At 40.0% G+C, this 67,447-nt stretch overlaps 3 protein-coding genes across 3 annotated transcripts in view; 1 reads left to right on the top strand and 2 right to left on the bottom strand.

Annotated features, from left to right (window-relative positions):
- The first annotated feature begins 6,700 nt into the window (after nt 1–6,700).
- Nucleotides 6,701–37,045, top strand: TERT (telomerase reverse transcriptase). Its single transcript, XM_050971845.1, has 16 exons — nt 6,701–7,137; nt 8,149–10,114; nt 13,035–13,230; nt 17,465–17,654; nt 18,936–19,118; nt 20,438–20,599; nt 20,986–21,081; nt 23,031–23,116; nt 24,965–25,078; nt 26,826–26,897; nt 28,691–28,876; nt 30,089–30,215; nt 30,507–30,568; nt 32,356–32,480; nt 32,837–32,974; nt 36,654–37,045. The coding sequence occupies exons 1-16, from the start codon at nt 6,832–6,834 to the stop codon at nt 36,755–36,757; spliced, it is 4,113 nt and encodes a 1,370-aa protein (XP_050827802.1). The 5' UTR covers nt 6,701–6,831; the 3' UTR covers nt 36,758–37,045.
- Nucleotides 37,046–40,931: 3,886 nt separating this feature from the next.
- Nucleotides 40,932–64,629, bottom strand: LOC103825952 (sodium-dependent neutral amino acid transporter B(0)AT3). Its single transcript, XM_009101197.3, has 12 exons — nt 64,473–64,629; nt 55,602–55,742; nt 53,874–54,011; nt 52,690–52,871; nt 52,179–52,289; nt 47,258–47,370; nt 46,847–46,975; nt 46,082–46,238; nt 44,618–44,822; nt 42,866–43,025; nt 42,236–42,398; nt 40,932–41,144 (listed from the first exon to the last, which is right to left on the bottom strand). The coding sequence occupies exons 1-12, from the start codon at nt 64,627–64,629 to the stop codon at nt 40,932–40,934; spliced, it is 1,869 nt and encodes a 622-aa protein (XP_009099445.3).
- A 2,403-nt stretch (nt 64,630–67,032) lies between these two features.
- Nucleotides 67,033–67,447, bottom strand: part of LOC103825943 (sodium-dependent neutral amino acid transporter B(0)AT1) — a 21,211-nt gene continuing 20,796 nt past the window's right edge. The window contains exon 12 of the mRNA XM_009101185.4: nt 67,033–67,447. This exon is cut by the window's right edge and continues 217 nt beyond it. The gene's annotated coding sequence lies outside the window, so the exon portion shown is untranslated.

Here is a 67,447-nt window from a genome sequence, read left to right as displayed (position 1 = left end):
GATGCACTTTTCCAGTGGTTACAGAAGTATAGGAAAACGACATTAACCTGTTAGAGAGCGTCAAAGGAGAGGAATGAGGATGGTGAAGGGACTGTAGGGGGAAGTTTCATGAGGAGCAGCTTGAGGTCACTTGGTCTGTTCAGTCTGGAGAAAAGGAGACTGAGGGGAGACTTTATCGCAGTCCAAAACTTCCTTGTGAAGGGGAAGCAAAGGGGAAGATTCTGATCCCTTCACTCTCATGACCACTGACAAGACTTGTGTAAACAGCATGAAGCTGAGTCGGGAGGCTTAGACTAGGATTTTATTAGGAAAAAGTGTTTCCCCCAAAGGGTGGCTGGGCAAGGGAACAGGCTCCCCAGGAAAGTGGTCACAGCACAAACCTAACTGAGTTAAAGAAGTGTTTGGACAATGCTCTAGGGCACATGGTGTCAGTCTTAGGAATCGGGCTGGGTAGGGCCAGGAGGTGGATTTGATAATCCAGATGGGTCCCTTCCAACTCAACATATTCTATTTAAGAATTTTCTCTTAGTATAAAGGAAGAACAGTGATGTCTCCTTTTAAAGGATATCTGGAGCTAATCAGTTTGCTTCAGCTCTTTCTTTAAGCTATTTCTTACTGCTCCTTTTAATGAGTCCCTAAAAATCCTGGTTTGAATTGTTTTTTTTAATTATTCCTTTTAGAAACATCCCCCCCAGCCCTCACTCCTTCATCAGAAGAAACAAAATAGATTCAAAAGGCATTTTTAACACTGGGGCATTTTGGCTTATGCCTGCCTATGTTTGATCAAAAGGGTAGGATAGCTTCTCCTCTGGTGCCTCCAGCTTTCTGTTTAGTGGTACTCTGTCCTTTTAGTCCTTGCCATATGGTACCCATAAAATGTCTTGCAAGCTGTTTTGAGTATATGTATGTATTTGGGTATAGTTGCCTCTCAGTTTCTGTCCCCTAAAGTTCTTTTTTTTCATCTCCGGCTCCACAATCCATATTAAGAGAGAGCGCTGATAGTTTCTTTTATGATGATTTGTCCTCCTTCTATTTCTTGCACACCTGCAAAGACTTGTGGACTATCTTTGTCTTATTTTGGACTTTGAAAAGTTGATTCTGAACATTTTTACCAGGCATTATTTGCCTATAGCAGTCTCTAGCCTGAGGTTAGTCTGTGTGAAACAGCCTAAAGCCAGGTAGGTGTTTCATTGGTGTGGTTCATCTGCGTGGTTCGGTCCTGTTAATCACAAATCAAATGTGCCCAGGGAGCAAGTGGGAATGAAAAATGCCAGTTTCCCACTCATGAGATATTAAAGAAGAGGGGGTTAGAACAGGTTGCAGGTCAGTGAATAAAATAAAATTTTAAAAATTAAAAAAAAAAAAGATGAAAATAAAACCCAAAAAAGAAAAATTATGCAAATTTAAGCAATTACACCAACCGATGCCCAGCTGCTCCCTGAGCACCTTCTCCTCTCACCCCCCAGTCTCCCCTCAGCCTTTTATGCTGACACCATATGGTATGGAATACCCCTTGGGTCAGTTGGGGTCAGCTTTCCCAGCTGTGTCATCTCCCAGATTCCTGTGCACCTCCAGCTTCCTCACTGGTGGAGTGTTGAAAGGAGCAGAAAAGGCTCTGACACTCTGTAAACATTGCTCAGCAGTGAAAAAAAAACATCTCTGTGTTATCAAGACTTTTTCTAGCACAAGTTCAAAACAGTAACTATAATAGCCCTGTAAAAACTAGTTTGAAGATATTTAACTCTACCCCAGCCAGAACCAGCACATGGAAAATTAATTTCCCCTCAAACTCACTAATACTGAAAGGCAGCATGAAATCTGAGGAAGAGCAAAGTGTGATGAACTTGGGCGTGGCTGGCTGGCAGCCAAGAGTCTGAGATAAGGGTCAAAGAGCTTGGGGAGGAAATACTGGAACTGATGTGTGAAAAGCAGCACTGAGCATTTGTTAAACAGAATAGAAAAGTTCAGTGTCTGATTCAATTAAGACCTGACTTCAAGGAGGCAAATGTGGGAGGAGAGGAGGGGCTGAACATCTGTTTTAAGGGGTAATAGGTAAGTAGGGAGAAGCTGAATCAAACAGTAAGTCTGGGGTTAGTGTTAGTAGAGTGATGCCATTCATGGACCATCACACAGTGTGAGAGACACACAGTGGCTTGGAAAAAACTATTTAAGAGGTAAAGGGACCACTGCGGCTCTGAGGGAGAGTCCCAATCCAGAGGATTGTGGTAGACAGACATGGGAAGAACCAGACCCGTGTAAGCCTGCTAACTGTGATAATAGTGCTAAAAGGGGCTTCTTTCCTCACACTATATGCCCTCTGCAAAGGGTGAGTCAGAGAAACAAATCACATCTCCATTTACCAAGACCACCGTAACGAAAACAAAGACTGCAGATGCAAGGCAACAGAGAAGAGAGCGTGTCACTATCACAACAGGCTTCATTCCACAGCAGATAAAAGCCATGACATGTGACTGATGCTCTCAAAAGGGATTACACTGAGCAGCTGGTTAGGCTGAAGGGATGGCCTCGATTAAAGGCACATCTCTCTCAAGCAGTAGACTCAGGTGAGACTGGCACCAAGGTCAGCCACACTGGCTGAAGATCCTCTAGTTAGTGATGACTCAGACTGATGGGCCAAAAAGTGGTCTTACTCTGACAAATTCTACTGGGTCTGGCAAGGACAGAGTTACCTTTCTTCTAAGCAGTCTGTTTGTGTTCTTTGGGTCTGTGACTAACAGACAACACACCCACATCTTGATATTGCTAGGCAGCACTTGGAACAGGATTTCTTTTTTCCCACTCTGCCTCAAACATGAGCAGACTGGGGTGAGCAAGAAACTGAGTGGATACAGCTGGGACAACAGACCTGAATGGACCAAAGGAATGTCCCCTTGTATCCTATAATGTCATCCTCAGCAAATGTAATGTTGACTCCTCCAGTGTGCCATGGTTATCCACGTGTCCACTAAATCCATTCTCTACTACAAAGTTAGTCAACTTTCACAGCTGAGTCTTCAGATTTACTGCTTAGGTAGTAAATCTCCATGATATCCTTCAAGATTCTTGATGTCAGGTTATGTATTTTCATAGCCTGTGATACTTTCTGTCTTGACATGGGCAATCCCCAAGTTCCTTTGAACTCACTGGTACTTACCATCTAATTATAGAGACTTACCGATTTTTGTATTTTTTTCCTTTTTGAACAACAGAATTCACAGTACTTTGACCTTGAGACTGTTTATGCTGAGTGCCAAGATTTGACACAGGAGCCTCCCCTGAAATTCCTCAGTATTACCACAGTTCTCCTAAGTGTTCCTTCTCTATTTTTGCATTATAGACTTCCTGGAAAGCTGTTCCACTTCTGATGTTTCATATTTCTTTCAACTTTGAGAAGTTATTAATCAAACTAATCTGATATTGTTTTTCACTTTTCTATTTGAACACAGCTTCATGTTTTTGAAAGACGCCTTACTTCATCTTGTGACATTTCTTCTAAGAGTTTCCTTTAGCCTTCTCAAATGGAACTTTGGAAACAGAGGTACATTTGCAGAAAGCTTGACTCTTTAAATGGCCATTACTGAAGCTGGACCCAAACATAACATCTCATTTCCTTTAACTTTGTTGCTTGACCATAAAAACAAGATTTTATTTTTATCATTCCACTATCATCATCCATTCCCAGGGTAAACCCTTTTCACAGAAACTGGTTGTAAAGCAGGATGTGGATAAGGTTAAGTATGCCTTGAAGCAAATTTTGTTGAGAACTGTGACCCCATTATTTGTCCAGATCAAGGTTCCCAGTAAAAGAGTGATATTGTAGTGAGCACAGAGAACTTTCCACTAAGGGTCACTAAAGTAATTAGGGAGCAGGACAATCTCACATACAAGGAGATTCTGAGGCAGCTGGACAATTCCTTTGATATGATCCCCACTGAGCCTTTGTATTTTTTCCTTTAGGAGGAAAGGCTCAGTGGGGATCATATCAAAGGAATTGTTTAGCCTAAGGAGGAAGGGCTCAGTGGGGATCATATGAAAGTGAATAAATACAAGATGGGTCCAAATTCTTCTCAGTAGTATCCAATATCAGGATAAGAGTGGGCACAAATTAAAATAGAAGAAATCCCATTTAAACATGCTTTTTTTTTTAAATGTGATGAAGCACTGGAGCAGGTTGCCCAGTGAGGTTGTAGAGTCTCTATCCTTGAGGGTATTAAAACCTGATTTGACATGGCACTTGGCAATCTGCTCTATGTGACCCTGCTTTGAGCAGCAGAGTGAACTAGATACCTCTATAGAGCTCTTTCAGCCTCAACTATTCTATGTCTCTGTGATTCTATTTTCCTTATTCATCCTGCCCCCCCTCCAAAAAAACCCCAAAAGCCAAAAAATCCACCTTACTCTTTTTCCATGTTACTTCATTCCTCCTCTCCCTTCTGAATTCTCTCCCCAGCCCAAAGGCAGACACACAGCAAATCACGCAGTACCGGTGAAAAGAAAGAGGAAAGAGCCCCCCTTAACTTGGCTGCAGCAGCCCTCTCCCCCTCCACCACTGCTGTGGTTATTGCCACCAAGCAGGCATCAGGAAGAGGCACAGGCTGGGACCTGACAGCAGCTGGTGGAGATTAATGAATCCCTTTTCCTTCTTTTTCCTCTTACTTTTTTCCTGAACAGGCTTCTCACAGGAAATGGTGACCCTTTTGTTTGCCACAGGCAACATTCTACCTTAAGGGTTCTGTCACCTTTGGAGCAACAGAGATATGGAGGGAAATGCATGTCAAATAGTTTCTTCAGAGGTCAGACCAAGGGCATCAGCTTTATCACTACCCTAGGTGCAGAGGCTGATGGATTCAAACTGTCTACAAATCCACTGCCCCTCAGTATGCAGTGGCAGTGCAGTATTTCAGTTACAGCCTTGCTGAGGTCCCATGAAGCCTGGTGCTACTGCTCTGCCTCCCTTGGGAATGCCAGCTGGGGCCTGTCTCTGTTAAGGGCTAAAAGAGTCTGGCAAACCTCAATTTGTAGGTCACAAGATGCCGGGGAGCTGACTCCTCAGCCATGCTAGTGTTAGGAGATGAGTTGCTTTGCTCCCAGGAAGAGATTAATTGTTTAGTAGGAAAGGAGGCCAGTCCTCCATGAGTGGTGGGATGCTGACCTCACTCCCTAGTCTGTAACTTTGCTTCCCTAGCTTCTAGCTTCACTAGAGGAAGGGAAGGTACACATTGTGTCACCAACATGTTTTATGAAAAATCCTTTCCTTAGGATTTTTCCCTCCTGAGAAGCTGAGGGGCCTCAGGAACAAACTGTAAACAATTCTTATCTGCTGCTGAGGAATGCAACAGGGGAATCTGTGATTGGCCTCATCTGGTTGTTTCCAATTAAGAGCTTATCACAGATCACCTGTCCGGCCAGTCTCGGTCAGAGACAAGCCTTTGTTATTCATTCCTTTTCTATTCTTAGCTTAGCCTTCTGATGAAATCCTTTCCTCTATTCTTTTAGTATAGTTTTAATATATTATCTATCATAAAATAATAAATCAAGCTTTCTGATACATGGAGTCAACTTTCTCGTCTCTTCCCTCTCCTGGGACCCTTGTGGACAATACTACACACATTGCTCTGTCTCAGCAGACCCACAACTTCTACACGTCTGTCCCTGCCACTGGTGAGAATTACTCACTCCATGGCACCACCTCTACCAGCGACAAGACTGTCCATGACCATGGGGACAGTAACATCTCCCTTCACCTAATGACACACCTGAAAAAATAACCTTCTTTACAATGGGATCTGTTGGATGCCTCCTCTCAAAGATGAGGTACTCTCTAATCTTTGGGAAGGAGAGAACTCTGTTGTATTTCTGCAGGATACTCACAGCAACCTAACTATGAAGCCAGGGTAGAAGATAGTCAGTCACCTCACCCTCTGTGAGGTGCTAACTCCATCTTGCCCAAACATTTACGCAAAAGTCCTGGGTTTGTCGAATTTATGTGAAGTGTCATGGCACCGTTTCTTGCAAAGGTTTTTGGAAATAAAAGTAGCATATGTCAATCAGTTGATCAGATAATTTTCATGTCTTTCCAACACTTGACAGAAGTCAAAGGCAGGACTCCTTATGTAAGTAATGTTAGCTGAGCCATTTGTATTTCTCCCAGCATCCCCTAATTATGTTATTGCACAGATGTTTCACATATATTGTCCTTGCCCATGGCAAGGTGTTTGGAACTAGATGACCTTTGAAGTCCCTTCCAATGCAAACCACGCTATAATTCTAGGATTTCTACTCATTCACCTGGAAGACACACGGGGTCTAGAGACCTGCACTTCCCCAGGACTCTACTGAAATCTCTTTCACAGTCTGGCATCAAGTATTCTGTCATGAAGTCTTCAGATAGCAAGGCAAATTTGGAGTAGGAGGTTACACACTACCGCAAGCCATTTGGCTTCTTCATTCATGAGTTTGATGACAAAGTGCAGGGTGAACCTCTTCGGTATTTGTAGGGTTTAGTGTGTTCATCTCCACCATAATCTCTCCTACAGTTGCTCTTATTTTAGACAGATTCTCAATGGAGTGCTGATCCTGAGGGAAAAAAAGCATTCCTCGGAGAGGGATCTTGCCGCTGGATCCGGCCGGCGGAGCTGGACAGCGGCCTCCGGCCCCGCCCCGGCCGTCCCGGCCCCGCCCGCCGCTGCTCCGCGGCCACGCGGGGGGCACCGGTCCGCCGCACCAGCGTCGCGGCTTTAAAAGGATGCTGTGGCCTCTTCCTTTTCCTCCCGCCTCACCAGTTAATGCTTTTTTTTATTTATTAATTCATCGCTGAGCCGCTGCTCCGCGATGCCCGGCGGGCGAGCGGCGGGGTCGGAGGGACGCCGCGGCTGCGCCAGGTGGACCCGTGCCCTCTTTGGCCGCAACATGGCGGGCAGGGAGCCCTTCACGGCCGTGCTGTCCGCGCTGCGCCGCTGCTACGCTGAGGCCTTCCCGTTGGAGACCTTCGTCCGGCGGCTGGGGGACGGCGGCGCCGGGGACGCCGAGGTGCTGCGGGCCGACGACGGCCCCGGCTACCGCAATTTCGTGGGGCAGTGCCTCGTGTGCGTGCCCCGCGGCGCCCGCGCCATCCCGCGGCCCTTCACCTTCCAGCAGGTAGGAAGGGGCCCGGGGGCGAGAGCCCTGTCGGGGCTTCCCTGGGACGGCGCTTCCCGCGCTCCCTGCGTGCGCGGCGGTGGCGCGGCGGCCCTTGGCCCCTGGCGGCTGTTGCCGGGCGGGCCTGGCCGGCTCCCGGAGCCGGCCACCGCTCCATCCCGTCCCAGAGCCAGCGGGGAGCGGTGGGAATCACTCCCTGCCTCTCCTTGGGGGTGGGAGAGCAAGGTCCAGGTGCCGGCGTAGGGCGGGCGGATAGCGCTGCAGGTCTGCGTGCCTGGGGCTCCCTGACTCCCTTCCTGCCCATGTGGGTAGGGATGAACAAGCCAAAGGTGGCCGGGGAGCGACTGGGGATGGAGAGTGCCCCAGTCTTGAGAGATTAAAGAAGAAGCGGGTAGAACGGGCTACAGGTCGGTGTGTGAGCGGAGGAAAAGCTTTTCAGAGAGGGAAGACTGCTTTTTTTCTAGCGCCATATGAGCCCAACTGTGCTGTGGTAGGAAGCAGATGTTGCAAACCCAGGACAACTTGTTAAATGGGTTTTGGAATTGTGTGCCGAGTCGTTCCGTTGGATTTTCCTTTACATAAAAGGAAATGGAGGCCTCAAGAAAATTAGCGTTAGTTCCCTGGAGGTTGGAGCCTGCGCGAGCACGTATGCGTGCCTGCAAATGTGGATCTGCGAAAACGGATTCACTGGAGCCAGAGGAGTCTGAGCTGCTGAGGGACTCAACGGGAATAATGCAGGGCGTTTCCTGGGCATAAAAGCCAGGATGAAAAGGGCAGATGTTAAAAAGACTTCCTTCAAGTCGTCGGCTTACGTTGCTACCTATGAACATCTTGCGTTACGCTTGGAAAACCTTAATGTTTGAGTATAATTGTTGTAAATAATTAATACTGCTTTGAAAACTGGTGTCTAGGGCTGTGTATCTTTGCATGTGTTTTTATTTAAAGCGTTTATTGTGGATTATGGAGGAGTAAGTGAGAAAAGCTAATTTTCTTTTTTCTTTGTTTCTTCAGTTATCTAGTCAGAGTGAGGTCACCGCAAGAGTCGTTCAGAGACTGTGTGAAAAAAAGAAGAAGAATGTCCTCGCATATGGATACTCCTTACCGGATGAGAACAGTTCTCAATTCCCAGTCATGCCACTTTCAAAGATACACAGCTACCTACCCAATACTGCCACAGAAACTCTTTGTATCAGCGGCTTCTGGGAGACACTGTTGAGCCGGATAGGGGATGATGTGATGATGTATTTATTGGAACACTGTGCAGTCTTTATGCTGGTGCCCCCTAGTAATTGTTACCAAGTTTGTGGTCAACCAATTTATGAACTTATTTCACGTAGTGTAGACTCATCCCTGGTATTTGTTAGACAAAGGTTCTCAAAGTATAAACGTACTAGCTTGCTTAAATATATGCGAAAAAGGCTTATGTTTCATAGAAATTATCTTTTAAAGTCATACAGACAAAGATGTGAAGTTAATGTCTCCAGAATGAGAAATGAAAGAAAGAACAAGAGACAAAGCTTAGTGCCCACTGACCAGTGTTCTGCAAAAGCTGTTTCTAAAGCAAGCAAACAGATCAAAATGGTTACTGAAGATCAGGAAAAACAGAGTAGCTCCAGTTCATGTGTTTCAGCCCCAGCTCCATCTTTAAAAAGGAAGATTCATAGACAAAAATCTGAAATTCCAGCCAAGAGGGCAAAAATAGGGGAGAAAGTGAGAGAGGAAAAGGCTTGTAGTCTTCTTCCTGATGTAAACCAAAGGGTTTACAAGAGGGCAAAAATAGGGGAGAAAGTGAGAGAGGAAAAGGCTTGTAGTCTTCTTCCTGATGTAAACCAAAGTAGTTCTGAGAAATCTGAAACTGGGTATGTAGCACCACATTCTGAAAGTGTCATTAAAACCCCCTGTATTTCTGAAAGAAGTAACAGTGCTGTGTTTGGTCCTTCTTTTCTTCACACATCTCGTGGCAGGGGAAGGTTTGTGGTAGGCTCTCTTCTGCAGAGATTTCAGAGTAACAAACCTTTAGAGTCCAACATTGAACTGCAAGCAGAATCCCGTAGGAAAAGAGAAGCGATTCTTATCCATGAATCTCATTTGGCTTCAGGACAAACCAAACCTGTGGAGGGTACTTCAAAATGCAGAGAGCAGGAAAGTCCTCAAGCTCGTTTATCAAAGAAGTTACCAAATAGACTCCTGAGTTCTGCAGCATACATTGGGAGGAAGTCTCTTCTCTATTCTTGCAGGAGTTTCCAAGAATGTTTTCCTAAATCATTTGTATTGAATCGCTTGCAGGGCTCTGAGGCAGGTGGAAGACGACTTATAGAAGCTATATTCTTAAACCAAAATCAGGTGCAGCAAAGGCATAACCAAAGTCTGCCAGAATGCAAGCGGAGAAAGAAGACATTGCCCAAGCGCTACCGGCAAATGAGGCACACATTTCAGGAACTGCTAAAGAACCATGGAAAGTGCGCTTACTTAGCTCTCTTGAGAAAGAATTGCCCTGTTTGGATATCTGAAATCAGTTTGAAAAAAATCAAGCTGTCTTGTCAGGCAGCCTTGCCTGGGGAAGCAGAGGTTCAGAAGCAAGCAGAACAGTTTGGGAAAGAGCCTGCTAAGTGTGTGACAAGCAGCAGATGTGAATCTGGTCACACTGATGTGCCAGATAACATAGATGCTCCCCTCCCAGAATCTGTGCGTGGGGAGTTGCCACCGAGTGAGGAGCAAAACCCACAAGAGGCACGTGATTCAGCCCTCATGGAGCTCCTCAAGCAGCACAGCAGCCACTGGCAGGTGTACATGTTTGTGAGGGATTGCCTGGAGAAGGTCATTCCTGATGAGCTTTGGGGTTCAAATCACAACAAGTGCCGGTTTCTAAAAAATGTCAAAGTGTTCATTTCCAGGGGGAGGTTTGCTAAGGTTTCATTGCAGGAGTTGATGTGGAGGATGAGAGTGAATGACTGCATGTGGCTTCGTCTAGGCAAAGGTACTTCTTATATTAAAGAACTAAGTGGTGGGGCTGTCAGATGATTAGTGTTTCTGGTTAAGGTGGGAAGGGAAGGATATTGAATCTGGACTCAGAATTGCTGAGTTCATTGGTAATAACCATAGCTGAGAGAGCAAACCTGGTAGTGTTTGTAACTGATGGTGGAAGGGCACTTCAGCTTGTCTTCCTTCCAAAACTTGTTTGCATTCATGCTGTTTGTGTTTAATGGAGTGTTGTTTTCATAAGTATGAATTCAGAACCTGGGCTAAATAAAAACCAAAACTCTTTCCCATCCACTCCTACTATCCAAATTGCAGAACTCAGAAAATCCGTTGAAGTGTGACCTAGGCACGTAAGGAATAAGCACTGCCTGTTTGTTACTGTAGGAGTTCAGAAAGAACTAAAAGCAAATCAATACACTTGCAGTGGCATGGGTTCCTCTGCTATGGGAGTGAAAAAAACCAGGATTTTTTACTCCCTCACATCAACCTTGTGAGAAAGACATGAGACCCATTCAGTACAGGTATTGCCTACTATAGAATCTCAGAATGGTTTGAATTTGAAGTGACTTTAAAGATCTAGTTCCAACCTCTCTGCCATGCTCAGGAACACCGTCCGCTAGACCAGGTTGTTCAGAACCCCATTCAGCCTGTCCTTGAATCTTCCAGGGCAAGGACATGCACAACCTCTCTGGGCAATCTGTTCCAGTGCCTTACCACCCTCACCCTAACATGTAATCTAAACCTACTTTTTTTCAGTTTAAAACCTTTCCCCCTTGTCCTGTCATTACATGTCTGTGTGAAAAGGGCTCTCATCATCTGTCACCTTTTCTAGAGCCTTTCTCTAGGATCAAGAGAGCCTTACTGAGCACTGCTTCAGCCTGGCTGACTAGTGGTACAGAAGTCCCCGGGCTAAGTGGTCCCTGACTAAAAACTCTTATCAGTGGATTGCTCCAGATTGTGTATGAATCCATTTCTCTTTAATCCTCTCTTCAAATGACAGGTCAATCTTTCTTTCCTCGAGTTTGTTCTTCAGACTCTATCCCAGGATTTAAATCTAGGCTGAAGCCATTGTTCTGGGGTTGATTGCTGTAGGATCTAGTGCATATTTTAATTTTTCTGTGCTTCTGTTCTTCATCTATTGCAATATGGATTGCACTCCCTTGACTGGTATGCTTACTGTGTTTGTTCTTACCTGGTATTGTACTTGGATCCTACAGTAATGTGAGCTGAAAATGATATTCTTTTGTTAAAAGGCGCTGTAAGTTTTGAAGCTGTTACAGGTCCTTTCAAGTGTAGGAGGAAAATAAAAAGTCTGATGTTTGAGAACTGATGTCAAAAGTAAGGGAGGTTACACTTCATAAGAAACTCTTAATTCTAGGAAACAGTATTTCTTTATTCAAATACTGTGATTCAAAAGCACACTTTCCAAAATGCTGAGGAGTTAGGAGTTAAATATTAAAAAATATTGTAAAATATGTGTGTGATTCATAGTAATTTGAATCATCTGATCTTTGAAAAATGTAATGCCCTCTTCTCTGGTCATGTTCCAGGCAAAGCAAGATATAGGCTTATTTTAATTTTCATGGAAGTACTCTCATGTGCTTGATGTTTAAACATGCTTTACAAATGCGTGCTTTGCTGCACTGTAGGTGGGGGTGTTTTTTTCCTCCTAAAGTAGTAGTGGTTTCTTGACAATTTCCTGAATTGTAGTCATTGTTTACATCTGTTGTCAATAACTTAGAAAAGAAATAATCTATTTCCAGGAGAGCTACCTATCAACATCCTGATTCAACTTGCATTTTACAACTGCATGTTGCAACTCTTCAGTTAGAGCTTTTTCCAGCAGTGAAATTTTTCCCTGATGTTAACTGGCTTCTGTTGAAGTAGTACTAGTCTTTTTTTAAGTGCTATAAATACATCAAAATGTTTCTGCCCTGGAGCGTGCAAAAACAGAGTAGAAAACTGAAAATTTATTTCCATTTTATAAATTTTACTGTCAGGTCTGTTGCATCAAAATTAAGCTTTTTTTAACACATTCTTGCCATAACCATGATTTGTGTTAAGCAGCTAAACCAATATTTCTGTGTAGTTTCTTCAAGAATCCTGTTGCATTTGGGCTAAATTCAACTCTTTAAATGTAATTAGAAAAATCATTATTGGAAGTTGGCCAAAACATCAGTATTGTAGCCCAGGGCCTTATTCCCTGTTTATCTGTATTTAGATATAATTACAGATCTAAGTGACCTTAAATTCATCAGTAGTTAGGAATGCTGTAGATTCATAAATGTTGTCCCATCTAAATGTTGGAAGTACTGATAGACTTTGGGTGATTTGTATTTTTTCTTTGTTTTTCTTTGACTGCGACAATAGGTTTTATATAGGATGTCTGAAATAAAGCCTAACCCTATAATTAGTTAATTTTCATGTAATTGGGAAATCTGAATATCATTCTTATCCCCAAATCATCCCAGTTTACTTTTGTTAGTTTTTACAGTATACCTTGGTTTTTTTCAGTCATTTGCTTCCTTTTTTTCTTTAAGTTTTATGTTGTAGTGGACTTGTTTCTTTTTATTTTACCTCTCCTTTCCCAATAATCTTGCCTTTGTGCATGAAAGAGCTTGCACAATTGATGTTGGGGTAAGAAAGTCTTTGGGCTACTGTGGCATGTATTTATATCCTCTATGTCAGTTTGTCGCTGCAGATTAGTTCCTGTGTTTATGCTTTTAGCTTGGGTCAGTTGCATTATTTAATGCCCTGAAAATTTGGAGTGTCACTTCTGTAATTGTTTGTACTTACCTTTTTTTCTTTCTCATAACCTCAAGCTAGGACAAGAATGTTATCCAAGTTGTGTGCTCTGTTTCTTTACTCATGCTAAGAGTTGATAGTTACTATAACTACCTTTGAATTATTTATTGAAGGTGATCACTTTGTTCCTGCCGATGAACATTGTTTCCGTGAAGAACTTTTGGCCAAATTCCTGTACTGGCTGATGGGTACCTATGTTGTTGAGTTGCTCAGATCATTTTTCTATATCACCGAGACCATGTTCCAGAAAAACATGCTCTTCTACTACCGAAAGTTTATCTGGGGCAAGTTACAGAACATTGGAATTAGGTAACACTAGAAAAGTAATTAACCTTTAATGGATATGTAGAAATCATGTGTTTTGTTGTGTAAAGGTATATTTCTGCTTTAATTTATTGCCCATCTTAATTTTATTTGCTTCATTTCCCAGAGGAAAATTGAACCTGTGATTGTAGCATGCACAGTTAGTAATTTCAGAAACATTTTGTGTGAGAAAACTAATTCAAATTGAGACTTCTTTATTAGAAATCTTTGCAATAATAAAATCCAGTATGAAGAGGATTTTGTTATAAGTCCAGTTTTTATACCTTATGAGTAAAGCATAGTGATAGAATCCCAAAGTAACCTTTTAAAATGAAAGTTCATTTAAAAAATACTCAATTTCCTTCAACTACTTTAATTTTGAAAAAGAAAAAACAAGGCTCTGCTGAAATGCTGTAACACTCTATTCATAAAAATCAGACAGTAGCCTAATGGGTTTAAGATTTTTTTTCCAAAGGTTAAGAGTTTTAGAAGTCACAGGTCCTTTTTTAGTATGGCTGGGATTCCATGCTGATTTTTGTTCCTGCATTTAAGTTAGCGCATTATTAAAATGCATGCATTTAAGTTAGAGCATTATTTAAGACAAAATTTTAAACAATTAAGTGAGAAAATAGGAAAGGCAATTTTAATGAACAGTGTTGTGCACCCATCTCCTTAGTTCACCTCTTTCAGGTTTTCTATATAAATTGCTGGTATCTGAGAGAGCTTTGAAACTGTGAAAAATTAGGATACTTAATGTCTTGTGTTTTAGTGGCTGTTTTGTAATGGTGAACCTTTTGCTTTTGCTCTGATCTTTTGATCCACAGTGTTATATGTGTGATTTTTTCCCCTCCTGCCCTGTCACTCCCTGATTTCAGCATTGAGATCACCAGTGCCACTCTTTGCATTTGTGTTTGCACTTAACGGGGTCTCAATCTTGTTTGCAGTTGTAGCAAAGAAAATGCACTTTGAATAGTAGTAGAATGTAATTTTCAGTCCCACACATTCTGTTTGTTTGTCTTGTCTTCAAAATAACAGCTGTAGTGTTGCAATTAGTGTTTTATGCACTTTCACTGTACTTAAAGACTATTTTTTGGCACAAAATATGATGAAGTACTGACTTTCACATCCTAGAGATACAATAAAAAATAATAAAGGTAGTAAATAATAGATTTTTTATGGGGTTTGTGGTTAAAAGCAGTCAACTTGGGATTTAGCTCTTTTGTGTTCCCAGTTTCCCAGAAAAACTCAATGTGTAAGGTGCTTTGAACTCAAAAGAACTTAAGCTAGGATCTTGGTTCTTCTGATTTTCTCCCCACATATTTCCTTACCATGCAGGAAGCCCCTTCTCACCCTTTGCTTGGAAGGTCTCTCAAGTGCAGGTTATTGGAAGCTGGAGAAACGTCCCACAGAACTGCTGCGGCGTGCTTGCCAAAGGCGTGTTCTAAGAACAGGATGTTTGCTTCTGGCTACAGGAATCATAGTTTATAAGGACTTTGAGTCTCATTCCAGCAGCTGCAGTTAAGCTTCACTGACAGGGCTTTCAGCACTGCTCTCTCAGGTGTGATGTATTACATGAGTCTGCCACGAGTCCAGCTTCCTGCATTCATAGAGGTGGCCAGCTGCCAGCTTCACATAGGAGGAAAGAAATTGGAATATAGGTCTTTAGAGATACTGGGATACAGTATCTACTGTATTTAGGACAGCCTTGGCCATTTTGAGGCTGTTCAGACACTGGTCTGCTCTTAACCAGCCAGGCACTGCTGGTGAAGTAGTGCCAAAGGCTGTTGAGCTGCTTCCATCTTCTCTGCAGGAGGAGTGTCTGGTGACCTCAATTGTTGTCCTAATGGATGTTCTGTGGTTGTTCTGGTTCTCCTCAGCTGGAGCTGCTCAAGGCAGTAGATCTGAGCTGCTTCACAGGAAGGTATTGGTAGCCACTGATTCCTGTTGAGTTCTTCTGCATCCTCCTTTGGAGGAAGAGAATGGATGGAACAGGCTGGACTGAGACCTGGACCTTACTTATGAGCTTACCTTTTCCTTGCCTGCATTGTCATTGGAGAGTAAATCCTCATCTTGAAGGACTGTCCTTTTGAGTAGATCATCCTAGACAGAATCCTGCTCAAGGATATGGAGCAGGGTTCTGAGAGGGGCCCTGGATCTGTATATTAGCCTTGCTGTATTGGTGGAGATCAGTGTGTGCTGTCATTGTGAACAGACAACTTTGTATTAACTTTTGAAGCTATATCAAACTTCAGTCCCCAAATTAAAAGCAGAATTTGCTAAGAAAAAATCAGTATTTTGTGATACAGTTGCTTCAAGTTAAATAGCCTGCAGAATGTAAAGTTGTGTGTTAAAAATAATGAACACAGTGTTGTGGTGAGAGCACCTCCTTTTCCTAAAGCCCATGTCGTCCCTGCCCTTGCCACACACAGTGGCTGCTAAGGATTAAAAACTGCAGAAATTCTGAATCTTCCCCATCAGTCTGAGGTGAGATATCAAAAGACAGCAGGACCATCTAGTCAAGTTCCTTCAAGTTTCAGTGCTTTAACAGCATTGTGAGTGCCAGTGAGAGCAGCATGCTTCAGTGGCTGCTAGATGAGCACACATTCAAAATCATCAGCACTGCTATAAATGCCATGAAATAAGCAATGAATGTTGCTGCAGGCAAAATGGCATCTCCAGCTGGCCAGAGGGAGTAGCGAAGATGTGCCAATATCTGGCCTTTGTCTTCACTTCCAAAGGAAGCCATGTTTTTTAGTATAGTGATAGAGGTTCGTTGGGGTTTTTTTCCTTCTGGTCTTGAATGTGAGCTGTAAAGGGAGGGACAGAAATTTGATCATTAAGTTTTTTCTGTTGAACTGGAGGGATTTGTTTTATCCTGGTTATCTGTCTAATAGTGTAGTAGGTGTTCTGTTCAGCAAAGAATTTTATAAAGAGTAGTGATCCCTCACTGTGGAAGGCAATCATTTCTGGTTTCCTTTGGGAAGCATCTGTACCAGGAACTTAATTTGAAAATTTGAATATTAATCCTCAAAGCTCTCTTTTCAGTAGCTCAACTCACTGGCCCTGCATGCCACTATACTTTCTAGGTGTCATGCACTGTATCCCTCAGATGCCAAGAGTCCCAAGCAGACAGATCATGAGCTTGTATTTGAGTTGTATAGGCAGACAGAAGAAGTATTTTTGTGCCTCTCTTTCCTGCATTCTTGGCTTCTCAGGTGTCTCCTAGAGAATCTTTACCAGGTTTCCACCATTCACCCACTGCCTTTTGTAAGTGTGGCCTCCTTTTGCTAAACCAGCCTGTTGGATTGTGTGGGATGTAAGAAGTCTTCATGCAAATTTAGATTGATGTCCAGTGTTTTGTGAGGACTTGAATTGCCTCCCTTACTTCCAGGATAATACCACAGCCATTAGTCTGTAGGGCACATTTTGTCCATCTGAACAATACAAGAGTACAGGAGATTTATCCAGGTCCTTTATGTTGCAGGTAGGGTACTTTAACTCTGCATCTTAAGTAAAAACAAGGGCTTTTACTCTACCACCATTTTCCTGATTCATTGTATGGAAAAGTATTGATTTTGATTTTTTCATGGAACTGTAAATCCTGAGGGGAGGATCTGAGTGGAAAACACATTTCCCATTAAGGTGAACTTGGGAAGCCCAGAACCTGTGACTTAGGCGCCTTTGGTTCTTCATTCTTTTCTGCTGTTTGCTTCAACTGGCTCATCAGAGTCCTGGATATATAAAGCCCTTATGTTGTCAGTGTATCCCAGCACCTAATAAGTGGTAGATCCCCTAACTCTTAGGAGTAGAACAGCCATTACAGTTTGTATGTTCTTCCCAGGAGCTGTCTTAGAGTAGTTTTCGGAAGGTCCTTTTCAACTTTGTTAATGCCTTTCAAACTTCTGAAACCATGAGCAACCATATCCAATTTCCTGTTTCTTGCATAAAACATATTTCAGAATGTTCATATGTATTCCACAAATCTGTGCTTAAATTTTAATTTGTGTTAAGAAGGGTTTTCATTTGCATTAAGCAGAAATATGTGGTTTCTTTTTGTATTACATTGTCATTAAGATGCTGTGATATTGTTTTGAAATTCAGAATTTCATGTCACTTTCTGTCGAGGTTGGTGTTTGTATTATCTTAGGAAAGTATTTGGCTCTAGTTATCCTAAAGACATTAAATGTTTTAGTTTTCTGCCTTTCCTATTGCTTACACTAAGTGTATATTTGTATTCTAGAAACCATTTTGTCAAAGTACAGCTACGGCCTCTGTCTTCAGAGGAGATTGAAACTATCCGTCAAAAAAAATTCGTTCCTATGGCATCAAAACTCCGCTTTATTCCAAAACCAAATGGGTTGAGACCCATAGTAAAAGTGAGCGGTGTTGTCGAACCACGAGCACTCAGCAAGGAAAGCAGAGAAAAGAAGGTTTTTATTTACTTCGTTGTTTTATATGCATTTGATGTAGGTGACTAATAATTGGAGTAAACATTTTTGTTACATAAAACTAGTTTTAACATGGTGGACTGTAGCATTCTGATCAAAATGGCTGAATGAGTCTGGTGCAGCTTAGCTTCTCCCTTTCCAATGCCTAACTACCACAAGCCTCCCGTTCCAGGATCACAGACTTCTGTTGGCAAACCTACCTTAAGCAAATGAGTCTAGCAGAATAACATGGTTTGTAAAGTAATCCCGGTTTTTTGATATGGGTGAGTCTGGCCTGTTAGGATTTGCCTTAATACTGATGGTGCATGTTGATCTGTGAAGTTGCCTGTGGTGCCAGGCGTTACAGGAGAGGCTCTAAGGAAGGGGAAGGAAGGTGGAACAAGCACAGGAGAGAGCTGGGAAGGAAGCTGAGAGTAATTGCAGTGTGGGAACAGACAGAGCACTGTGCACAGAATAATCTATTTAACAGGGTGGTTAGCCTGAAGGAATAGTGACAGCCCAGTTTCACTATCTTGCCTGGCTGAATTAATTGCTTTTCCTTAAGGCTGAGTCTCATTCCCAAGATTGATTGTTCCCCAAATGGGTGAGGTGTCAACAGCTTCTTAGCACTAACTGTTCAGACCATGTGATCCCAAACCAGGTGAAAAGAGCATCAGCTAAAAGCTGTTCTGAGCTGTGGAGTGTTATTTCACATAATATTGCACATTATAGTGTTTGCAGAGCTAATCAACCTGCATGATTTCAGTGCTGTTCTGATGTATTTGACTACTCCCACAGCTGAGTAAAGTCTTCAATTACTTGAATAAAGTACCTCGAGAGGCCCAGCTGATGGTGCAGCTGGAGTTAGCCTAAAATCTTAGAGCACATCTTCTCTTTGCTGTTTTTGTTGCTGTCATCATCTCCAGCAGAGAGAATGAATGATATTTAAGAAGTTATTTTCAGATCAGTAGTGGATTTATTTGCTGGCATTAATCTCTTTGTCACTGTAACTATTACACTTTGATTTCCAAGAGTCAGGTATAGCAGCAAAAACATTTTCCATAGGATTTAAATGTACCAAAAGAAAAATCTCTGAGACTGTTTTGTCACTTTGAAGTAGTTACTGCAGTGGTAGTCAGGCTTTCTGAAAGCTTCAGTTGAACAAAATGATATAGTAAATGCATCAATTTTATCTCAAACTTTATTTAAATTTGTAATCTTTGTACTGCAAAGAATTTAATGTGTTTCAGCATAATTTAAGGTGATTCTCTTTGGTCTCTTTAGATGAATCATTACAACACTCAACTAAAAAATCTGTTTAGTGTGTTAAATTACGAACGGACTATAAACACCAGTTTTATAGGCTCTTCAGTGTTTGGGAAAGATGATATCTACAAGATATGGAAGCAGTTTGTTACAAAAATTCTTGAATCTGGTGCTGAAATTCCTCATTTCTACTGTGTAAAGGTACGTATTTTTAGTTACATATTCAAACTAGCTTTTCAAAACTAGCTTATGCAGATACTTTTATAGGCTGTATTTGCTGTAATCTGACTGCATAACTTTTTTTTTTTTCCTAAATAAAATTTTGTGCATACCTTCCAGACTCTGGTTAGTTTTTCCATGGGGGTGGTTGATTGCTTTTTCTGAATGGGTGACCCTGCAGTAGAGCTTCTTTTGCTTGGGTGTTTTTCTGTCCATCTTTCTGTCATGCAGGAGCTCCTGCTTCTATGCATGCACTGAATTTTTTGCAGCTACATTTAGCTGGGTATAAAAGTGGGAGAAAGATAGAAGCTCAGATAGCCTTTTGAGCCGTATGAAAACCAGAAAAAATGTTTTATGTGCTTTTGAATAAATTCATTGTCTCATAAAAAATTTGTTTCTTCTATCTCACTATCATTAGTTTCTGTTGAAAATGAACACGACTTCTGATTGGTGTCTTTCCAAGAAGTTTCTTCTCCCACTTTGAAAGAATCAGTGCTTGTGATAGCCCATTATTTAAAGGAGTTTCTTCTTCATCCTCACACTTCTGTCAGTTCTGTCTAGCAGGCAACATTTTGTGTTTGATTTAAATTCATAGCTTTGAATTGGGGCAATGTATACAGAAATAGGTAAAATACACAGGTTTGTATGTGTTGTAGGGGAGCTGTGTTCTAATCTCTCATATGTTTCTTCTCATCCTGTCCTGAAATAACTTTCATAATTTTGTCTTATCTTTCTAGCCAAAGGGTTGAGTCCTTGACATAATTTGTCTTATAATAATCCTAAGATTGTTGCTTCTAGAGAAATTTTTCTGATTTTACTAGGACAAGTAAAAGCAGAGGTAGGTTTCCAATATGAAAAGGAAAAGAAGGGAAAGGCAAAATATGTAGGTTTGTAGCTTTCCAGAAGTCTAAAGTGTCATCTCCATGGCCGTATGGTGAGGCAAATTTCTTAATATAATTTAACATAAAAGTACTAGTTATTAACTTAAATGATTGGATGTTTAGTGTTAGACTTCAGGTCACATGTGATATAATTTTCTGTTAATAATAAGAATTGTGTTAAAACTGATGATGTGGATATTCCTTTCTAAGGGACTACTCAATGAGTGGGGAAAGGTCTTTCAGATAAGCAGTGAGTTTTTGTTCTGTCAGGAATTTGGCCTGAATGATGCAATAATTTTACTCCCGTGCAATCTGTCCTTTAGCCTTGCTTACATACTACAGCAATACTTCCTCTATACTACCAGAATGTTTACAGCAATATTGCTGAATATGTAGAGGAAGATATTTCTTCTGTTTCAGGCTGATGTGTCCAGGGCTTATGATACCATTCCTCACAATAAACTGGTGGAAGTGATTTCGCGGGTCCTGAAGCCTGAGAAGAGAACTGTGTACTGCATACGGCGCTACGCTGTGATTATGATTACCCCAAGTGGAAGAGCCAAGAGGCTCTATAAGAGACATGTATGACTCCTGATTTCTTCTCTTTGCTGTTGGAAGCATATTTTGGTCCAAGGAAAGTTTTGCCTTTATAGCTTTCTTTGGCCACCCTTTGAAGTGGTTAAGTACTTAATAAACATTTTTTTAATGCTGTTAGATAGTTTCCACGGGTAGAAAAGCTTGTTTTTATTCTATACCTTTTAAAGTTTTTACTCACTCTTAGTAAAAATAAAGATAAATATGTTGTGCAAATAGAGATTTGTGGGTGAGATATTTCATTTTAACGGTAGAAGAACTGTTGGATTAAAATAATGCAATAAGGCTGGTTCTTTGACCTCCAGAAAAGTCAGTTGCTGAATATTTTTATTGCTTTTATCATTTGTTTCTTTACAATTTAAACAATTACACAGGTTTCTACCTTCAAGGACTTTATGCCGGACATGAAGAAGTTTGTGTCCCAGCTTCAGGAGAATGACTCATTGCAAAATGCAATAGTAGTTGAACAGGTCAGTATTGTGAGGCTTCTTTTCAACTGAAAAACAAACATACAGAAGAATTAGAGGAAGATTGGGATTTTTACTTGGATTTACATATTATGTCGTGCCATTACTTCTCATCTACTTAACCAGCGCCTTCTTTCTTCTGTAGAAAGACTTTTGTAATCTCTTCTTTGATGTTTCTAACAGGCTCTGAGTGTTCAGCGGGGGGAGTGCACCAGGCAAGAAATGTGACTAAAAGTCCTTCTCGACTTCTCCCAGATTTTCTCATTATTTTATCAAACTTTTATTTTAAACAGTGTTTTCTCTTTCCTTTCCTAATTTGATTGTTTCCTGCAACAGTCCTCAAGTGAGAACTTAACTATCTATAAAGCAGATGTCAACACTTCCTATCTCCAAAACATAGGGAAGTAAGAATGAGCAAAATGTATTATAAGCCAAGTAGCTGAGGATGTGACATCTTGACTTGCAAACTGTGCAGCTTTTTGTTTGTTGTTTGTTTTAAGATCTTAGATGCCTAATTAAAAATTTAAAAAGCTGATATTAAGGATTACCTGTCAAGGTGGATGAGAATGAACTCTTCTTTAGGGGGAGTTAAGTACAAAGCAAACAAGATCAACTCTTTAAGTTTTTTTAAAAGAGATTTCTTGCTTTCAGTTGAATTAATGTATGGTTAAAAATTACATGTATTTTAACTTTATTCCAACTGATGCTTTATTGCAAGAAGCAAGCATCCTTCTGTTTTCATTCTTGTGATACAAGTGTTTCTTCTCAAGACTTCCTCTGGGCAAGCATCATGACAAAGGCATAGAAGTAGGTCATAGGCTCAGACAGTTTCTACATGCATTTCTTGCATGGAATCACGGTGTTCCATAATAACAACCTACAAGATTGTAGACAAGAGCAGACAGGTATGTTATTTCAGGCTAGTAATTCCTCTTCAAATTTTTCTTCTCTGAACCTGGCAGTGGAAAATGATGAGACTGGCAAAAGGTGACTTCTAACATATAAGTGAAATGATCTTGTGTATCTGTGGACATAGGAGTAGAATATATGGTGTGGCTGGTGTACAATTCCAGGATCCTAAAAAAATAAGAAAGTCTAATGAGTACCTGGATGAAAATGGAAGTTAGCTGGATCACTGATGTATAAGTACATTTTATCTTTTTCAAACTGATTTAGAGAACTATACTAGGTATTGCATGAGCAGCAGTGTTCTATTTAAAAATATTTTACTTTTGAAAACAATTTGTGTGTCATTATCTTAAAAGAACAAAGTATTTTGAGAAAAATGTCATGTCAGGCTGGGTGTCTGTGCCATTGTTACATCACCTTATGTTTTCAATGCAAGTAATCATTATCTTGCATGGCTCTGTCAAAGGCTGGGTGCATTTGTCTGGTGTCTAATCAATGCAAGTAGCAAACAATTTTATTTTAATTTGAATTAAGTCATTGTTAAGGGTATTTAAATTGTTGTAAATGATTTTCTTAACTTATAATTTTTAACAAAATGTTCCATAAATATTGGGTGGACAGCAATGCATGGAAGTGTTTGTAATACCTGAAGAAGTGTGTGTTTTGCAGCAGAATGAGCAAGTGAGTGTGTCAAGACTTCGGGAATCATAAAGATCCTGACATACAGAAGTTGTCCAACAGGATAGAAAGAGCCACCTTGTAATAATCCAATATATTATACCAGCACTTAAAGTGGATTTAGATGTTATATTTGATTTCTCCTAACACAAAACAAAAAAAAAATTGTTGGACGTTGGGGTTTAACTTGTTGGATGTGAGCAGCTTTTTAGTATGTGTATTCAGATCTTGGGTTTAGGGTTTGTCTTTTCACTTACATGGGGGTTTGAGCTGCTGCAGTCTACTTTTGTAAAGATTTCTGTGTATCTTCAAAGTTATAGTGTAATTTTCATTTCAAATCTTGTTTTGTTTTGTCACATTTCTAGAGCTTAACGTTCTATGAGACAAGTTCCAGCCTGTTTAATTTTTTCCTTCAAATGATACATAGCACCATTCTGGAAATTAGGAACAGGTAAAAAAGAAATTGGTTATTCTTTTATGGTATGCTTTGTTTGTTTGTGTGTTTGTTTATTTCTTGCTAAGAGGATACGTTTAATTGACTTTACAGTTTATATCTGGGGACTTTTGAATAGCTGTCTTTTAAAGATTTTTTAATTTCATGTTAGTGAGAAATTTGTGTATCAGTTTAAGCTCCAAAAAAGCATGAAGAGTTTGGAGTCAACTTTATATTTAGTAAAATTTCTCTTCCCTACCTGGATGATGTTAACTATTTACAATGCATTATTCCATAGAATGTGGAATAGCCTTCATAATGTATATTATTCCATAGCATATCCAAAACCTTCATTTAAAACTGCAAGTGTAATTCAAAAGGAATATACTTTAAAATGGTGGGATGCACAGTGGTGAGCAAAAGCAAGAGTTAACATCCAAGCAATCATGCAAAAGTTTTGTTAGTCATTTCCGTGAAGTGCAATGGTTTTCTCTTTGGCAAGTTGCAATAAAAATAAAAGGCAGTAGCAATAGAATTTAAATTATTAGCAGCTCCAAAATTAAGAATCAGATACTACAGAAAGTAGTAATGCAGATTTCTTCTTGTATTGGTAGAGATACTGACTTGGTACTTATATTTTGCCTCTAGGTGGCAAATGTGTACCATGTCTAAAAAAGGAAGTACTTACATGATCCTTATTTGTAAATTCAGGGTGATTTATATTAGAGTGAATAGCTTCTAGCTCTGGAAAAAATACCTTTGTTTTAGCATACTTACTTCAGAATCTACAGGATTGAGGCAGAGTGAGAAATGCTCTCAAGGAGTCACATAGGGGCATGTTTATATTTTTTTCTAGCATTGATGCTTACGCTCCCTTTGGCAGGATCATAAGAATGCTCTTGTGGCATACTTTAATAATGACTAACCAACGTGAGTATGTTTCATGGAATTTTAATGGTTTCAGAGAAAGGACACCCTCACGAAACCACCTTCACACTTTCAAATTGAGTCACAGCTTGACTGAAAAAATACTCTTTGTCCTGAAATGAACTTAGCCCTTTTAAGTAGCTTGTTCTTGTTTGTCAAAAAAAACTCCATATGTTCAGTAAATAAATAGAAATGTCTCTTCTTCTCATGAAAAAATGACAGTCAGCATTAGCTTGATGTTGTGAGTAAAATGCTGATTATTGAGCTGGGGACCTCTAAGCAATCTTTTAGTACCATTTCATACATTTAACAAAAGTCAATAAGAAAATAAAATTGCTACCAGGAGTGTTTTCAGATGACTGAAAATATGGGTGGGATCAGTGCTCAAGAGTAGTATGTGGTCTCTTCAGCTTCACAAAGTCATTCATGTAATAGTGGTGAAATGAACATTATAGTATCTCGCTGCTTCAGAGAAGTATTGTGAAAATAATTCCCTTGGGTTTTGTGAGCCATACCCATTTGGTTGATGCCAGCATAGAAAATTATTCCTGTGCACTTTGTTTTGTGTATAAGAGCATTTCTCTTGAAGCTGTCACAGTAAGGTGTAACAAAGAATTAAAAAACTTCAATGAAGGATGTGTCTGCAGCAGAAGGAGGCATTGTGGTTTGAGATCAGTTATACAATTTCTTTCATTTAATAGCACTTGTCTCCTGGAGTTTCTTAATATGAAAGGAGTCCATGTATTAGTGGGTTTTTTTCCACTGTTAAAGTTAAAACTTCTAGAGATCAATGTAGATTCTTAGAAGAAAGGAAAAAAATTAAGGTTAACTGCAAACCTATAGCATATTTCCTATGTTATACTTGGAAAATAATATTTAACAGCTGTTGTGATCTTGTTACATGATTTAATTTTTTTGTTTTCTCTTATTCTTTGGTAGGTACTACTTACAGTGCTGTGGAATTCCACAAGGCTCCATTTTGTCAACCTTACTTTGCAGTTTATTCTATGGAGATATGGAAAACAAATGGCTCTCTGGAATAAAGCAGGATGGGTAGGGATGCTTTGTTCTGTGCTCTGTTACAGTAATTAATAAAACGTAGTACATGTCATAGAAATTTTCTCTGACATTTAGTTTTGAATTTCAAGGATTTCCAGCTTCATTTAGGAGTATGGTGCACACAAACATCTCTGCAGCTTCAGTGAAATTGTTGTTGTTTTGTTGGGAGAGCTTCCCCATTGCAAGATTTTGAAGAAAATGCAGAGAAGCCTTCCTGTGTCTTTGGTAGCAGTTTTATTCTTAGAAAGGGCACTGTATTTAGGGATGCTGTAAGGAGTCTTACAAGCTGCTCTTCTGAGAAGTTTATGCCTCACTCGTTCCCATATCATCTCTGGTCTTTTCACCTCAGACAAGATGAGATGTTAGTTACATACTTTCTAATACTGCTACTCCAGGCTTGGCTGAGGGCTTTCCAATCCACTGAGGGCTTTCCAATCCACTGTCGGTAAATCTTGACGTTTTATCAAGGTCAGAACTTTACAGCAGATTTTGGTGGGGTATGTTGGTTCTTATTTGAAGCCCTGTGTGATTTTTGGTAAATCTCAGTCTTTGTGCCCTGCACGTGCTTGCTCCTTAGGAGCTTGACAGAAAGCTAGCCTGAAAAAAACTTTACCTCTTTATTAGTGGTAAAAATTTTGAGGTTCCTTTTATCTTTGTATGAGCAGATCCCCAACTGAATCCTGGATTAGTGCATTTAGTCATGAGCTGGACTCTCAAACTTGTGTTCAGACATCTCCCTTCATTGCTGTGAATTCTTCCCCCCAAAAAAATAAAAAAGAGCTTTGGGAACACTCCAGATAAGTACATCTGTCTGGTGTCTCTTCTTGGGAGGCTTGCTGGGTGTCAGAATTTTAAACATTTCCCTACAAAAGTAGAACTTCATACAGGCTTGAGGGTGCTCTGATGAGAGTGTGAAAAGCTGTCTGTTGATTTCAAATGGTGTTTAGAAAGCGGAAATTATGAAACTGATTCAGAAGAATGGACTCTTTAATGTAGCGGGTGTTGTTATGTAGAGCAGATTTTAGAATGTTGTTTAGTGTCTGTTGAATGATCGTAATAATTTAATTTGTCCTTTAAGTCAGAAGAATAAGGTGGTTATTGACTTGGCTGGGCCAAGGTGCAGCTGATCTGGTTATGGTGATGGCAGTACTGTTGCTTTGAAGATGGGACTGTACATCATCATCTCCAGAGCTACTTCTCTGTGATCTGCTAGGCAAGATTTACCAGAAAATATGGGCATGCTTGGGGTCTGAATTCTGTTGGAAAATTTCAGCCTTTGCAGTGGTAGATGGTATTCTGGTTTACAGTCAAGCTATAGATTTATATAAACAAGTTATTACCTGGTAAACAAAGAGAGAGTTGGAGCCCATCAATAATCTACTTGTGTACCTGGTCTGGCACCTCTTTCCTTTGTCTTGTCGAGAAAAATACTGCAAATTCTCCCTTAGAAAAGTGTAAAGCCCTGTATCCAGGGAAGCCATTGTGGCATAGTTTGTATGTTGTAAATTTCTTCATGTTTCAACTAGCCAGTCTCATTGCTTTTTTTTTTTTTCCATTTATGTTTAGGAAAGAAGCAAAACAGAGAATTTCTTGATGAGTCTCAATTTGGAGTTCATATCTGCCTCTACCATCTTCTGAATTAAAATAGGCAGGCAGGCACATTGTTGCTCTGAAGCGTATGAAAAAACTTTGAAAAGATTGCTTATTAAAAAATCTAAGATTGGTTTCTTCTTGATTACAGAGTCCTAATACGTCTCATTGATGATTTTTTGCTGCTTACACCACATTTAATGAAGGCAAGAGCTTTTCTAAGGTATGCTGTTAGAGACGTAGTCTGCAAGGTAGTAAGCGTTATTATCTTTTATGTAATTACTTTTCATCTTTATGCACATAGGGGTATTTGATTTATGAGTTAATAATCAAGGGCTATTTTGGAGTCCTCGGTAGTAGCTTGTGCTTGGGAAGAATCCTGAAACTGTGTTCTTGGTAGCCAGTTAACAATCCATTGCAGATCACGTGGTTGGCAATTCTTGCTAAAGTTTAAAGGGACCTACCTACTAACCTTGGTGGAGCTTCAAGCAAAAATTAGTATTGCAGCCTAACCAAAGCAGCTGGCAGTTGTCTTTGAAAACCATTTTCCCTCAAATTTTTTAAGATGCCTTATTTACATTCTCAAAATGTTTTTATTGGGAACTCATGCTGCTCTTTTCTGTTCCCCAGAAAAGAATGCAGCTCTGGTCTAATCCAATATTGCTAAGAATTTTCTGGTCATTAACATTCCATGATGAGTATCTGAAGATACCAATAGCATGGTAGTATGCAGTTCACACTGAAGTTTTAAAACAGCAATTCTTTATTGTTCTTCAGAACTACCTTTTCTTTAAAAATTGAATCCCAGAAGCTCCTGGTTACTGTGGATAGGAGTGTACAGTCAGTCCTAGGGAAGTTCCACTGGTGTGAAAATCAATTTAAAGGATCCAAAGGATAGGTCTTGAAGAAGAGCTTAGTAGCTGCAGTGCTGTCAGTAGTCACAAAGATGCAGCTCTGTGGTGAGGTTGAAAGGTGGTGGAGCAATCAATTAAGTACAGTTTGAAGTACAAATTGTATGAAATAGTGGTAGCGTGTTTTGAAGACTTAATTTATCCTCATTTCCTTATCACAATAGAAATAAATTTCTAGGGATCTGTGGCTTTGCAGATAAATCAAACTAACAGTGAGGGCTTCAAGCTATTAATCTCTTATAACATCTTTTCAGGACAATGTCACTTGAGTAGCAGTGCAGATATTGTCCTTCTTGCCCTTTGAAGTTGTCTGCATCTTTGTTCTGTATCAACTTCTGTACCAGCTGTGTTTATTTTCTGTAGAGAAATAGCCTTTTCTGTGAGAAATTGCCAGAACTGTTTGCAGATCAGATCCTATGAGCTCTCTGCCACAAATGGAGTAGAAACAGGTTTTCCTAATGTAGTATTAGAACTGGGGGACTCAGCAAATTAGTTTTGAGGAGAAAGCATTAAGACTATGACTCCCCAAGAAGAAGAGCCTAGCTCTTCCTCTCTTTAAAGCCTGCACATGATTATGTTGCCAAGTAAGATGAACTGCTTCTTGTCCATGACACTGCTGATCCAGTATGTAGCAGGTAATCAGCAGGCATTCTGGCAGTGAAAACATTCTTAGGGAAAATGTTCCCCTTCAAGATTTTTCATCAGACAAGTGAGGTTCCTGTTATATGGATTCTCCTTGGTTTTGTTAACTTCCAAAAACAGTAACTTGTCATCTTTTTCCAGTGATTTTTATTTCAGAGGTTTCTGTGAGTGTGGTTCATACAGCTTGTCTCAAGTGTTGCATGGCTGATGTGCTTAATTTGCATTAATCTGTAAAATTTTTTCTCCATTATCCTCAAGTTTATTTATTTTATATATTTATTTATCTCTAGTGTCTTCTCTTTCTTTATTTCTAGCTGTGTTCCTTAACCTGAAGAGTTGGCTGTGGTTCTCTTCATTCTTTGATTTCTGCCCTTTTGTTCAAGATTTTCTGTCTTGCAGCATGGTGCCAGTTGTTGTCTGCTTTGCTGGGGGGCCTTAGCCTAACTGTTGATATCTGTTTTAGGACTCTAACAACAGGTATTCCTGAGTACGGCCTTTTAATAAACCCAAGTAAGACAGTGGTGAATTTTCCTGTTGATGATATCCCAGGATGTTCCAAATTTAAACAGCTGCCAGATTGTCGTTTGATCCCATGGTGTGGTTTGTTATTAGATATAAAAACACTTGAGGTTTACTGCGATTACTCCAGGTAAATAGAGTTGTGCACTTCAGTGTCACCTTTGCAATATCTCATCCGTAGTGGGAGAAGCACAAGGGTGTGTTGGGAATGGTGTAGTTGAATTAATTGCAAAATAGATTGGGATTAATTTGGTATAGACTACAGGGACTAGCAATCCTTTCAACATCAGAGGTGTTCCCTCTGGTACACTTCAGATGGGAAAGAATGTGTGGGGAAGGGAACTTCTCTTTAAACTGGCAACCTTGACCATTTACACAAAACAGTCTGAAGTGGCATAGAACTCCAGACAGGATAATGTATCCTTCTGAAAAGTTCTGTAGTCCCTGTACATGAGCTACGAGAGGTGGCATTATATATTTGCTAAAGATCAGAAAGAAAGAACTGTTTAAACTCAAGGATAATATTGCTTCATTAGCTTCATTATTGACCATTTCTAGTATAAACAGCCCTTAAGCATTTAATTGGAAAATTAGGAGGAGATTTTCCACCAATAGGGTGGTAAAGTTCCTAAGTAGTCTTCCTAAACAGAAAAGCTTGGTCACTTTAGGAAAGGAATTTGTATGACATGGTTTCCCATAGCGAAGGACTTAACTCAGCAGCCAAAGATTTATTCACTAGCTGAGTTCTTGAAAGAAACAGTTTATGTTGAAAAGGATATTGATGCCACTGGTCTGGGAGATGCTAATCAGAATCATAAAATCATAGAATTGTTTATGTTGGAAAAAAACTTTAAGATAAAGTCTATCCATTAACCCAGCACTGCCGAGCCCACCACAGTGTTTGTTTCAAGGCTTTGCTTTTGATAAGCTTGACTTAAGTAGCTGGAACATCAAGTTTGTTCCAGTGACTAAGGTGGCTTCAAGCCTAAGCTCCTGCATTGCATGGATGATTGTCACTAGAGTAATTAATAATGTTCTGGCTAGACAATGTGTTTAGAAAATACATTTAGTTTGTTTTTAAGGTTATTGATTTACCTTTTTTTAGCAGGCTGAAGTTTTTAGCCCTGAGATATTGAAGTCAGCCCTTAGCTAATACCTTTAATGCCACAGGGCCCAGTCTCTTTCAACAATGAATTTAGTTATGGTCATCTTTTAGCTACTGGCTCATTGATTAGCAGGAAGTCTCTGTAACATGGGAAGTTAAATGAGGCTTATTTTACAGAATTTAATTTAGTCTGTTAGCCTGTAGAGTTTAACTACCTTTTTTACTTTTTTTTTCTAGTTACACCTGTACTTCTATCAGATCAAGTCTTTCCTTCAATTCAAGTATAACAGCTGGGAAAAACATGAAATACAAACTGAGTGCAGTCCTCAAACTGAAATGTCATAGTTTATTTCTTGATTTGCAGGTGGGAATATGAAAATGGATGTTTGGCAATATAGTGATTAGTGATGAAGAGCATTAAAACTGCTTTGAGTTCTAACATAAAAGTTTCTTTTGAGAGGAAGTCCACATAATCTCGTAATGTTGACATCAGATAAAGTGTAGGGTTCCAGAACTAATCCTTCACAACATTGTTAACTTAGTTGCATAAAAGAAATCTCTAAAGTTTAGCATAAAATCTTTTTTGTCTAGATCTTCAAAAAATCTTATTATGTCACTAAAATATTCTTATAGCTCTCTTTCTGTTCTGTTCTAGATCAACAGCCTTAGAACAGTTCTCATTAACATCTACAAGATATTTTTACTCCAGGCTTACAGGTGGGTTACCGTCTTCTGAAGTCAGTATTTCATTACTCTTTCTTGACACATGGAGGAGCTGTGAATCAGAAAACAAGTGTGCCATGTAGGTGTGCATATATATCTATATGTTTGTGTGTGTGTGTGTGTGTGTGTGTGTATATGTATGATGTGTGCAGTAGTAAATGTCAGTGGTAGGTCAAGTTATTCTTGTTTCAACACTGTTCTTAAGTAATACTGTTAGGTTTAGGATACAGGAATATATTTGATGTGTGTGTTTAAGTGATACTTCACCAGATGAATTTTCAATGTCTTGGTTTTGACAGCTGACCTCAAGATAACCTGTCTGTTTTGATTTGGGAGTATGATAAGAAGCCTTATTAACCATTTTATATTTAGATCAGTTGAACATTAGGCAGTTTATATTTAGAACTTTGTATCTGTTAAAGTCATACAGAACTTTGACCAGTATAACTCCAGGTAAAGTGAGGTTTCATTCTACCAAGTTAATTGTAGTTTCTTATGGCTGATAACATTTTAGTTGCTCCTTAGCTGATAATATCTTGACATTTGTGACCTTGGTTTGATCAGTAGAGGAAGTGAATGTTTTAAACAAAGATAAGAGAAAGAAATCAAAACTGATAAGCAAGTTGGAAGAAAATGCTAAACTGTGTACATTGAAAACTTGGAATGATTGACAGCAGCAAGTAATTGGGTTTTTATTGTTTTAACAGAAAAATGTGCAAGAAGTTCTTCATTGTTCACAGAAATCAGATGTTGTTCTTTTGCTATGCTCACACTTGTTATGAAGGGACATTTTGGCTTTTATCTTAAATACATCTTGGTCCACATTCAAGCTGTATTCTTTGTCCAAGAAGTGTAATTGGGTTTGTCTAGTACAGCACTGATGTGTCCAGCTCCTAAGCTTTTGGCTTGTGGGTGATTTAAGATTTTCCTCTGATAGATACGATCACTCAGTTACTTCTGTTTGATTTTATGGTAACATTCTAACAGTGGCCTTTATATGTTATTTAAAAGACTGTCCACCATGATAACTGTATGCATCTGTTAATTCAGCCAAAGACCTCTAATGCAGCATGGTACTTGGGTCTCTCCTTTATATATTTAAAATGTCACAATTTTTTAAAGTGATTGCTGGGTTAATTTAATAAACAAGTATATACATTGTTGATAAATTAAAAATCAACTATATTCAGCATAAGCAGGATTATAATGCCAGAGTCTGAAGGTAAAAAAAAGTCAACAGTTTCAAAATATTTTCAAACAGGTTCCTTCCTTATTGTAAGGAAGCATACAATACATATAATATCTAAAGAGTTGGCTTCCAGATAGGCAAAGGAGTGAGTATCCTGGGCTGTGAAATCATTTGGAAGCCTATTTTCTTGTATACCTGAACAGAATTTATTGTGGGGTTTTGCTTTGTTTTTTCTTCCCCTCTCTCTCTTGTGAGTGTTCTCTGGTGGCATAGTCTGTGATATGAAATTGGTGACGATGGGTAGTTTTGTTTTCCCTGCACATAACAGAGTTATGCTGTCCTCAGAGAAGTCTTTTACCAAGGCAGATGGCTTCAAGATATTCTTTCAGCATAAAATTTAGAAACAAGCATCATTTACTTCTGACATTCCAGGAATGTGTATATATGGGAGAGGTATCATGCAATAACAGTGTTGATACAGCTAAAGACTGTTGTGTGCGTTTAGATGTTGTATAGTGCCTAAGCTATGTAGTCATAGTTTCACTTGAAATTGCAAATGACTTTTTATTAAATAGGCTGTTTTTGTGAGCAGGTTCCATGCCTGTGTTCTCCAGTTTCCATTCAGCCAGCAAGTTAGAAAGAATCCTGATTTCTTCCTAAGGATTATCTCTCAGACTGCATCATGCTGCTATGCTATCCTGAAAACAATAAATGCAGGTATAGGATGTTAATGGCCATGAAGTAGTGGGTTTGGATTTGTTTGGGTTTTTTTTTAGACAGACAGAACATCTTGAATGTGCAGTCCAATGGTGTAATTTTGGGATAAAGTTCAGAAATTAATATCGAGAAATGCGTAATAAGAATCACAGTGCATTTTTCTTCTCAAACTCAGTTTTCTGAAGATCGTGTTTCAGACACTAGTTTCTTAGTTTTCTGCTAATGCACAAGACTTCACTGACTGTACAGGTTTCTAGTAAAAAATCCTGGGGTGATTTTATAGAAAGAGAAGAGAGACCAGATATAGTTCTTAATGCTCATCATTCAGTTACATTGTTTTTCTTTTCTATCTCTAGGGATTGCTAAAGATAACAAAGGTGTATCTGGCATATTCCCTATTCAGGTAGCAGAATGGCTCTGCTACCATGCCTTCACTGTCAAACTGTTAAATCACAGAGCTGTTTACAAATGTCTGCTTACATCCTTAAAAGTCTGTAAGTATTCAGCTATTTTTACAGTTTTGTCTATGGTTCATTGTAATTAAACTTAGAAACTAATGAATTTTTAAAGTTTTCTAATCCTAAAATGTTGTTCTCAGATGTAAATTAAGGATCTTTCTGATTTTTTTCAAATTTACTAAGTATAAGTAGGCAGATTAAAATGTTTTCCAGCACTGCATTTTCTAGAGCCTTATTCTCACAGGACAGATGCTTCGACAGGAGTTGATGCTTGGCACTCAGTAAGCTTGTACATTTCAAAGGCTTAATAAGACTGTGTTAATCATGTATGTATTGTCAGCAGGTTTAACTAAATGAAATGCAAACACTTAAGCTTCTATTTTAAAAAATGTAGATTAACTGGCAACTAAATAAGCTCGTCCCAGAATTTAAACTTTTACCCAAAAAAGTGCCACCAGAGTCACTTGGAAACAGAAGCACTGGCTCCACTTCCACTTCATGTGTATTCCTGCAGAGTTGTGGTGTTGGCATTTCTCTGACACTTCCATTTGGTGAAAGAAGCTGTCTGTGTCCCTGGCCCCTGAGGAGCTCTTTCCTTAAACAGTTGTGCAGTCTGCCTGCAGGCCAGCCCCAGAAATAATAGAATTTTCAGTTTTAAGATACTGAAAGGGGACAGCAAGAGGTGTTCCTGAAGCAGCCAGTGCTGTTGATGAATTTAGCTGCAGTGATGGCCAGACTCTGGATGCTGACTCTAATTTGCACTCTGAATGAGTCATTGCTTGGGCAGTTTTGTTATACAAGACCAGGAAATTCCTGGGTCTCTTTCCAGAGTAACACCTATTTGATTTGAAATATATGATAAGCTTCCTTTGATAGCTGCACGGAAGTCCAGTGCCCCAAAAAGAAAGCAGCTGTTCTTTTGGAAGGAAGCATTTCCTTCCCATATCAAAGGCTTGCAGCAGCACCTGAATGCAGAGTCTGAGTTTTGGTGGTGCAGTATGAATGCATTGAGATAACTTACACTTTCACAGGAAACAAACCAGTGGTTGGGATCTTGCTAGCCACATTCTTGAGAACTATGGACTTTCTGTATGGAGCCAAATTCCAACAGCCTTTCCCAGAGGAACTCCTTTGAGTTACTCACTGACACCAAAACCAGAGGCCCCAAGTCTGCTCACTGCTGCTGAGAAACCAGGGCAGGGCTGCTTGCTTCACTTGGAGGAGACAGAGACTGAGGAACTAAGCAGAGAATGCAGTAGATACAACCAGTAGGACAGTGGCTTCTCTGGGAGCTGCCTCACTTCTCTAAGATCCATATAGGGCACATTTGAGTTTTCATCTCTAATGCTGAAGGTTTTGCTATTGGGATCTTGGACTGGCAGACCACAGTCTAAGCCAAAGCTCCTCCATCCTTTTCTGTGCATGCTTTGCTGTTTAATCTGATAGTACTTCCAGGGTGGAGGCACAGCCCCAGGCAGCTTTACTGCTCAGCAGAATTTCACCTTCCGTGGCTGCATGCATCAGTAAGAGCGGTCTCTGATGTCCACAGAGTCACACCACCACAGATGCCAGGGAAAATGGGCCGGGAAGTAGAGGTGAAGTTTTCCTAGTTTGAATAGCAATTGTCACTAGGTTCTTTCTGCTGTACTTATGGACCTGCCTAACTTGCCTAACTGCAATACTGACCTGAAACTTGCGTGGGGTCCAGGCCTAACTCTGTGCACAGTTTCTTACCCAGGAAGAGAAAGCTGACCACCTGTCAGTTGGCTTCTGTGGCAGTGAGAATTGCCCTTTAGAAAGGGAATACCCTTTCTTCCTAAATTCCTGGGGAAGCCTATTAATGTTGTACTTCCTGAATATTGTGTAGGTGAAGCAGGAAAAGTCCAAAGGTCTGTAGGAAGTCAGTGGTGGCGTTCTCTTGAAAAGAGTAATTTTCAGCTATTCCTTCATAAATCTCATCTTCTCTGAGGCAGAATCTGTTCTTCACATCCACTCCTCTTATCCACAGAGTCCAGTTTCTTTTGGAAATATCTGAGACTTCAAGTACTCTACTGAGAGATCAAGGCTTCAGAAATCTTTGCTTAACAGCTGCCTGAACAATTAGCAGGCTGTGACTTGTGACTTTACTATGAAACTTTTAAGATGGAAACTTTCACTGTAATTGCTTGACAGATCACTGGTGTCCAAGTAATTAAAATGCTTTCTCTCAATTTGCTTATAGCCAGCTTAAAATCTTACCTGCACTTCCACTAGCCCTGTTCCACTGGTGCTGCAGGGGTTGATACAATAATTGGGGGCGCTGTACAAAGACATCTTGTGGTGACAAGTCACATGCATACCCTTGTGTGAACTGGCATCATTATCTCTGTATCCCTGAGGTCTCTGGTCATAGGTGAAGGCTGTTTTTCAGTCCCTGATTGTACATGGTGTTTATATTTGTATTTTCTTCTGAATTTGGTACTATACTAAGTGTCCTGATCCTTTGGGCATATGCTGAAATCCATTTACAAAGATATTGATAGTTTTCTATGCAGTTACAAGTCAGTTTTGTTTGCCCTGCCCCAGACCTAGTCCTAGTCCTGTTATTGTAATCAGAACAGCATCTTGTAGAGAAGGTTACTAGAGAGCTAAGCATTATGTAGAGATGTCAGAGCTAATTCTAAACATGGTATTTTAAGTTTGGTCTTCTGGAAATCAGGTAGCATGTGTGGATGTCAGTAGTCATGACAGGGATGGGATCCTGGAAGTTTGCTCAGTATCTCTACATGCTGCTGTAATCTGTAGTACAGAGATAAACAAGGCTTGTGAAAGTCCCTATGTCAACTTAACAGCTGCAATTCCTGTTGTCATTTTGGAGTTTGTATTGGCTGTATAAAACCTGTTACCTCTGTAAGATTATATTGTTGACAGGAATTGATATAAATGCAGTTTTCTCTTGTGTCCCTGCACGTGCCTTTCCATTCCTCTCCATGGGAATCTAAATCAAGCTCATAGGTTTTGGGGTGGATGTTCTCCCCACTATTTCCAAACCTATTAAATATCAACATCAGGGACTTCTCATGAGTTGTCATCATTCTTCAGAGTTAAGTATTTAAAACACAGTTATTGTTTAACATCCCTCCTGTTATTACCAGTGGGGAAAGGAGCAAGAGTCTTTCCTTATCATGATAAGATATAAATACATCATCTCTCTCCTTTTCAGATACAGGGCAAATGTTTATTGAGTACTTCTGGCTTTCTGCATCATTGACAATTTTGCTGACTCTGTTTAGTGACAGATTTAAACTGTTGCTAGGATTTTACACGTTCTTCCTAATCTGTAAAAAGTCCTTTTTGCTGTCTGTATTTCTGTTGATGGGACATTCAGTCTTTCAAAGTCATTTAACAGAAGGCCTTATTCAGTGGGTAAAATTGTTGAACAAATGGGCTTACACTTTTAAAAAGATGAAGTTTTCAAATCTGAAAGAAAAGTCACAAAAACAGGAAGTAGGAGGAATTTGCTCCTTGGTTTTTTTTGTTAATATTTTCACATACAGTTTTGAACCTTTTTATTTGTTAACCTGATTTAAGTGTGGAAGAGCAGTAGCATATTTTAATATAGCTTTTTTTCTCCCCATAATTCATGTGTTTCAGCTTTTTAGGTGGTTTTAGCTAGTATTTATTTCATTGCTTCAGAATGAATAGTTATTTGCAATTGTTCCTGATGTTTTGGTAGGTAAGAGGAAGCTAATCAGGAGGATCCCAGAGGATACTGTGGCACTACTGCAGGCAGTGACAGAACCGTCTCTTTGTCAAGATTTCAAAGCTATCCTGGACTAACTGATTGAGGTTTATTTCATAATTTTCTCAGGTTTGAAAATAAATGCTATGTATTTAGGTGACTTCTCTGTAATTTATTTTGGTAGAGTGGGCCAAAAGCAAGTTCACCCAGAAGTTTTATGTGTTTGTTTCTCAGATACTCTACAAGGACATAAAAAGAGCAGACGGTTTTGTTAATACCTTCTTGTTTGGATTTTTTTGTTTGTGGGTTGTTTTTTTTGTAAATTTCACTGGCTGTTTAAAGTAATTTACCTGATTACGTTCCATAATTCTTATCTTCTTGATGAAGGAATCATTAAACTATGTTTTGTACAAAATTATTAACTTTCTTGTTTCAGTGAGTTGTCTTGAAGGGCTGTTTTTTATTTCTCTGTGTTCCAGCCAATTCTGTAATAAATTGGCTGGTTAATTGCAATAACACATCTTTCCAAGGCCCTTCTTTTATAGTAATCTTTAATATGCTGGTTTATGTCACAAAAAGCAGTTACCTGCACAGGGCAAATGCATTTCATGGCAAGATGTAGAGGCTAGAAATTTTATGCTTTGCAGATCACAAATAATAATATGTCAAAATTTCACTGTCCAAGCTGACTGTTTGGTGTATGTTTTATTTATTTTGAATACTTATTTGGTGCATAAAGTTGATATTTTTAATACAGTGTTGTGCAGAATGATGCTGGTGCATTTATACCTACAAAAGAGAAGTTCTTGATTAGATAATATACCAAGTATATTGCTTTTCTATTTGCATATCTTTGGCTCTCCAAAACCAATTTTTTTACAAGGACATATAGTGGTAGGAAAAGGGAGAATGGCTTTAAACTGGGAGTTGGTTTATGTTCAATATAAGGAAGAAATTCTTTACTCTGATGGTGTTGAAGTTGCCCAGAGAAGTAATAGTTCCTTCATCCCTGGCAAATCCCCACTGCCCAGGGACTGGTGGTTGAATTGCAGTATTGCAGTCTGCCTTTTAACATCATAAATCAGTTCAAAATGTAGTCAGTTATACAGGTTTGGGGTTTTTCTGTCTGCAAAGTGTCACTCTTAAAATATATTTTAAAAAAGTCAAAGAGCAATTGTTCCAACTGGAGATGAAGAACAACACTCTTGCTCTCCAGCCAGCAGTTCAAACATTTAAAAAACCCCCATGCCCCTCAGTGGTCTGAGTGATACTGGATGAGGGAGCACTATCAGGAACAACATTGCATAAGAGAGGCCTGGCAGTGCAGAAAGCTTTATTTTATGGGATTGTGTGGCAGGAAGAGGTAGCAAGATGCTCCAACATGAAAAAAGGAGGGAATGTAAACTTCACCAATGGCTTGGATTAGCCCATCTTTCTCTGTGAGAATATAAATTTATGATGTGATCTCAGCTGAAGGTGTTATTTTGTAAAAATGAAAACAGGGTAATGCTTGCAATTCTCTGAGCTGTTTGAGCCTTTCCCCACAATTACTGGCTGAGTCATCAGTTTTAAAGAGTAGCTGTTTATAGATATAAATACAGTGTAGAAATCACAAGAGAAGATTTTTTTCATTAAAAATATCCTTCCCCAAAAAAGGCAAGGGAAAGTAAAGTGAAACTGGTATGTGTTTTAGCAAGTGGAGAATTTGGAGATTTGAAGAAGAGCTGGCAGTCTGTACTGGAAACTTGAAGTTGCTGCTGTGGCTTATGATAATTGGAAAGAAAATACTCTGAGTATATGTGTAAGAAATAGATTAACCATGGCAGGGGCATACAGATTTTTGCTCTAAAAATAGATGTTTATAATGTTGGGAAGGTAGAAGTATTCCTTAAAGTTATTCTGCCACAGAACTGTTCTAAAAGTAATAGTGTGATCCATTGTGGTGGAAAAATATATTCTACTTAATTGGTAGCAAAGCAGTGTGTTAAACAGCAACTGCTGACAGGAAATGTTTGGGTAGAGGGAATAACTTGAATCTAGAAGTATTAAATGAATTACCTTAGGAGGGTTCTGAATCTGTAATGTGGATTTTCAGCAATCATTGTACAGCTGGGAAAATTTCAAAATCTTTGAGAGTTGTGGTGAGGGTTAAGGTCTCAGTATTTAAGAGAAGGTAAGTAGAGGAATTGAGAGCCAAACCACTGAAGGTAACTCTCTGTGCTGCAAGTGTTGCAAACTACTCAGGAAGTTGAGCTTGCTGGAGGGTTTAAATGGGGAGGGGGAGAAATAGGGCTGAACATTGTTTTTAGTGTGTCTGCAGAGCTGTAAGGAAGGAATTAGACAGAAACCCCTCTAGGGAGATCACAGTATCTTGGATGCATCCATCAAACAAGTCCTTCTCTCCACTGTTTCCTTTTGGGAAGGAAATATGGACTCAGGTTGAGGTATGTGTCAAATTTCACAATGTTGGAACCTCCTCTGTGTTCCTGGAGGAGTTGAACTCCTCTGAAGGATTGTGCTTTTCTTTCTGCATCTGTTTTCTGTTTATTGTATTATGATAATTTGGATATGTCCTTATTTATATTGCTATTCCAATGCTTCTTCTTAAGCTTTTTCCTTTAAAAGGCAATTGATCTCCTTGTTTTAGGGCTGTGGATTCTGGCTAAGGCTGAACATCACCATAGCTGTGTTTGTGTCTTTTACTGATTTACCCCCAAAGAACCCAGGTGGTTCTTGTAGCCTAGACAATTCTAGGAAAGTCTTGTCTGTCAGAACATTACGAGTTCACAGCAGGGTATTTAGAACAAAAAAGATTTGATGGAATATGGAAATAAAAGACTGGGAAAAGAGTGAGTGGAAGGTGTTTGCATACATGTGCTCCCTCAACAGAAAAGCAGTGCTCATGCAAGAGTTGCTCAATGCATTTTTCTACATGCCTACTTGAGCTAAACAGTAACTTCAGCTTGTATTTCCCAGCCATCATTTGTAGTTAGTGGAGCTGAAAATTGTTCTCCCCCGGAGTCCTGTCCTGGGTTGAACTGCGTGTCTGGTGATCCATAAAGTCTTCCTTCTGCTGAATGGAAGGGACAGCTCAAAAGTCAAGCCTGGTTACTGTGACGGTGACTCAAGATGGATTTATAGATTTGAAAGTCTTTTAGATCTAGTTTAATTATTTTCTCAGCTTCTCTCTGTATTAGTTGGATGTGTTTTTGTTTAAGAACAGAATTCTGAACACTTAAACTTGCTGCATATAGTTGCCTATAAGATTTTAATGAACATTAAGCTATCTGTAGTCAGAAATGTGAATATGAAACGTATGCTTTAGTTAGTTAAAAATTCTTTTTTGTATATTTACAGCTTTATAACCTTAATCCTTTCTCTTTCTTGAGTCTGCTACTCAGCCTGAAGGCATTGTCATACTTTATCCTCACATACTTTCTCCATATTTTTTCAGAGGCTGCTGATTCCTTAAGTATTGTGACAAGAGGCATCCTCATCTCCCAGCACTAGAGAGTGGCCAGGATCTGCAGCCAAATACAGGAAATCCTGTTTTTCAGTAAACTTTTATTTCATTGTCATGTCCTGTAAGTTTGCAGTTCACTGAAAGACTGCTATACATCTGCATTTATGTTATGCTGTTCAGCTGTTGTGTTTAGTGTGAGAAATAAAGGGGGAAAAAAATGGGGACTTTTTTTTTTACAGTATTTCTACTACAATAAATTCTGGAATCTGCTAGCATATTTGTGCAGAATTAATTGCTCAGATTTACTTAACATTCTTTTTATCTTCTGATGCTTTATCTTTGCTCCTTGCAATGCTTGGGAATATTAAATAATCACAAAATGACTGCAGTTTAAGTGTGTATAGGGATTTACAAAGATTAGAGTGTGCTGGTAAAAAGCAGTCCTTATTTTTAGAGAGCTCCTATTCTGCATCTCCTGGAGCAGGGGGGCAGGGCAGTCAATGAAACTGTACGTGCTTGTGTTCCAATTTATGTTGCTGATCCTTGGTAACAGACCCATGTTTTAAAAGGGAAGAAAGACAGAAGCCAGCAACAATACTTAACAGGCTTTCCAAGTTCAGATTCTGGCTGGAGAGATACATGAAGCTGTGAAATTGGTTGAAATTAACAGAAACACGACAGCATTGTTTACAGATTGCTGTAAGCATATGAACTGTGTATACCAGGTTGATTGGATGATACTAAATGACAGCTAATAATGTGTAACAAAGGCTGTCTTCTTTTTGCTTGCAGACAGGTACTATGCATGTTTATTCTTTTGGATGAGAAAAGCTGCTGTTAGCCCCCTGACAGGAGGAGACTTCTGGTAGTACAAAGCTTGGCTCCTGGCTCCTGTGCCTTTGTTTGACCAGGTGGAAGAGCGCTACCAGAGGTACGCACATGCCAGGCAGGGCAGCCAACAGCACACAAATGGCCTGTACCCAGGGTGGATAAACTTTCTCCTCTTTCATGGGGAAGCCTTCCTGTGGAGATAAGAAAGCAAGCAAAAGAAATAATTCATAGCTACACTTAGATTTTGCTATGATTTCTATTTTTATTTTCCTACACTGTTTTAGTAAGCATAGCAAGTTTTACTCTGTCTACAGTAGCAGTCAGTAGCTGTGTCCTCTGCAAACCCTTCTTGTGGGTCTAGAGACGCTGTAAATGTTTTACACTTTCAAAGATGTATAGCTGGAATTGTGACATAATCCTAGGGATATGGGGATTGCCCAACTCTTATCAAATCTTCACCCTCTCTTGGTTAAACTATGTTCATTCTTGTTGTACTCAAAGCTTAACTGGTTTCAGCAATTACTGAGTGTGTTCTTTGTCAAATAGGGGAGTTGTATATCAGAGATTTTGAGGGAATGATGACAGAGCAATTTCTACAAGTCTGTGGCTATGAGTTTTATTTGGGATGATAGATACTTGATGGCATTTGGGGGAGACACTGCTGCTGTGTAAATGTCATATAGTTTAGGAACAGAATCAATCTTCAAACCCCCACACAAGGGTGTATTTGAGAGGGGTCAAAGAAACTGCAATTGATGTGAGACAGTGACATCCAGATGAAATGTTTTCAGCGTGGACATGTCTTTGTTGCTGAATTAACCAACACTGTCGTCAGACCACTGCCTCCCTGTCTGCCTGTCTAAAGTACATTCATACATCCACCAGGGCCCCAGTGATACTGGTAGCTCTCACTGAGAAATGCCTTCATCCCTGACATCTGCTATGCAGCTCTAAAGCTTTGCTCAGGCATTTGTTCTACCTCTGAACTCCGTGTGGGTATGGAATGTCTGTGACATGTTTCACTTCAACACTTCTCAGCATTACACACATCCATAACAGAGATATGGAGCACAGGATGAGCAGGACACCTCAAGAGGAGACATGTTTTAGTATGTGTAACCTCTTTGCACAGTGGAGCCTTCTCATTCTGAGCACTCTTATCACTTCAAGCTATTTTCAATGGGTAAGCAGTAGATAAAAATTATATTAAAGGATCTGGTAAGGGAGGAAAATAGATAATTCTTCCTTTTATTAGAAGTTCTAGAAATATTTGAGCACGTACATATTTAGGGTTCCAGGCTGTGTAGCTTGGCGGCTTCTGCATCTGAAGTATAACAAAGGCCATGAAGACAATTAGCAGGAGCAGAGGGCTAATAAACCTCCATGTGATCTGCCAGAAGAGATTGAGTTTTCGACCGGTCATCCATTCCACATCTTCACTGAACCTTGTAAAAGAGGGCATGTTTATGATGATGTCAGAGCTAGAGTGGTAACAGTTTCCCTGTTTTATAGCTTCCTGTAAGTTGGAAACACAGAGCACAGCACTGTAAATCTTTTCTATTCCACACCATTCTTTAGTAACACACTGCTTGCTTGAATAAATAATAATATCATTCAAGTAGGTCTTTATTGAGCCATACCAGAGATGAATGACCAATTTACATTGTCAGTTTAATTACCTGAGCACCTAGTGTAAGGTTTCTTAACTTAAATAAATTACAATATTGCAGCAGTTCTGTAAACTATTCAGATAGTTAAAATAGAAATACTAAATTGCCAAGGGAACAAATAACATGCTAGGAAAATCTCAGTTACCAGCACCAAATCAAATCAAGTCAGGGTCAAAGTTACTACAACCTACAAGCTACATTTATGTCTTAGAAGAAAAAAAATCCATCTCTTTCTGACATACCTTTTAATTTTATAGATGTACACAACTCCAATCACTTCGAAGAAAGCGATGATTAGAAGAGGCACTGAAGCTGCATATCTGTCAAAAATGTCAATCCAGTAACTCCCTGAACCCAGTGTAAAACACAGAGCAATGAGGAAGCTAATCAGACAAATTATACCTGAAGGAAAAAAGATATCTTTGTTATTGGAGTACTGAACTTGGTAGGTTTATTTTTGTTCTAAATTGCTTTGTTCTTGTTCTAATATTTTTTATTCTCTCCCTTTCTGTGGAATTACAACAAGCTGCTTTCTCCTTAGGGGAGCTAATACCACCTCCCAAACTCAATTTTCCCCTATGTGTTGGCCAAGAGCACTACTGTTGCAGGATGAATGCATTCATGTGACTCAGAGCATCCTTCAGTTGTTCATTCTCCTTCCATCAGACAGCCTGGGCTGTGCTGTGACCCAGTGTTAATTTTTGACTGCTGTAGTGAGTTTCAGGTGCCTCATTTCCATGCAGCCATCGGCTTAAAGCACAGGTAGGTGGTACCTTGGAAGTGTAAGGACTCCCTGGATTTCTGTCCCCATTTCATCAAAGAGCCCAGAGCTACAAATGTGTGTGTTCCTTATGTTCCAGCGTGTATCATTTGGGTTTCAGCACGCTTCTGTACAGCCAGTTCCCCTTTAGCCAAGATTTAGATTTGGGGTATTGAGAGAAAAAGTGGGAAGGAAAGGAGGGAATAAAGGTGTTGCTGGACACAGTCATGGGCTACAAGTTAGTTTGTATGTCTTTCTAATGTGTTAATTGATTCTAACTCTGAGATGGCCTCTCTTTCAATTCTGTAAAATGTTGTCTCCAGACTTTTTTTTTTTTATAATTTTTTTAAGTTCACAATTGGACAATCAATTTAAAAATAATATTGTTAACTCATCAAGTTGGGCACAAATTTGTTTTTACATGAAAAATTGTAAGATTACAAATGCAATTTAGATGCCACAAGAAGACTCTACAAAAGGCACGGCAGTAGTATTTCTCATAAGAATTTAAAAGAGCACATTGCAGAAATATTAATCCGTTAATTGCAACTACTATAGATTTTTCTGGACCAATTTCATGGTAGGATCTCTCAGACTCTCATTGAGTCTGGTTCTGAAGGAGCAGGTTTTGTTCAATAACCATGGCTGGTTGAAAAGATTCCCGTTTTGGTTCCAGAAAAGGATCACGCACCTTCATTCCTAAATTTTCAAGTGGTAATTTTCTACTCTGTCATGTTCACAGTAAATGTGAATCTGTAGCAGCATAAATCTGGGTGAAATGGGTGCAGATGACCTCTCTTACAGGGGTAAGTTCAAGTGCAGGTGGTTATGGCAGACCAAGCTGATGTCACTGGTTGCCTTAAAGTGATTTGTATCAGTGCCAAAGGCTTAAGGGAAGGCAAGGCTCTTCCTGATGACTGCAACAGCTCAGAGTAGACTAGACTCCAGGGATAGCAATTTAACAAGCTTTCTCAGGCTGGAACAGCTTAACTTGCAAACTAAGAAAAAAGACTGGCCAAGGCAATATCATATTGTCACCTGACAGCTTCTGCCATAACTGCTACCTCATCTCTGCTTATCTTCTGCAAACACAATCCACTGCCCTTACTTACACTGTGACATTCAGCTAAATTAATACTAAAAATAATTCATTCCTCTGTGATATTAATTAAGCAGTTAATAGTTTGTGCATCTATAAGGAAGTCACCTTCTTTGAACAAAGCAAATACCTTACCAGATAATAGCTCTTTAGGTGCTGGTTTATGTATAATTTGAAGCTCTAGAAGAGGAGTGAAGACACCCTCAATGTTTCCAAACATCGAAGAAAGGCCCAAGCTGAACAACATGATGAAAAACAGGATGGCCCAGGCTTGGGAGCCTGGCATGAGGATGATAGCTTGAGTGAAAACGATGAAAGCCAAGCCAGTTCCTGAGACACTCTGCAGCATTCACAAACAGATAAAATACACATTACAATGTCATTCCTCATGCATAAAGAAATTATAATACAATGCTGTCCTTTTCTGGAGTCAAGGTTGCTGGTCACCCTGTGGCCTCTCTGGTAGCCAGCAGTTGAGAAAATGGGTTTGGGGAGTTTAATTTTAAGTGTTCTAGAGATATTTAGGCAATCATAGAGCAGAATTTTAGCCTGTAGAGAAAGATGGGTTCTGAGTAAAGCAGACCGGAGAGTTGTAATAGAAATTGTTTTGCTAATACCATCTTAAATGTGCCTTTTAAAAGTCTATGATGTAGTAGCTTCTGGAAAAAAAGAGGTGTAAATAAGGATATGATTATCACTCTTTACACAAAGAGAATTCGTGAGTCATTGGTCACAAAACCCCCTATAGTGGCCAAAGTAGAAAAGACTAATAGGGAAAAAGCAAATTTCAACCAAATTATTTTGATTTAGTCTCTCTAGGAGAAGGATATTCAAATCTAAGCATTGAAAAATGCTAATGTTGCTATAATTTGGAAGTAAAATATTTCAAACTGTAAATCAGAAATGGGTGCCATCAGAAGAAGTGAGACAAAAGAAACTGACTTGTATCAGGGCTGGAATGTTGTCCTTGGACTTCTCCATCATGTGAGTAAAATAGCCTGCTCTACCATTATTTTATCTTAGGCCTGTTGTGCATTAGCACCCACTGACTGTGCCAGACAGGATCCCTGGAGCAAGTGCAATGAGATAGGACAAGAAAACAGAGAAGAAACATCTGTATTTAGTGGTAGGGGAGATGTTACAGGAAGGTTGGAAAATAAGGAGAGGCTCATGATGTACTTCAGTGGTGAACAGTGTACATTGTAATGGATTTTTTGATACTTCCCTAAATACAGATTTAGAAAATTCCCATTCAGCATCCTTTTTCCATAATCCTTCATCTAGATTTGTTCTCCCGTTATGCTTACTTCTGTAAACCAAGCTAGGACTGAATTTAGTGTCCATGGTAGACTTCTGGTGGGAGCACACTGGAAGATCAGTTCTGTGGTAATGATGTGTAGTTTTGTCTGCCTTAACACAGCTATACATTCAGACGGTCCTACAGCAGTATTGTTATTCCAAATGTTGGTTTTTTGCATGTTTATGTGTAATACATCATTGCAGGTAGAACAGAGTACATGTACTTATAAGAAAAAGGAAGATACCAATCCTTCTACATAACTTTGTTTAAGGATTACCTGTTGTAAGCAGTTATGGTACCTGATCAAGAAATTCTTGAAGTTCACATCTTTTCAGTTTGAGTCCAGCAATTTTTTCTGGATATGATGAATTCAAAAAACTAATCCAGGATGTATAGTTCTGTCGCATGATGCTTTCTTCTGGAAGATCAAATTCGTTGATGATATTGATAATGTTCCTGCCAGAGAAGCCAACATATTTAAACTTCGTTTAAAAGTTTGCAGGTGATGTGGCTGGAAATGTTCTGCTGTGTATTCAGATGTTACTCCAAAGTTGTGTTTACTTTATGTGCTGCTATTTACAATATAAAGGAAAATATTGACAGCTTTTATATAAAACAGTAGAAAGTACTCAGACTATTTAATGTTGTCTCAAACAGAAACTCTGAGTACTTTATGCAGATTCAGTCTCTAAAACATTTTTGTTTTATCAGGTCTCCAGACTAGTTCTACTACTTGTGTTTAATAAATTAGTGAAATAAATTTCTAGTGAAATAGAGGAAGGAGGAGATTTTTACTACTTGTAATGCTAGCCTGAGAGTAAGGTGCAAACTTTGATGCACTACTTGAAATGGGTTGTTCTGCAATTTGTCTTTATTCTTACAAATTATCATCCTTAACTCAGTCCCATAGTACTTTCTATTTTTACATTAAACTTCTCCAAAGATGGTCTTCTTTTCTAATGAAAATAAATTCTCTAAATACATGTCTTTCAAATAACACGTTATCACATTATCTGTTTAGGCACTGAAACCACAGTATCACTTTGGGAACACAGCTTTCTTACCTGTCCAAGCAGTCCCAGTAGGCTGTTTTTGCTTTAAACCCCAAAACAGAAAAGACTGGGATGGAAGCGTAGAGGGATGTCATGCTGTTCACAAGTGCTACTGTCACAGCATCCTTTTCACAGTCATTTCTAGAGATAGCATTCAAACAAGTGAAATTATTAAAAAAGGCAGGTTTTCTTATCTGTGATGCAGTTATTTGTGCAAACTTTTTTTTAAAAAAATTTCCTTCCTCCCTCCCTCCCTCCTCCCCTTCCCCCTTCTGTTAGAAAATCTGGTGGGTCTTTCAGAAAGACAGATCCTCTTCTAAAGATCCTTTAGAAGAATTAAGGAAAACATTTTAAAAATTTAAAGAAAGTGCACAAAATACAGCAAGAATTCAGCCAGCTAATAAAGGTTGTAGTTCTACTCACTTTGTTGGATTGTAGCTTGCAAATGCAATAAGCCCTCCAAAAGCCAAAGAGAGAGAGAAGAAAATCTGTGTGGCTGCATCAAGCCATACACGGGGATTTTTCAAAGTGTTCAGCTGAAATAATTGGAAGAAATGTATGCATTAGGCTTAAATTAAAATTTATTTTTCTCTTGCAGTTCTGGTGTCCCATCTGTTACTTCACTTCTGAAATTTTGAGCTGAGTTGCCATCTAAATACTATGAAAATCGGAATAGGTACTAAACAGGTCACTAAAACAGATGTTTTTAGGAGTATAATGGAGGCTATTTAAATGTGTGCAACTTTTATAGTATCTTCTTTATTGTACACTTCATCTGTCTGATGATAAAAATGTGGTTCTAAGTGATAGGCACTAGGAACAGAATAGGGAAAATACATTTTTCCTCAATTACTATCTTTTTTTTTTAATTCACATACTTAACCTGCAGTTAAAGAATATTGTCTTCCTAAAACTATATAAACAGATACTAAACCTTCACTGTTTTAAGACAGAAGGTGATTCCATAGGTGTCCATATTTGCCTGAAAAATAATTTCATCGCAGTGACTAAAAGCACAAGCAGGCAAGAAGAAAACAGAGAAAACAGTTATTAAGAGCAGCATCTGCTATTCAAAGTGCTGTGAAAACAGCAATAAAGATAGAAGGTCAGCACAGGTAATACAAGAAAAAAGGAGAAATGGACAATGAAATTTGAATTTTGTTGTAAGGGCTGTATGTTACAGGAAGGTAAATTAAAAAGCAATGATTGGTGGATTACAGAGAACATTGAGCAGTTTTAAATAACTGGACTAAGGAATCTTGACATTGAAATCTATGTAAAAGAAAGATATAAGATATAAGATAAGAGATAAGATATAAGATATGAGTAATGCACAGAATGTAAGTGTGATCAATGAATATCACTTTCCTGCAGAAACTACAAAGTGGTGTTTTATACCCTACCATGTGAATTGCTGTCTGATCCATTATCAAGAACAGGGAATAGAAGAATGTTTTGCTGGGAATGTTTTAAAAGACAGATAGTTCAAAAGTAATGCTGTAGACTATTTCACTTTGTTTTGCAACAGTCTGAATCAAATCTGCATCCCAGTCATGCAAGACAATTTGTGTGTTTTGTGTCTGTGTGCCTGTGCTAGTGATCCAAGTCCATGACTGGGAACATATGTAGGAGTGAGAGGTAAGTGTGCCAAAAGACCCTTCACAGCATTTTGGGTTTCTCTGAAGCTGGCCTGTGCTTGAAGAGCAGTAACAATGGGTCCACCTCAGTGTGGATGGATTCAGGCAATGCCGTTACTGCAGGTGCTCTCTCCATGGGGTGGCCAGTGGAGAACACAGCAGAACCGTGTCACCTCTTGTACAACACAACATAGCAAGCAGATTCATGGAGCCATTGCTGGCTGAAGTGATAGAGCAAAGGCAAACCCTTCTAGAGGTTTATTTTAAAAGATCAAAGTCAAGCCTTTAAAGGCCAGAGTGCTCACTGGCAGGACCTTGTGCAGGTGCTGTTGCAGTGCAGAAACTTGGCACTCACATGGCTCTGTGGCCTTCATGCTTTGATTAAGTGTTGCCAAGTCAGTTGATGCTGACAGGTGCGACTCTTGAAAGTCTGGCTTTCTCACTGAATCTTTGGCAAATGAGTCTGGAGATTGTTTAGACTGGTACTAGGTGCAGTGCATTTATTGACTCCAAAAGATACTAACTAAGCCCCAAACTCGAAAAGATAACGGGCAGGCAAGTATGCAATGACAGTGTCATTATCTGGTCTTCAGCAAATTGTTGAAAGTGTTATTTTATGTTTATATGGCACACAGGTTTTATAAACATATGTTCAGAAGAAAAAATGTGCTGATTCCAGAAACATGTTGATGAAGATATACAATCAGTGTTAATCAACGAACAGTGGAGTAAGGAAGAAAGGAAATATAATTGCTCCCTCAAGACTGGTAAGATGTTTGGATTCTTGAATATATGAAGGCCAGACAGAAACAGAATTAAAAATTACTGGGGTCCCTGTGATGTGTAATTTTGCTGTAAAAACATGTAATGGTTTTGTGTCTAGAGGATGGGGGCCTGTGCTGCTTTTTTTGTTTGGTTTTTTTTTTTTGTTAAATAGCTGCTGAGTTCTGGGCACAGGCAACAGTTGCCCAACCAAGTTTTTGGAATTCTTGGAAATGTTCATTGCCAGAGAACCTCCAAATATTTACAATCTCTGAAGTTCTTTCAAATGTGAAAGAGACTGGAGAAAGAGATGTTTGTATTCCTCAGGTTACACAGGTGTACCCAGAAACTGAACCATGCAGAGTGTTGCTGATGCATGATGGAATCTTGTTTCTTTGTTTCTGCTGCCTCTGGTTATCTACTTTCCAAAAACCTTTCCAAAAGTCTGTTCCAGCTCCTGTGTGGCTTCATCGTTGTACAACTTCTGCTTTCCACTCAGATGTCACTTCAGGATACTTTTTTGTTTTCTTGGCAGCTTCATTTTCCAAGTAACCAAGAATTTTGAGAAGGTGTGTGAATCATCAGACTTCTCTATGTCTGAAAGTCAATGAAAAGAAGTATTCATTATTTATTCTGAAATTTAAGGTGGAAAGTGTGTCAGATGACAAAAGCTGATTACATATTTTTGCATGAAAATAAAAACACAGCCTCTTATAATTAGAATCCACATGCATGCTTTTATTATTTGTGGTACGTAGTAACGAGCTAAAATACAAACTTGGGAAATGAATAAACTTAAAAAAAATTAAAATTGAATAAAACAAATTCAGTTAGGTGGTTATGATGTTGAAACTGTGTAAGTTGGGACTTTTTGTGCTAGGTGTTACTTTCACAGACTTTCACAAACCACAATGAGGTGTCACAGTAATGAGATAATGGATGTAGCAGCTTTTATGGAGAAACTACAATTTCTGCTGCACTGCAGAGTTGTAAAGAAGGTGGAAAATATTGCCTCCAGTCAGGGAAGAATGTCAATAAGGTTGATTTTATGTATTTTAAAAGCAAGCTGAAATAGACGGTAGGTGATTTAATTCTTACTTGAGTTTGCTAAAACTTTTTGTGCAAAAAGACAGGAAAAGAAGCACGCATTTGAGAAATATGCTTTACAGTTTTGTAAACTGATGGGGTCTGGGTAGGCCAAGTAAATCTCTGTCTAACAGCCCTCCTGTACATCTCACTTTGGGACATCCCCTGTGGAGAGGTGTAAAAGAAAAACCAGTGTTTGCTCACAGGGAGGGTGGGAATAGCCTAACAGCAAAGGCAGTACTGGTGCTGCAGTTGTGGAGTAAGGGGACAAAGAGAGAAGGGCAATGTTGAAGCTGTGTGCTTACTGTGCTTTTGAAGTCCTTGAAGTGCCACAACCCTGTGTAGCAATTGGTAGGTTAGTTTAACAAAGCCATCTGACTTTCTGTGCAATGGCAACACCGATAGCAGGTATCACTTACCAGCCTGTTACATCAGCTTTTCCACATTTGTAGATAAGAACATCACTAAAACCATCTTCAGATGACTTTTCAAGGATGTCCCTGGGATCTGCTTCCTCAAACCAGCTAACCATCAGCTGCAGGCTCTCTGCAGGTGGGTTTTCATTCTCCCTTCTGTTGCCAGTGTACAAATCCATCCAGCTCTTTGACGATGATCTGCTCCTCCTCAGCACTGCAATACCTCCAGGCTTTGTGAGTACACACAAATCTAGTTTCCTGCATTCAGTTCAGGATCATTGCAAACTAAATTCCAAAAATGCCTGAGCTGTTCCAGAGGAACCTGACAGCCTGGCTGAGACCAACTGATGACAGGCTGAGGCGTGTTTTGTTTGTGTTGTCAAAGCTGCTTTCTTCCCTAAGACATAGTCCTGTCTGGCCCTGCAAAAATGTAAGTGAATATCCTGATCTGTAAAAACCAAGCTTGTCCTTGAGCTCTGAGAGCATTTAGATGGGTGTCTGTTCCACTGGGCTTATAGAAAGAGGGATAAAACAGTGTCTCATCTGAGCTTTCTCTTGTTCTTGTTCCTTTCCAGCCTGGCATGTAAAGTATCTCTGAGCTTCTTGGCTTATGTTTTCTTTAATATCTGTGTTCTTGTTGTAGAAAAGGAAAGGAAAAATCCAGTTCTCCTGTGTTTGAAGCACAGCTGTGCCTGTGGAGGCAGCAGATGCTCGAGAGTGTGTCAGTGACTGCTGCTTTTCCTCTACACCCACCACTTTATGGGGCTTTTTAGCCGTGAAGGCAGAGTTGTGAGGAGCCTTTAGTGGATAGCAACCACTTAGTGCGACAGTTTGACTTTGCATTTGGGAATGCTACCAAGGACAGTGTAGGAAAGGTGCTTCTGAAATGGCCAGCATGTGGAAGGATCTGGAACTCCTGTCCATATGAGAAGTTAAGAAAAATGGGAGAGATGCTGTTCTCCAGCAGTTCTGTCTTTTAGGAAAAGATATGGGGGAGGGGAGAAATGGGCTATGAAGAAACAGGGGCAGGGGAAAATTACTTTGAACATTCAAAAAAAAAATCACTTTACAGTGTAAATCCTCAGTTGTTCTCTGTGTGAATTCTTAAAAGATTAAAGCTGTGTAAATTCTGTAGCAGTGGCAGGGAAATCCCATCTTTCTCATGTACTTGTGAAGTACATCAGTTTCACTTACACATTAAAGACTGAGGCACCCATAACATTCTTAAACTCAATTTTCTAGTATTTTCTTACAGGCTTACTACTGAATTGTTAAATTCTTTGCTGCTTATTTTCTTGTGAAAATATATTAAAATAATTAAGTCACTTCATCTCAGAAGAAAGAGCTTAGCTGAGCTCTTAGATAGACATCTAAACCAGGATTTGTTGGAAAATGGTATGAAATCTGAGGAGGAGTAAAAGGAAAACTAATACTAATACTTACATTAGGGGTGAAGAGGTAAATCAGACCTTCAGTGGCTCCTGGTAGAGTGAGTCCTTGAATTAGGAATATAGTCAGGACCAGATATGGAAATATTGCTGTGACATAAATTGCCTAAAGTAAGGAGGTCAAAAGACAGAGAGTTACTGGCCGTAAATTCAGTCAATCCTATTTAAATTATTGCAACAATAATATTAGATCAGACAGCTACAGATGAATATGGCCATCTTTCAAATAAACAGGGTGTACTTTTGCTGAATATATTTGCAATAAAATGGCTCTTAAAACTGTGTGAGGGAAGGCTGGTAAGGCAGAAGTGTTTGTAATGGAAAAAGAGAGAAGCATCATTTTAAGCCACTTGTACTGCTGTTCTCAATTTGTTGGACAGGGAGCATACTGAATGGTGCCAGAATGGTAAATGGGGTAAAATGGGGTTTCCCTTGTGGTAAAAACTCAGTGTCTGGAGGGCAGGATTTCAAACTGCAGGATGATCAGTTCTCTATCCTTTCCATACCTTCCCTGTAGTTTCAATTCCTCGGATGGTGCAGAGATAGACAATTGCCCAGCAAGCTGCTAAGCACAAAATGAGCCACCACTGGAACGTGCCACTCTCAGCAATATCAGGTGTTATGTTCAAAGTTTTCCTGTACCAAAAATAGTTTACTGCAGTGCTTTCATAACATTCTTCATTAAACCCTGAAAAGAAAAGTGGCAAGTGTTAGAATAAATTGTGGGCTGCAAAATCTAATTCAGAGATGGACTTTTGCACTTTCTGTAATGTGCAGCAAGACAAACTCTCACAGCAGGCTGAGACTGTGAGACTTAGAAGAGACCTTCACCAGAACACCACCAGCATTTTGTACAGGGGATAACTTCCTGTTGAAAGGCAGTGTTGTACTCAGTGCAAGGTAAAATCTAAATTAATGGTAGTGAAAACTACAACATTTTTTAGCTGTATAGCTACAAGTTGGTGGAGCCATAACAAACTTCAGGCACCTGAGAATATATCATAGTCCAGACTCCCCTGGCTATGTCATGGCCCTGTGGTGGGGGAAGACCCAGGCATTGACCTCTTTTGTTTAAATTTCCAGAACTTCTGTGAACAGGAACTTCAGGCATCTGCATGCAGGGGAGTGGGCATTCCCCAGCCAAGTTCTGTGCCTGAAGAAAAGGGAACTGGGAATGTGTTGTATACCACAACCTGTGATGTCTATTTGTCTTCCTTCTCTAGAGCAGTCCTAAGGCCTTCAAAAGAAAGTTTAATTCCACTATGTTTTGTCTTTTTTCTTAGCCTTTTACTCAGGTGGTATTTCTTGTTGTGTCTGGAAGTTGTTCTCTCTCATGCTCTGAGAAATGACAGAAGCTGAAAAATAGTTTTAAAAACCAGAGAGCATTCTTCCTTATTCTGCTTTTGTATACTGTCTCTCTTTAGTCTTAGTAAAGGTTTTGTAATGGATAACAGGACTTGTTCTTTGTTTTGTTTCCCATTTTAAAGTCAAGCAAAAGAACTCATGGACTTTCTGGCTATTGTTGTTCCTGTGGGGATGATAAATTTGAAAAAGCCAGCATGATTCTTGTATCTTTTTAACAGAAAATCAAACCAGGACTTGTGCACAATTTGGGGCAAAATAAAGTGTGTTTTCTTGATTAGCCCAGAGTCTGATGTTTTGCTAGAAGTGCTTATGGAGGTGTACTTACCTGTTCTGTTTTCATTTAGAGGACAGACACTCCAAGGAAGAGGTTCTTGGAAGGAGTTTATGAAATACCACATCACCCAAGTTAAAACGGTGTTGTAGTATAAGCTCACCAGAACTGACACCATCCATGAACCAACTCCTACAGAAAGCACAAAATCTCACTTCAGAAAAGTTTTGGGAAAAGTTATCAGTCAGTCACTGCACTAGCTGTTGGAAGTTCTCATTTCCTTGTTTTTCAAGATTTTCTTCTCCATCCCCCCAAACCCATCCTGAGATTTTCCAATGAAAGATGGCCATTTGTGTCCTCAGTAGCCAAACACTGGCGCACAATCCCCCAGACCACCAGCCCTGCTCCAGGAATGCTGAGACTCTCTACTTACATAGAAGGTTAGAGTTGAAATCTTTACTCTAGTATGTAGTCCATTGTTTTCTACAACACTGGACAACTGTAATAGCAGAGAGCAAAAGAGACCAAAGTTTTATAGTGTGCTGTAGCTGCATGAGGCCACTCTTGTCCCAGATCATATACAGGTGCCCTAAATTGGACACTGTTTTACTCCTGTGGTGAGGAGGGAAGAATATCAATGCCACAGTTTCTGCTTGCTTGCATTTTTGCAAGGGAGTATGAACATGCCTGATTGTAGGAGATGCAGGAAGCACCACCTGCAGCTTGGTATTTCTTTCTTGTTGCCCTCCGGACCTTAGATGACTCCTCTTACCCTCCCCTTCTCCTCCCACACAGGCCCACAGGCAGGGCCCTCAGTGCCAAGCCCATTTCTGGCACCTGCTTAAAGCAGGTCGTGATCCAGGAGAGCTGGCTGAAGCATGCAGCAGTTTCCCCTTGCCCTGCAGGCACAAGGGTGTTATCTCAAATACCCAGTAGAGTCAATGCCTTAACCTCCTCCTGGTGGCTATTCTGGATCACTTTTTGCAGCCTAACAATGGTGGACACGGGGCATCAGATGTGTTTTTTCATCTATTTAAATAAGTAGAAATGACCTGGCAGTAGAGGACTGCACATCATCTGATGCACTATGCCATGTGGATTGTCCCTCATGTCCAGCTGTGTTGATAAAGTCTTTTCAGTTAACCCCACCCTCTTGTGGAGGGAAGCCTTCCAATGTGCTTTGGACTCATTAGGAGGTATCAGGATCCTTGATTTCCTGTCTTTCTGTCCTTCCTGAAGTCTGCTATTCATGGACAGAGAAGACTGGGTCCTTGAGGGGCTTGAGGGAGGAGAAAGAAGCACTGTGGGCAGGCAGCTCTTGTTGAGCACCAGGGTATGGTTGGTATGGGGCAGTGTTGAGGAGCAGAGCCCATATTCATTATGCTTCCCACAGCAAAGGTTACTGGGTTTGCATTTTAGGCTCTTCAAATGATCCTAAAATGTGCCTAGAGTAACACCTGGTAAGAACAATACACAATTACAGAATCACAGAAGGGTTTGGGTTGGAAGGGACATTAAAGATCATTTAGTGATGCCCCCCTGCCATGGATGGGGGAGATTTCAACTAGACCAGATTGCTCAGAACCCCATCCAACATGGCCTTGAATGTTTCTAGGGAAACCATCCCTAAATATCTCACCACCCTCATAACAAAAGATTCCTTCTTAATCCTAACACTCATTTCTTTTTATATCCTAAAACACATCAGGCACAGGTCTGTAGGAAGTGAGTGCTGGGTGGGAGCTGTCTGCACTTCCTTGAGCTGGGACTGAAGGGACGTACCAACGCCTCCAAGGTAAGGAGAGATGGTGTTCCAGGCTCCAATGCTGCCTTTCCTCAGGCACTGCCCAAGGGCCAGCTCAAGGTGTAGCAGTGGGATTCCTTCAAAGAGAAGAGCGATGAAGTATGGTATCAGGAAAGCCCCTGAAAAGACATTTTAGTGTGATTAAGCCACATGATTTTTCTGCATCTCACTGAAATTATTGTTTTATAATTAATCTGCTTTATGAGCCTAACAAAGTCCTTGTAGGATGTGTTGAGAGAGGGATCATTGCTAGGGACACTGACAAGTAATATCTGTTGCTGGTAATTTTGGTAGTGAAGATGGAGGAGGATGGACTGGGATGCTTAGTGCTGCAGGACACTTCCCTCAGGCATTGCTACAGCCCATTATAAGTAACCTCACTGTTTCGTCCATTTCCCTTTCTTTAAAGAATCTTCTTTTGTCCTCCTCCTCATAAAGCACAAGGGTTTGCCTGTCCCCTATTCCATCTGTTTTCCCTTCAGTGCATTGCTTCGTTTCATTTCTTAAGGCTCTCAGGCCTGTGCTCCTTCATCCTCCTCTGGAAAAGCAGGATTATGTGCTGTATACCCCCAAGAGACCAGGTTATTTTATTGTATGAAGCTCAGCTCAGACCACAGAGCCTCTAGCTAATGAAATACTGAAAGCAAGGCTGAAGCTGTTCTCTGACACATGTGAGCCATGAAACTTCATTTCTTCCCAGTCCTTCACATCTTTTCTGTTTTCCTCGCAACATCTCCCTTGGGACAGAAGCAGTGTGTCCTGTTGGTTGCCTGTGGGCAGGGACCAGTCCTACCAACAGCCTGGCTGATTCCTGCTAAACTGTGTGCAGTGCCTCGCTTCCCCCACCTTCCCCCAGAAGGGACACACATTTGGGTCTCCCTTCTTTTGCACAGATGCTGATTTTCATGAGACCAGAAGTTTCATCAGTATGTTTGTACCACCTGCCCAAATGTCCAGTTAAATTGAAATGGTGGAATAGATTGAAGTTTGTTGCCATGACCAACAACCACTGTGACCACAAAGTCTCCAGGGAGACAAAGACAGAAATCCTGCCTCAGCTACCTCCCCATCCTCCTACAATTATGAACAGATTCTCTGTTCCTCATAGCTTTGTCAATAAACCTGTGCCTTGTTATATAGTTTATCCAGACTTCTTATCTTGGTCTGCTCAGCTCTGCTCTTCCAGCTCAGGAAACTTTCTTTATGCTCCATCTTCGGCCCTGAGAGAGAGGTGAGGGAATGCACAAGGATTTCTGGTCTCCACCTGGAACGGCGCCTGGGTTCTGCAATCACTGCCTATTTAGAAAGGCTGGGCAGATAAAATCTGCACTTGAGCTAGTGTTGTATTGCAATAACTTTGCTACCTCTTGTTATGTGCTGCAATAAATACACACAGCACCCAGAGAAGGTGCGTTGTTGGATGGTTTAGCCTTTTATCAAGTTATGCGTGGAAACAAGAATCACAAAGCTCTTCTCAGCAAAGAACTGTTCATAAACTGCCAAACTTGGAAATATATGTCTCACCTTAAGATCTCTATTCTTGAAATGCTTTTAACTGGGAAGCAGATTTGAAAAACAAACCTTGCAGTTAATTCCCAGTATGTTAAATCCTCAGTTTGAGGTCCCTTCAAGAAGAACCCAGTAACCTCTTGCCATGCTCAGTCCTGTGGTCAGTTTCAAAGCTGCTGCAGTATTCCTCTCCTCAGCACATCTGGAGGTGCCAGCCCAGTCCTTCTGACAGTCTGATGCCTTGGACTGTCTCCTGAGAAGAGAAGACTATTGAGGCAAGTGACCAGAGCACTGCAGTATGGAGTGCTCTACTTCTTCATCCATCTGCCTGGCTATTCACCAGATCTGGGCAGCAGCTGCAATCCATGCTGCAATCCCTGCTGAGCCCTCGCTAGCAGAGCACTCCATAAGAGACCAGCCTATCTTCCATATCATATCTCCTGGGAAATAACTGAGTAATAATTAGTGCAAACTGTTATCTCTCTCCCCTTTTCTGTTTGCTAGCTGAACCACTGGCAGCAGGGTGTGTTTAGACATTCTGCTGATAAAAGCATGTTTACTTTGTGCTGGCTTGTGTGTATCTTCAGGCATATTTACAGCATGGCAAAACATAATGTCACACTTGGAAAAAAATTACTGATTTTCCATGAGAATTATATAAAATAATCTGCTATCTGCAAATATGAAAATATGGCAAAGGAATGGGTTAACAAGAAATAGTTTATGAATCTACTCTTTCTAAAACCTAATCCAAGTAAATGGCTTGTAAAGTAAGTTTTTAGTTATTCATTCCTTTGCATTACAACATTTTTAGTCAAAAGAAAAGAGAAAAAGAACAGACAGTCTGGTGAAGCATTTGAAGCTTACTCTTTTCCACAAAAAAAATCCCCCACCTATAGAAAAACATGGAGAAACATTAACAGTAAGCTACCAGATTCAGAATAGTGAGTAGGAACCCTCTAGCACTGTATAGTTGAGGGTGCTGATTAATAGATAGAGGAGGATATGCCAGAAGGCAAAAAATAAGTACCTATTTTAAAAAATGCCACGAGAAATCTAAGTATGGAGAAAGCAAGCAGAAAATCCAAAAAGCAGAGAACCTAGTACATGGCAGGTACCACAAACCAGGGCATTCAAACATAAGCACAGCAAAACCTCAGGAGAACCCATGTGATGTTAAGCCCAGGCATAGCAGAACTCTGTAGATTTGGATTCCATGGGGCATGGGAAAGGGAAACTATAACAGAAAAAAGTCATAAAGCACAAGCAACAAATTATCTTGTATCTGTACATTTTACCAAAAACAAAAAGAAAAAAAAAATTAGGGTTTTTTTTCCTCTCGAAAAGTGAAAAAGGAAATTATAGTGGTGAAGGATTTTTAAATGCTTTAAAAGCCTGGATAAAGTCCCATAAAAATAAAACGTATTGCCAAAGCATGATTTAGTTGCATCCCTGGGGTGTGACTCAGGAAAATTTTAGTTTACAACATTCCTTCTGTCAGAAAGACACTGAAGATTCATAAAACATCGATCCTTCAAGTAGAAACATGTGGCACTCAAAGAAGGTTGAGGGGAAAAAACTCCAAAACTCTTCAAAACTTGCAAGAGTCAAAAGTTATTTTGGAAGAAATCCTGCACAAGGATATCACAACACCATGGAACAATCCCCATGCAGGTGAGAAAACACAGAAGGCTACAAAAGCTTTTTCAAATCAGGCTATCAAAGACTGCAACTACTGCACTACTGGTGAGCTGGTGTCATTTACAAGAGAGTCCCAAGTGTCAAGGTGCACCAGTGTGTAACAAGATTGCTGAAGAATATTGGTGTGGAGGCAGCTCCACAGCCACAGCAGTAGGAAAGGAAGGAGCATGTGCACTTGAGATACACAGAGGGTTTTTAAACACAATTGACCTGCACGGGCAAGTCAGGTCAGGACAGCAACTGCCTGACCATATCCAGCAAAATGACACTTGAAGGACACAACCTTTGATATATCACCTGCAGGTGACAGTCTGGGGGGGAGAACTGCCAGTGCTCAATGGGACAGAGAGACAGGAAGCTCCAGAGGAGCACAGTCTAAAGATGGCTTTCAACAGCCAGCAAAGCAGAGTGAACCAACCAAATTGGGTTTGTCACTTGGAAAGAGAGACCAACAGACTGGGCTAGTGGAAATGTAAAGCAGTTTGAAGTATCAGCTGGGCAACCTCCTAATCTGCGTGTACTAAGACCTGCAGAAATCAATGTGCCTCAGTGAGAAGCAGAGAAAAAGACCCAGTAGGTGTGCCTGATATTGGGGTACTAAGACTTTCTAAATAGTGGAGAAAAACTGATCAAAAATCAGGAAGGACTGATCCATGATTCAGTCTTGCATCTTACCAGTGCCTGTGAATCAGCTAGCAGAAGAAAAGCAAGTGATTTGAAATGATGATTCAAAGACACAACAGCATTTGAAGTACCAGAGCATGAATAGTACTTTTCTTTCAGATAGAGATTTGGGAGTAGAAAAAAGAACTATAATAAAGACTGAAATGACTTGGAAAATGGCAAAATAGTAGTTTTGAAGGAAATGCATCTGTAGAGTCTGAAAAATTCAGAAAGCACATCTCAATGTGATAAAATGCAGCAAGCATTCGGAGATCCACTTCATCAGTTCTGTTGGTACATAGGAGGAATGGGAATCGGTGCACTTTTCCAAAAGACTGAGAACTTAATGGCAAGATAGCTGAGATAATTTATGCACTTTTATGCAATAGTGGGAACTGCTTGTTCAGATACAGAGAAAAAGATACTAGCTATTGAAAAGGGATTTCCAGACCTGTCCCATTCTCTCCATGGCAGTTCAGTGGCTAAGCAGTGTGGTATAGTCAACACAGCAAGGAATTATGTCAAGACATCAGAGAGGAAAAAAAGCAGCTCAATCACACTCAGCCCTCTCTGTAGAAAATTGCACTCCGTGACCTCTTTTATGCCTTCTCACAGGCCTCAATCCAGATGAAAATGATTGAGCTACTCTAAGCATTGTATTTGTGCAGCACACTTATGATGGCTCTGATATTGCCTTGCAGGCCACATGACACACCTTACTGACTGAAACTTGGCAGGGCTGAATTTCCCACATAAATGATTATATCTCCTTGAGCTGCAGTGAGGGAGCCAAGGCCATGTCCAGAAAACCAAAGGGACAATGGCCATTTCGAATGAAGAAGGGTAACACCCCCAGATAACTCATAAAATAAACTTGGCAATCTCCCCTGTGAAATGTGAAGGATACAGGAAGGAAGCTTTCAAATACAAGCATGCACCAACCTGAGATGTAAAGGGCAATCAAATATAACAAATTATGGAAGGATTGACTCCACATGTCGCAGCTTTTCACCAAGGGTTTAAGCAGGATATGGCATTAAACAGGAAAACAAAGTTTGTTGCTAGCTGTAATCCAATTTTTCTGTCAGACAGTGAATAGTTCTGCTCTTCCCAGCATACTGTGTTTGTTTGGGTTGGTTTTGGGTTTTGCATTTTTTTTTTCTTAACAGTATCTTTGTTCCTCTTAGGTTTTGTTTTCCTTTTGAGGACACAGTGAACCAGGCATTTCATAGCACGTTGTAGTTCAAATTTGAGCAAAAGGTCAAGTAGGTCACGGGTTTAAGTCTGTAAATGGTTGTCCCAGAAGTAAACAGTTCTGCCTTTGTAGCATGACTATAGTGTGTAGCAGAGTGGAGTTTAGATGGCTGCTGCTACCTACAGTAGTGTTTATGTGTATTTCTTTTCCAAGAAAGAAACTGTATTTTATATTACAGGTATTTTTCAGTAATTTTATAGGCTCAGGCACTATACACATTTTTAATACCCATGGGTTAAGCAAGCATGCATATATATGACATATATATATATATGTATATGTATATATACACTAGCTATAATCCAAAGTAAACCACTGCAGTCAGTTCTAGTTAGAACTGAGTTGGTTTCTTTAAGTATACTCAGATAGCTCCCTGTGTACACATATAGATGTATGACTTGTTAGTGTCTCAGTTTTAAGTGACAAACTCTGTACTGGGCTATTTAAAGAATTCTTTTCAATCCCAGTTGCCTGGGAACGTTTGTGTTTGTCTCTACCAACTGTGGCAAACAACCTTCATACCCATTAGTCATGAAAAGTAAATAGCTAACTTTACTCAGGCAATAAACCCAAACAATCAGTAACAGCAGCAGTGATAAATGTCAGCAGAACTGATATTATATTAGATCCGAGTTACTGAGTAACACTAATGTGCAATGAATCAGGGCCAGAGGTCTGATGGGAACAGCTGACATGAGACAAATATACAGGCACCTGTTTTCATCTCTTGTTTTTGAAAAGATGCAGAAACAAGGATATCACCTGAACCACCTGTAAAACTACCCCAGAAGCCATCCAGCCTTTAAGCATGTCTATGCCATATCCATACCTGGTTTCTCCATGCTTGTGGTTATGGCTGCATGCAGAAAGCCGTGGCACCTCTCAAGGCTCCCAGTTAAACACAGTGCTGCTGGTGTCTCCCATGTGCACATCTTCACATGCACACATGCAGGATTTATGCTCCAGTACCCTGAAAATCTGTTGGGCTTTTGCACCTGAGTTGCTTGCTTTCGAAAATGCAAACCCAAACCACGTCACTGCTTTAAATTAACAGAAGAAAAATGCAGCTACCTTACACACAGATGCAAATGCAAGAGCTCTGTTTTATCAGTGATCATCATAATTCACTCAACTTTTCCAGTGCCAGCTTTCTATGATAAATTATTCACAAACCTCACAGAATTCTGTTACAGAGTCCATCCTGCTATTGAGCTCTTTGAGCTCTTTGTTGAAGGGACCAGTAATGACCAAACACTGTCTGCCTTTCCATACATTGACCTTAATTCACCACTCTCTTGTGCCACTGTTAGTGGTGTTGCAAAGTGGCTGTTTGCCATTACTGAGTCTGGTGGCTATTTTAAGCTGGTTTCTCACTGGCAGCATTACTACTCAGGGAGCAAAGGAGCAACTCAGCCCTTGCCCCTGCAGCATTTCCCTATTTTTACTGTCTTCAAACCTGCTGTACCCCTTGTCTTTTTTTGTCCCTAGAAGTTCCTGTGGGAAATAGCAGAGTTCTGGAGCTGGATGCACAAGCAAGCAGACTTTTTGAGCACTGCTATGTCCATAAGACAGGTGACCTCCTTGCAGTCATGCTTCTCTTGGGGCAGTGAGGACAGGAATGCAGGGGAGCCTGGAAGGGAGAATGGAGGGGAGAGATCAAACCTCAGGAGCAGATGAGCGTTGCTATCTTCTGAAGTGAGGCTGGGATCTGAAACACCACTGGCCACAGCTGGCCATGGAGAAGCAACAATTGATGCTTCATAGAGAAGTGTGAGAGCCTTTTTATGGCCAGTAGAACAATATTTCATCTTAATCCCGACTTTGCACAAATTTTGTGCAGCCTCTTGCAGCTGGTGGCTCCAGAAGCTGCTCTGTGCAATGAAATGTGTGGAAGAGCTGCATCTTGCTATGGCCCTGCCTGGGATTTTCAAACTTTCCACTGAGCACTTTGTGTTAATCATTTACTACATTATAAAAACTTCACATTATGTTTGCTTTATTATGTTATCTGTTAATCCTGAATGCTTTTCCCCTTGCTTTCCAATATAGAAAGATGACCTGAGATGCCGTAGAGGATTTGACCTATGACTCCTGCTCCATAATAGTATTTTCCTTGCAGGTCTCATGCCATATCTGCTGTGGGGATGTCTCTCTAAAGATGTTCATCATGTCTCATAAATGCCAGTATCATTACATTAATTGACAGGTTTTTTCCCAGTAATTTCCATGGACAAACACAGAGAACCAGTGGGTACTCCTAGCTTTCTAGCCACCAGTGATGGTAGTTTCCTGCAGGAGTTTCAGTGGGTGTCACATTTTTAAAATGAATAATAGAAGCCATCTAGTGTTCTGGGAGGAATCTAACCTACTGCTTCTTGTCTTGTCTCTATCTGGGTAACTCTCCGCAGTTGCATATTCAGCCTTAAAAAGTTAATTGCCACTAAAATAATTTTCACTTTCTTGTTTCTAGGCTATGATAAACATATTCTTTAATTTTCAACTTCATTACCTAAATAGATTGCATTTTAAAGTGGTTTGTGTCACAGAAGTTTTCTAACCCTTGAATAATTACTGGGACTTTTCTCTATTTTGTCTTTAAAAATTTTGTCGAATTTTTAAACTTGACTTTAAAAAGTGGACTTCCAGAAAAATGTCAGAGACTCAGAAGTTGTCTTACCATAGGCAGCAATATCTCTGCCTGATTCCTAGTGTTCTGCTTACTTCTGCAGAGGTTTTTTCTCTTGATACAACCTGCTATAGCTCATTCATTGAGCTACTTACCACAGTCCCTACCTAAGCAGCTACTTCTCTCTGAAACACCTTCCTTTACAGGATACATCCATTCTTGGTTCCTTCAGTGATTGAAATAGATTTACTTCAGCAATACAGACACCTCAGTAAAACAAACTTGGATGTGATAAAATTTTCTGTTACTTGACATTTTCTCCAGGTGTGAATTTTTGGTTTCTCCAATTAATTGAAAGATAACAAATAATACTGAGCTGAAACAATTTGCTCACTTTTCTTTAGACAGCTTACTGTGGCAGATTTCAAAAGCTTCTGTGAACGGTGAGTTACCAAGTACTCTTTTCAGATCCATTTATATTTACCAAATTGTCTGCTTCCAGAGCAATTCTTTGTGGAACTGGTGCCCAGGCACAGGCTTAGGCAGCTGTCCATGACACCTGGCAGGCTCCTGTTGCTGCTCCATCAGCTGAGCATTTTAAATAGCCTCACAGACAGCACAATTTAGTTTTGTGCAGGGACAATTCCAGATGATGAGGTGGCTCCAAAGAGCACGGGTGGGGAATGGCTCACTCACCATCCCAAAGGGAAGTTCAGTGGCCATTTGTCTAGGGGCCAGTTCTCTCAGGCCTCCCCAGGGCTTCTCATTTCTCCTTAAGGTAGCCAACTGCAGGTTCACTTTCCTGCTTCCTTTAGGACCTCAGTAGCAGTATAAAAACTTCAACATAGATTTGTTCTGTCATCAGTCAGGCCAGCATCGGTCTGGTCTTGCTAACTGAACATATAATTTTATAATTAAATATATTTCTATGGAAAGAGCTAGTTAACTGATGCAAGATGTTAATGACAATCAGTGTTTTTTTTAAAAAGGGGTAGAACTGATATAAATTATGCCATTTCCATGCCCATCAGAGGTTAGTATAGTTGTATGAGAATTGCAGTTCAGTATTTTGGCAAAGTCCCCTTCCAGTCTTACCGCCTCCGTGTATCTGACACAGGTATGGAAACCGCCACACGTTCCCCAGGCCAACGGCAAATCCGATACAGCTTAAAATATACTGGAACTTATTGTCCCACTTGGGTCTGCCATCTTCTTTGGGGGCTTCAGGTGTTGCTGATAAATCTTGTGACATTATAATGAAATATCCGTGGCTCCTTAGCCCCTTTCCCTAAAAATGGGAAGATGCTTCAAAACCTGTCTCTCCTACAGGTTTTATGCAGGGTGACAGAAGGATCTTGGAAGAGAGGTGGAGCTTTCTTTTTATCTGATGCAAAGGGCAGTGTCATTGCCAAGGCTGCAGTTTAAAGACAAAACCAGGAATTATTATTATATAGAGAGTTACCACTCTTGCCTTTTTTTCCAGCTCCTTCTATAGTTAGACAGCTTGGGAATATGTTGTTAATGGGTAACTCAGTATCAAACAGGTTTTTATTTTCTGTTCTCCTTATGTTCTCAGACTCTGTCAGAGAAGTGTGACACTGAATATAATTACAAAGAAACCTTTGCAGCGGACTAATTAAAATTGCAAAATACCTGTAAAAATCTGGGGGAAAAATGGCATTTCCTTTCTTAATTTATTAATAGAAGTAAATAAATGAAGGCATCTTTTCCAAATACAAAAATTCAATTAGAAAAAAAAAGCCAAGAAAAATTAGACCTTGTATGTTCAGACATTAGAATTTGGCCAATTTTCACAATAGTTGCTAGAAGTTAATCACTTCCCATCTGTCAATGAATCCCCCAGTGACTATTTTTATTATTCATTAAATAGTTACTGATGAATGCAAGAGCTGAATGCATTCCTTCAAGTAAAAGTATGTGAGAATATTTTTCTGTTTTCTTTCAGTCATACCAGGGTTTTGCTGGTGTGCATGTCAAATCAGTTCACTCCACACTAAACAGAGCAGCCAGTCAGCTTGCTTGCCTCAATATATCAGCAAAGAGTTTATGCCTGCATCCCCCTCTCTTAATGGGAAGAGTTTCTAAGTGAAGGTGAATTGTTTTCCCCAAAATAAAAGGTGAATTGTTTTCCCCAAAATTTCCCCTGCTCTGCTGCTAAGCACATAAATGGGATCAGGTTGCAGATCATCCAGCCAGAAGCTAGTTTGAGATCAAGGCTGCATGATTCTCCTTGGGCTGTCACAGCTCATCTGCTTACACTTCTGCAAATATCCAGACTCGCAGATGGAGCAACTCAGCTTCCCAGTGTCTTGTTGGGGTTGTCTCAGAGAGTACACATGAGCTGGACACACACAGGGTGGTTTGGCAGCCCTTGCACAATGTCAGTGGTCCCAGGGCACACACCACCATCACTCCTTCCCCTAATGCTCTTCTGATCAGGAGATGCCTTGGGCCCTTCCAGCAACTCTCCAAATTCCACACCTGGCACCGCAGCCACTTCACACCTGGTGTTACTCGTTCCTGGTGGCTGAGCTTTTTAGCAACAGAAAAATCTGACAGAAAGTGTTCTTCCTATTAGATAGTAGCATCTTCAAATAGTTTAAATAGTTACTTACATTATTGTAATTTTAAAAAATTGAAAATTGAATGTACATTAATTTAATCATTCAGATTCTGTTGAATGGGTTGCCCAGAGAAGCTGTGGATTCCCCACTCTTGCATGTCTTCATGTTCAGGTTGGATGGGGCTTGGAGAAACCTGGCCAAGTGAAGGTGTCCCTGTCCATGGCAGGGGGCGTGGAACAGGATAATGTTCAAGTTCATTTCCAACCCAAACTATTGATTATTCTATGATTCCATGAAGTACACATGCAACGTCTGTCACTTTACTCTAATTTGGAGGAGATAGACTGCTCTAAAGATACATTCTGGAGTAAATATACCCTAAGTGTACCTATTCCTTTTAAGAGAGTACTTTGATTACAACCTGCATGAGGATCTAAATTGGATCCATTCTTGTTTCAAAAGGTGGGTGTAGGAAGGTGATGCAAATGTATCACTGTCCATATACACAGACAGTTGGATGAAGAGGATCACGCATCCAAAGGGGACATGGACACTGCTTCAGGCACTCTGCATGGGTGCTTTAACAGTGCCCCTTTCCCTCTCCAGTGGCCACATGAGGAATGGGCCTCCTCACCCAGCTCCACTGGGTCACACAGAATTTAAAAAATCCAAATAGTTGTCAGGTGTGTTCATGTGTATGTGTGTGTGTGTATGTCTGTGTGTCTGTGTACATGAACCAGAACCACCTACCTTGATGGCAACAGAGGAGAGCAAGTTTTGCACCTTGGTGTGCCTTGGTGCTCCCATCAGCACGGATCCCCCAGGCAAGTGGTGCACCCCTTGCTCATAGGTGCCACAGAAGGCAGATTTTGCTCTTTCCTGAGCTGCTGCTGCCCCATTGCAAGATTACCTCTCCTGTCATCAGCAAAAACAGCACTCTCTGCTAGGAACTTGGAAGCTATAGGCAATTTATAAAATACATAGAATTCTAAATTAATCAAGTTGTCATTCTCATACTTAGAAATGTTTTTATTAAATATTTAAACTTCTCTATGAGACAAATAATATTAGTGGCTTTGTGCAACACAGTGGCATGTAAAATAAAAACAATTTAATGTGCAAGAGAGGACAGCATTAAGTTGCCCTTCATATTGGCCACCCAACCAGAATGATTACACATGGAAGAGTCACTTCATGCACAGTGCATCCCCGAGCAGAGGGGATAGAAGCCTGTTTCAAACAAGCTGGCTTCAGAACCAGAAAGAGGACAAATTATTTGGCCTGGTGCTGCAATCACTTGCAAATGTCACTTTCTTTACTTCCAGGAGCTAGCCCATCGACTCTTCACAGTGCATTGCATTGTTATGCAAATGTTTACCTGGAAACACATGGTTACCCTTCAATGAAAGTAAAATTAACTCCTCTTTCTTAAAAAATATATTTTTTTACTTTTCTCACTGACACGGCATCCTCCCACACTTGAAA

Source organism: Serinus canaria, chromosome 2 (genome assembly GCF_022539315.1).
Source record: "Serinus canaria isolate serCan28SL12 chromosome 2, serCan2020, whole genome shotgun sequence".
NCBI lineage: Eukaryota > Metazoa > Chordata > Aves > Passeriformes > Fringillidae > Serinus > Serinus canaria.
Note: the sequence above shows the minus strand (reverse complement) of the source record. Positions and strands in the feature narration are given on the sequence as shown.

What these genes read in the sequence shown, in the direction of transcription:
- TERT (XM_050971845.1), top strand. Translation starts at nt 6,832, where the DNA reads ATGCCCGGCGGGCGAGCGGCGGGGTCGGAGGGACGCCGCGGCTGCGCC. An exon ending in GGCCCTTCACCTTCCAGCAG is followed by an intron (nt 7,138 to 8,148) that starts GTAGGAAGGGGC and finishes TTGTTTCTTCAG; the next exon opens with TTATCTAGTCAGAGTGAGGT. An exon ending in GTTTACTGCGATTACTCCAG is followed by an intron (nt 28,877 to 30,088) that starts GTAAATAGAGTT and finishes TTTTTTTTCTAG; the next exon opens with TTACACCTGTACTTCTATCA.
- LOC103825952 (XM_009101197.3), bottom strand. Translation starts at nt 64,629, where the DNA reads ATGTCACAAGATTTATCAGCAACACCTGAAGCCCCCAAAGAAGATGGC. An exon ending in GTGTCAGATACACGGAGGCG is followed by an intron (nt 55,743 to 64,472) that starts GTAAGACTGGAA and finishes ATGTCTTTTCAG; the next exon opens with GGGCTTTCCTGATACCATAC. An exon ending in GCAAGCTACAATCCAACAAA is followed by an intron (nt 46,976 to 47,257) that starts GTGAGTAGAACT and finishes TGCTATCTCTAG; the next exon opens with AAATGACTGTGAAAAGGATG.